Source organism: Megalops cyprinoides, chromosome 6 (assembly GCF_013368585.1).
Source record: "Megalops cyprinoides isolate fMegCyp1 chromosome 6, fMegCyp1.pri, whole genome shotgun sequence".
NCBI classification, from domain to species: domain Eukaryota; kingdom Metazoa; phylum Chordata; class Actinopteri; order Elopiformes; family Megalopidae; genus Megalops; species Megalops cyprinoides.
In genome coordinates this window covers 5,016,108-5,088,196 of record NC_050588.1, presented here as the reverse complement: position 1 = coordinate 5,088,196, position 72,089 = coordinate 5,016,108, and the positions used below count along the sequence as shown (strand labels likewise).

Here is a 72,089-nt window from a genome sequence, read left to right as displayed (position 1 = left end):
AAGTCCTGATGAGTTAGGACCCTGCTTTGTTATCTGGTGTGGTACTACTAGTGATTGTTGAGCAACAAACAGCTGGAGAGTGATTTCCATGATTAATAAATATGCTTGTTCAAGTAAGAATTGCTCATTTCCAGCTGATTTCTTCGTATGCGATCTTAAAGTGGTAGCTTCAGCTCTATGCATGTAACATGATATTGTTTATCATTATACAAACAAAACAATGGCATTTAATTATAAAGCTCACTGCCAATCTCTTCGTCATAACAGCTGAATGTAAGTTGAACTTATTTAATGCACAGGTGCACACAGTTAATACTATTTCTGCAATGTTAGACAGTATTTGAGGAAAACTATCACAGCTTCTCCAGCCTGCTCATTTGTGAGTAGAACTATAACTGATGTTTAATGAGCAAGCTGTGACATCACATACTTAAATCATATTGTGGTTACCCTAACTGTAGCCAGCTAGCCAGCTTCTGTGCTGTCAGTAATACAGATTTTGAAGAAGAAACTAATGGTCCTTAGAGCTTAATATCTATCTAAGGAAATGTTGGTCATAATTCTGTTCATTCATACATGCTTGAGCCAGGTTCTTACTATGTAACGGCAAAAGGAACATAGTTTGCCTGAGACTAAACATGTATCATTATTATCATACATGTATGCAAATATGAAAACTGCTAACAGAATATATGATAAAAAACAATATTTGTTTTGTAGTGTATTGTTCCAGAAGCAAATTAGATAAAGATGTGAATCATCTGGTTCTATAAATAACTCTTATTGCGGTCATCCTAATATTTCATACCTAATATTTCATACAAAACTGATTATCTCACTAGCTACTATCCAACTTATCCAACTAACCAAACACTAGTTTTCCCATTAAAACTGAGATGCTACTGCAAAGTAACATGCAGTCTTGTTTAGGCTAGTTATCATTTATCATATAGCAGAAAATCTGAACTCCTAAAAGAAAACAGAGCAAATGGTATCTTATTCTGAGTCTACCTATCCAGCTAGACCTGAATGTATTAGTGCATGAGCAATCTGGCCAACTGCACTCTCTAAATATTTTTCTATACTTGGTGGCGGGGCATGAAAAAACGAGGTAAGAGATTTGGGTCAGCTGGATCGATAGACTCCCTTACTAGCTAGGCAGACAGTTATTACCTTGTTATATGCCTACTACCAAGCTAGCTGTGTGTTTGCTATCTTTCCCAAAGCAAACAAATCTGCTCTGAAGCAAGGATGCTAAAGGACTGATTTGCAAGCTCACTGTAATGTTTGCAAAAAAGATATACAGTATGCGCGAGACAAACTGTTAACTAAACATGCAACTCTTTATTAGCTTAGCAGCTCCGCAGAAACATGTTACCCAGCCTGATGCACACATCCCATGATGCCCCACATATGCCAACCGGGGTCCTATTGGTCCATAATAACACACTCACTAGAAATAGTTTTGTCAACAGTGTCCCATCTGTGCTGGTATCTAACTGACATGAATGAAAAATATTATTGTGTATACCTAGCTAACTCCTAGACATGGTCTCAGAAACCCAACAGTTGTCTCTACATCATTCAGTCAAAGCCCCTGGTCATCGAAACAGTCGCGGTCACATGATTCTAGCGTGTTGGCAGTGTTGCAGAAACCGCAAAGCTGCCAGCTGCTGTGTACTCCTTCCTTTTTCTATGATGGCCCTGAAAGGCAAATACTAATAAAAGGGGGTGCTGTATTTCCAAAAGTGGTGTGGAGCATATAAAAAAGAGTCTGCATCATTTCCAAGAGGGGTTGGGAACATAAAAAAGATGTACATCTGAAAGTAATGCATCTAAAAAAAGAGACATGCACCTAAAAAAGTGAGTGCTTCTAAAAAGAGGCCTGGATCTAATAAACTGAGTGTTTTTAAAAAGAGGAACTTTGGTGGTCATTTAGTAGTAGTTACACTAGTGGTTGTACTAGTGTTGGTAGTAGTAGCTGCAGTGTTATTAGTTTTGACAGTAGAAGTAGTGGAAGCATTAGTAGATGTAGTAATTCTAGTGGTTGTACTAGTGTTATTAATTTTAACAGCAGCAGTAATAGCAGTATTACAATTAGTAGTACAGGTAGCATGAGTTTTAGTAGCAGCAGTAGTAGTATTAGCACCTTTTCTTGGTAGCCATTATCAGGGTAAAGTGGGCCTGACATACAACATCAGCTCAAAGTAAGTATTGAAAAGAATGAAAACATGAACAGTAAGGATGATGATTTTTTGAAAAACGTTGCTAGGTAACTCAGGACATGTGGTTGGTAAGATTCTCTCAACAGGCAGAGAATTGGGCTTCGTGTTGTGACTGTTCAAAGCAGTCAGTTACATTCTGCACAGGTGCTTTACCACTGTCTGCTTTAAACAGTACTGACATCACTAAAATCCACTGAAATCCAAATTGTGGAAATCAAAATTACAGGTGCTGCAGTCCAAATTGTGCATTTAGTTTGTGGTTTGTATCACTCATGTACACAGTGAATTATTATCAAATGCATTGAAATACCACAAAAGTGGTGTTATTTTTAAATCAAAATTTTCCATACAGACCCTTTCCAAATAAACGTAAATTTAACCTCGTATTCAAAACCTCAGTTTGTCATAAGTGAATATTAGGTTAGTTAATGTGGTACATTTCACAATAATGCTTGTAAATGATATTAATTCCATGTGTGGCCTGGGAAGGCATGATATCTTACAAAAATTATTGAAATTCATGAAAGGTGTTCGTGAGTTGAAGTATTTTCAGGTTTTTTCTTGTCAATGTCTTACCTTTCAGTGGTATGGACACATAATGTGGCACAGAGGAGGAGAAGGCAAACATAGCTATTGTGCTTTTGGGTAGCCTATAAAAAAATATCACACATAGCCATCCAAATGGTGCTATCAGTACACATAATTTATTATTAATTATACATTTATTATAACAGGAAGGTAAGTTTTTGTTGTTCGCTATGTAATGTTAGGTCACCAGTTCACCTATCTCACTATACCTATCACTATTACTTAGCTACAGCTTAGCTAGCTACTAACCAGATAATAAACTACTAACCAACGTTATTAATCATTGTAAGAGAAAAGTTTTGGCAGTATAGATACAGCTAACTATCTATAGCATAGCATGTATTTCGACGTATCCGCAATGTCAACGAAAGAGTGGAAAGCAATATACAGGCAAGCAGAAAAGAGTACAAAGCAGATGTTTGTATTCTTCTGGTTTCGCGCCAGTCCCATGATAGAAAGAACGTCATCAACACGCCCATTCTTAGGATTCTCCGCAACATGACCTGCTCTATTCACACATGGACTCAATTCCAACATTAGACTGACTTTGTACTAGGGAGTTGGCAGAGTGAAGTCCGTCTCATGTCCAGTCCGACTGATTGGGACATTTGCGTTCTCACATACAGCTCCTCCAGGTAGTGGCTAGATAAGTTCCGGCTTTCAGTGCATGAAAGGGGCTTTAGATTCTTCAATGAAAGGACATTTACAAGGCTACCCTATCTTCCTCCAGGAGGACCTGCTTCCAGCTGAGGTGACAGGCCTGGACCACCTATGGCTCTTCTGTCCCATAGTATTTTTTTTTTGTTGTTGTTAATTGCCTCATTTTGTTCATATGTTTACTTTCTGTGTGGGCTTGGTTCCCATTGTTGTTTTGTCTCATTCCCCTGTGCTGTCAGCAGGGAGGAATAAATGCTACTACTCACTACTGCAAGCCTATGTTCCCTCCTGACCACTACACTCTGCTACCAAATGTTGTCTGGTGGTCCTGTTGCATCGCAGTGCAAAATCTTTATCCAGAACTTTCTCTGCTGTTGTCCCTCGATGGTGGAATGAACTTCCACACTTCATCGTTCTGCTGAGTCCCTCTCTGTCTTCAAGAAACATCTGAAGACACAGCTCTTCCTCTCTCACCTGAGCACCTGAAACACTACCCCCTAAAGGAATTTCTCATGTCTGTTTCCCTATTAAAAAAAGAGAATGTAATCTAATGCACTCATTATCTCTACCAGCTAGCTTGTACCTTGTCTGGCCAACAATTGAAACCTGGTCATGTAGTGCTTCTAATATTGTTGACTTCTTATGGTTTTTTGCTTGTGTTGTACTCTGCCTCACTTGCAAGTCACTTTGGATAAAAGCTTCTGCCAAATGAATAAATGTGAATGTAAAATGTAAATGTAAATACTCAGTACTTCACTGCTTCAGTGACCTCTTTCAGTAAGGTTCTGCTCAGGTCCCTCACCTCACAGACGAGGGTAAAACCAAACCGAGGCCAATTTAAATGTTGATGCCCAGAGCAGATTCACATGGGCCGTTTATTTGGTTGAAGAGAAAATTAGGTTACTTCTGTGTTTCAGCATATGACCAAACAGATAAAAAGGACACAGTTTTGATACTCTTTCCCCAGCCTGTTCATATTATCCTGTGCTGCCTCTGTCTGTTTGGCCAGTTTGGTCAGAATTTGATCACTGCTTTCCATAGTAATGCACCAGTCACCCCCCGATTCTCCTCTGCACAACACCGCCACATTAAACGAAGACATCGGCCAGGCCCTACTGTACAGCCCTTTCACCAGCCTGAATAAGGGTTGGCTGGGCCAATTTGTCCACTTGGGGTACTTCATCATTTTGATCACCCTCAGGTTCATTAGCATGTTCAGCCATCTCCATTTACAGAGACAGCTTTCTGCAGACAGATAACAATGTAATAAATCAGCTTGTGAACACGGACGCGTCGTATGTGCTCTTTACAAGAGCTGTGCTAAAACCGTCTGGCCGTTCAAAGGTATGCTGGATATGTTAATGCTGTTCATAAAATACATAGAAGGCAGAGAGACTATTCTGCTAAACTGCTACCCCCTCGCCCCCCCTTTCTCGTGATCACCAGGCAACAGCACACAAAGCACAAGCAAAGCTCCAATGCGCATTGGCCGCCGGCGCCCGGGTGAGAGAGGAGCGGGGAGGAGCCCCGCTCGCCCCGCTGAGCAGACACTCTCCCAGCCCTCGCTGGCCGCCGTCCACGTCCTGTATGTGCGAAGGGGGCAGGTAGCAGAGCGGAACGCGGAGCAGAGATGGCGCGCCTTCGAGAGAGAGCTTTGCCCTCCGCACAGCAGCCGAGGCCCTTCCGCCAGTTCACCTCACCTGACAAGCTGATGCATTCACTGTTATGCGTGTGTGTTGTTCCTTGTCAGCTGCTAACATTTTTAGCTGAGAGGGTTGTTTACATGGCAAGTGTATTTTTGTGGTTGTATAACAGTAATATATATATATATATATATATATATATATATATATATATATATATATATATATATATATATATATATATATATATATAAAATGTGTATGTGTGTGTGTGTGTGGTTAGAGAGCATCCACTTTTGGAGGATTGTAGCAGAGCTGCGAAAAATTGCTAAGGGATAATAAACCCGCGCTTTCTGAATTAGCTAGCAGATTGCCATAAAAAAATAAATCATTAATGTAAACACAGATTTTTGAAAGCTCTCACATGAAATGACATCTGTTTCTGAATATTCACATTTTGCCACATTCCCACTTCCTGTCAATGTGCCACTTTCCAAAATTTTTATCCAATCACAAATCTGCCCTTTGATGTCATCAAATAACATTCATAATTAATATTTCCCAATCTGTCTCTCATCATCCCCTGTATCTGTGTGCATCCATGACATGGCTGTCCGTATGTCATTAGTGTACTTTTCCATTAATTCCTCCTGGTAAAGCATTGCAATTTACCAAACCATGCTGGAAAGCACAGATGGTTGGTATTTACATGCCATGCACTGATCATTTTGTTAATTTGAAAGTGTATTTTTTTTTTTCCTGAATTTGCATGCACAGTCCTCCAGAAGTGACCTGTGTCGCTCATCCAGAGAAAGCTAGCGCAATGAGCGCTAACGGGTTCGAGCTAACATGAGTTCAAGCCCTCTGAGGCAAAGCAGAGAGAGCGGCTCTGGCAAAGGAGTACACAGAGTGCACTGCATCTGTGCTCGTGTTCAGCTGTGTGTGTGTGTGTGTGTGTGTCCTGTGGGAAGATGCGGCGACGTGGCGCAGCGAGTAGCTTTGTTGTTCGCTCGCTTATGTCCCCTCAGCTTTGTCGTGTGGCACTGCGCAGCGAGCAGGCAGCCTGCCACACGAGACTGCTCAGAGCATTCGCATCAATGTCCTCCGCTCACTCACCCCCCACCTCCCCCCTCCCCGCCACACCCCCCCGCCTTCCCTTGTCACTGCAGATATTTTCTGTGCCACGAGAAGCCCATAGGCCACCCCATAAAGTCTGCCTTCTCCTAGGCATTTCCATACGGCCATGGATGCATCTGATCTGGCAATTAGAGGCAACCAGAAGGGGCCTATGGATGGGGGTTGGTTAGCATATTGGTTATTGGTATGGATAAGAAAGCATAATAAAGAAATGTTCTGTATCTTAATATTAGCTCCCAGATTTAGCTATGTACCTTTTTTGTCTCAGCCAAAATCCGAATCATACTATTACATTATATTATATTATATTATATTATGTTATGTTATATTAGAGCTATGTCACAGAGGCTACGGCTAGCCTAAATGTCACAAAGGACCACCACAAGGCTGAACAAAGAGCAGTATGTTCTATACAAGTAAATTGCTAAATAAATAATATATTTTTGTTTCTTTATGTTGACCTACATTTTGAAATCTCAGTAGGGTATGTAAGCAAACACATTGCACAATGAATTTAACTGAATTTATTTCCAAAAAAAAAAAAAAAAATGCAAAGAAGCAAACAAAACAATAGTCTTTTAAGGAATGGCAGATAATGGGTGGCATAATTATGAATTCTATGCATTTCTCCAGCTATATATAGCATCACCTTTTCACAGCACTGTCTCTACATCCATTATGGATCAGTGGAGTGTGTCATCAAGCAAGTATGGTTATTAAATTACAAACACAATACCACAATTATCCTCCCTACAGTTAATCAGGAACAGTGCGTGCATGAAATACTGGGCTGAAAGGAAACATCTCTTGTGCTAATGATCAGACACGGCTAATCAAACTCAGGTTTTAAAAAATAACCTCAAAGGGAGAGGGAAGGTGGAGAGATATATCACTGAAGGTGGAACACTGAAGGCCCATGGGTCATGTAAAAGACACTTAAAAAACCCCACATCCCACAAAGGGATATGGCTGAACATACAGTTGCAGCGATGACTATTACCACAGGCCTGGTAACCCTTTTTGCGCTTAACAGCATCCTGCTGCAGCAGCTTGGCTTTTCTATTGTTCGTAAGGATGTTTTTTTTCAACTCTCTGATGACATGAAACAGAACACCCCGTATCAGAGAGAGAGACATTTCTCCATGTATTCCGGTGTTGAGTGGTGAGCACCCAGGGTAACGTGACATGACAAGTGAGCACTCTGGCTCAAGGACACTAGATCCCCTCCACTCACGTCACTCGTCAAGGGGCATTACTGACAAACAGCGAAGGGGCTTTCGACTGCATAATATTTCAAGAGATAATCTGACTCAGGGGAGTACGCAGACATACGGTAATTGCAATCTACACCGGTGACGTTTGTACTCTTAATGAGCTTGTTAATTTTACAGGAAACCCAACACAGGAAAACTACCAAACCGTGTGACGGCATTGATTTGAACCCCACAGTACAGTAAATAACTAATTGGGTCTGTCAACATTGCAAATGGCTTTGGTATGCTCAGTTTGTAATTATGGATGGTGCCTTTTTTATACTTAGTGCTGACCAGTGAGTGGTATCAGTTTATTTCCTGTTTTCTCATACTGTTTTTACATTCATGAACACTAAAAATGCTCTAAGAGTAAAACCTTCAAATGCATTACATTTGTCATGAAAGATTTTTCAAGTCCTGACGGAATTTCCAAATAGGTCCTACATTTCATTACTTGGGTAGTAACTACGCAATAAATAGATGAATAAACAATGTCTATCATAATTACAAGATAGAATTCCTGTTCAATATTTATTACTGTGTTGTTTTATGGTAATAATTGCTAATAATTATGTAACTGAAATAATTATGTTCTGCTATCAAGGGGAAATGGTACCTTCCCTATAGGAAAGAAGAGGGCTCTGCTTAGAGTCCTCTGGAGGGGGGAACATGTTCGACTATACTACTAAGCACAGCCATTTTAGTTAGACAGCTAAAACTGACCCTAATTCAGGACAGCATCTACCTGCATTAGGCTGCTCCATACAATAAAATAGCAAACATTTGTTGAACATAGACATAGAGGTAAACACAGAGTACATCAATACAGTAAGTTTTGTTACGGCTTAATTCTTTTCTGTTTTTCTGTGATGCCTTTATCCGACTCTATTTTGTTGCAGGAAGCAGGTAGTCATAGCAACAGCAGCCCAGTCTGGTGTGTGTGTAAGTGTATGTGTATGTGTGAGAACAGAGCAGTGTACACTTCTTTTCCTACTCCTTTCACCATTTTTATTATGGCAGAAAAAATATACAATTTTTGAACAAAGTGGCTTTAATCTCTCTCTCTCTGTCTCTCTCTTTCTCTCTCCCTCTTTCTCACATACACATACACTTGCATGCCCACACACAATTCTTGCCATACTAAAAGCAGTGTCTTGGAGAGCAATGTCAACATATCTGATTGTTCGCTGAAATGCACTTACAACCTTCAGGTCCAGACGGTCAAGTAACTGCATTACCCTGGCAGTGTTGGTGGACACACACTTGTGTTTGCAGTATCAAATGTGCAATCTGCCAGAGGTTATACCATGTTTCACCACACAGCACAATGGAGGCAATTTATTTTTTCAGTCTTTTCTTTATGCTGCTTCTCCTTTTTTACCTAATTTGAAATCACCAGCTATAGTAATGTGGACTGGCTTTTTCATTGACCGATATTGCACACTGGCTAGAAGATATTTTACATACTACAAGATCCGCAGTGCACCACAGTGAAGCAAACACTGATTGGGGGACTTTTACATTTATATTTATTCATTTAGCAGACGCTTTTATCCAAAGCGACTTACATAGGTTATAGCTCTTTAAAATGTTATCCATTTATACAGCTGGATATTTACTGAGGCAACTGCGGGTTAAGTACCTTGCCCAAGGGTACAGCAGCAGTGTCCCAGTGGGGATTGAACTGGCAACCTTTCGGTTATGAGTCCTGCTCCTTAACCACTATGCCACACTGCCACCCAACTGTCAGGCCAGCAAACCCTAACAGATGAGACTCAACTGGCTCCACTATAATGGAACCATTTTTTTCTGGCCCTACAGACTCCTGCTTTTTTCCACCGAATGACACATCTCGGACATAAACCCAGAGTGTGCTGTGAGCCGAATAAGTAGCTGAGCCACTCAGGAGCCCCTAATGAAGGCAATTTCAAAATCACTGTACAGCACTGAAAGCACTGAGTAAAATCTATTGACACATGGAAATAAGACTCACCATTTGATGCCATTCCACATAGTAAAGGGTCATCAGTGAGTTCTTACTTATAATATATCAGTACCATGCATGTAAATGTCATTCTATTGATGTTATACAATATATTGTATAATTATATTGTATAAATGTATGTATAAATTGTATAATGTATAAATTTAGAGGAAGGGGGTAACAGACAAGTAAAAAATCCTCTGTGGGAACATTCAGCAGAGCAGTTAACCAAGCATCTGCCTCCTAGCGCTATAGCTTGTGAACTGCTTACCACTGAGCATGTGACCTCTGACTTGTGAACTTACAATACATGATATCCATGTTTTAGGAATGAGAAACAGGGGCAGTAAGGGATTGATAGTGTGCATTGATGAAGTGTGGCAGAGGAGGAGAAATGTCCTGCCCAGCATGTTTTGGTCTCCATGAAGGCTGGTGTGAGTCCACCCTAAAACCTGCTGGCAAACAGGAACCCTGGAGAGGGTGGATGTTCACCCCAGTTGTTTGCTTAGCTTTGCCAATGTTTTGATGATGCCAAAAAGGGCTATGTAGTGTTATTTTTTGTCGGTTGTGTTGCTATGATCATTACAAAACTGGGAAATTATGTTTTTTGTCTCTAAGAAATGCAGTCTGGGTTGAATGCCTTGCTCAAGGGTATAACAACACTGTCTTACCTAAGAATTGAACTGGCAACCTTTGGGTTACTGACTCCTTACCAATACCACTGCTGCAGTGCAAAACTAATGTGGCCCAAAAATACCCCTCTCAGCAAGACAAATACTACTAATATTAATTAACCTACAGTAGGTTATTGGCCAAATTATAGGTAAGTCAAAATGGTTTCAGTTATAGAGAGCCTGTCCATTGTCAGCTCAGTATTAGACACCCTGTATGTAATAATTTTAATAGCAGTTAGGACTATTTCATGGGCTAATATCTCTAGACTATATCACTGGTGATAAAGTTGGTTTTCAAATTGATGCAAATTTTGATGCAATGATGAATGACTGGGCAAAACATTTTTTTAAAAATTTGAAAAATATTTCAAAAGATGTTCCATCCCTTGGTTAAATGATTTTGCATCAACCAGGACATCATCTGCTGTACTATATAAATGTACATTCTGGTGTGATGCTCAAAAACATTTGCTGTTTATTATGGTTTTCCTTATTTGGTGCAATTTTAAGACAGAGGCCACAAAATGTCAACTTGCATTTTTCTCAGAAATGGTGCATGTTAAACATATCCTTACGATTGATCATAAATGCTATTTCGTTATTTACAGAGACCTTTGAATCTGGGTATATTTTAAAGGTCACCACACTGTGTACCTTAAACATGCCAGTATTTTAACCAGCACTCTGCACTGGCTCTTTAGTTTAGTTTTTTTTTTTTCCAACAACTCATTTGAAAAGAACTGCTTCGATTTTTTCCCAAATCTTGGAGGCATCTCATGATTTCATTGGATCGGTGACCTCCGTTAGAAAGCAGAGGCTTGTGAGACTGAGGGCCGTTTAACGGTTTTGCTCAGTAATGTGAATACTAAGCAGGAGAGCCGTGCCCACATCTGTCCTGCTGAACATCGAAAGGGATTTCACCATCACAGTTTGATTTCAATGCGCAAATCTGAAACAGTGAGAAAATCCAATATGTTACTAGGCAACCCCCAGCACTCAAAGAAATGCTGATGTTTTGTTGTTTTATTCTCTTTTTGTTTTCCCTCTTTTCTCTCTGTTTAGCGACGGCTTTGATCTGCGGCCGTGCTGAAGTAGCCAGGGTAGGAGTGAGGGGGATATTACAGTTCTCTCGTTATTAGAAACCCTGATGCAATAGAATTTGACCAGCACAATGCAAATCAGTATTTGTAAATCGAGCATAATTGCAGAAACAAAAGAACTGATGTTGCAACTAACAGATGAAATAATAACAACCAAACCAGTTACTGTGAGTGACAAACCCAGTGCAGTTGTGAGTTGTCCCCTCCTGGATGGCAGTGATAAGCCTCCACTAAACCAAAAAGTTCCCATCAGCTGAAATGCCCGTAATGTGCAGCCAGCAGGAGGATGTGAACGTTATCCACTGAATTAGGGGTAACTGCAGATTGGCTCCGAACCAAGCAGTGAGCATATGTATGCATGTGCAGAAGGGTGTGTGTGTGTGTGTGTGTGTGTGTGTGTGTGTGTGTGTGTGTGTGTATGTATGCACATGTGGTTGTATTTGTGTGTGTAGTATGTTTGTGTGTAGTATGTTTGTGTGTGTGTGTGTGTGTGTGTGTGTGTGTGTGTGTGTGTTATGCCCTTCACATTTGGCAGCCTGCAGGCCTGCTTGGCGCAGTGTCAGGGTTAATGTCAGTGTTAGTGTTCACTTACTGGCCTTTCCCCTCTGCTATGACCAGGGGGCATCGGTCTGCTAAGCTTGTCCCCACAGACAAACCAAAAACAAAAACCCATTTTATTGAGGGCTCATGGATCAGATCACGCTCCTGGCCTTTGGTCTATTAATACTGCATTCCGCTGTGGCTACAGAGTCACAGGGAGGTTATGTGATTAGCGTAGCGAGCAGCTGAGGATGAGATGAGACTCCATTCAGAGAGCAGTTTGATCCATTTCAGATTTCATAAGCTCTGAGCTGCTACAAAAACCAATACCAGGTGCTCCACATAGCAGGTATGTTTGATGTGCACTGACAAGCGATCATGCACCGATACAGAGAGGAATGCAATAAGACACAAGATGCTCTGTTTTTCTGCTCAAGTGCAATGTGTACGGGAGGAAGCCTGCAGCAGAAAAAGCCTGGCGCTCAGAGTAAATGGGTTCTGCTCCGGCTGCAGTCCTACACCCTGAGGATCAAAAGGCAGATGCTGGAGCTCCTCCTCACCAGCTCTCTCCCCTACTCTGATCTCAGCTAAGAGGGGGAAGGATCATGCCGTCTGTAGAGAGCTGCTCACCTCTCAGTGGGAATGAGAGGAGGGGGACGTGTGTGTGTGTGTGTGTGTGTGTGTGTGTGTGCTGGGTGCTAGAATGTGTACTACTCTCCTTGTCTGTTGACTTGAGCGCCAACACAATGGTTGACAAATGTATGGTGGTTCATGCTTCAATGAGACCTTTTAACCTGTCTGTATTTGTGCTGGATTTCTGTCTGAATTGTTCGACCACTACTTAGCAGGTCTGTACACTGTGAACAATTTATCACATGGTGCTGTATATGAATGTTTATGCACAGTTTTAGTGACGAATGGCCTGGGCAAGATCGCAATTAAACACACGACACCAACAGCCAGCAACATCTGAAAAACGTCACCGCACTGAGAAACCTTAATCGAATGCGCATTTTCCTGCGCAACTGATAAATAGATAAACAAATGAGTAATAGCCCCTCTGAGAAGGCATCCGTCTCCGTTATTCCTGATGGCTTTTGCAATGATGCGTTGCATTTCCCCGCGAAGTAAATCACAGCAAACCGAATTAGTTTCCATGACAGCGGCTATGAAGAATGCCGTTGCATTCTGGATTCCTGGGCACGCTGAAGTCGCGGGGTTTAATGGAACTGACTGTCAGGCAGAGAATCCTAGCTCTTTTCACCAATCACTGCTCCGGGGGGGGGGGGGGGGGGGGAGGTTACAGCAATATAAAAACAAGATGAATGCTGAGATATGCATCTGTGGAACACATTGAAAACACTGATCTGCTCAAGCTCAGCTCTCAGAAACAATGCCATGGGAGCTTTGCATTATCATAATCCTATATGTTGCCCAGTATGCCAGCTTCTGCTGTGTATGTTATTTCTGGACAAAATGGCTGTTCAAGTTGAAACATTCAAATCCCACAGGCTGTTCAGGGTGTGTTCACACAGGTGCATGGAAAGAATGACCTAATGGAAAGAATGTCCTGAGATTGCTGTATTGTCCTGTACTGAACTGTTCTATTTCTTGTGAAATCCTTGCATTTATTGTATGTACATACATATGAGTAATTAATAAATTAATTGATGTGTAATAATTGCATAATTATTCATAGAGTGTATTCACACAGTAGAACTGAGAATATCCTGGTAAACACACAGTTACAGTATGCACGAGAGAGTGTGTAAAGAAGTAAAGAGCGATCTAGTGTACATATACTATATGGACAAAAGTATTTGGACGCCTGACCATTACACTGTAATGACATTGTATTCAAATACATATACTTTAATATGGAGTTGGTCCCCTTTTTGCAGCTATAACAGCTTCCACTCTTCTTGGAAGGCTTTCCACAAGATTTTGGAGTGTTTCTGTGGGAATTTGTGCCCATTCATTCTGTAAAGCATTTATGAGGTCAGGCACTGATGTCAGACGAGAAGGCCCGGCTCGCAATCTCCATTCCAGTTCATCCCAAAGGTGCTCGATGGGGTTGAGGTCAGGGCTCTGTGCGGGCCAGTCAAGTTCTTCCACACCCAACTCATCAAACCATGTCTTTATAGTCCTTGCTTTGTGCACTGGGGCACAGTCATGTTGGAATAGAAAAGGGCCTTCTCCAAACTGTTGCCACAAAGTTGGAAGCATAGCATTGTCCAAAATGTCTTGGTATGCTGAAGCATTAAGATTGCCCTTCACTGGAGATAAGGGGCCTAGTCCAAACCCTGAAAAACAGATGTGGCCAAATACTTTTGTCCATATAGTTGTATATCAAATCCAATCAAGACTGAGAATAAAAAAACTGATGATTGGTTAATGTATGTAATGAGCACTTAGGTTGCCTGGAGAAACACTCAAGGCGCCCCAAACCATTGAGAGTTTGCAGCCTTTGACTGAATGGTGGGTTTGTCACAGTTACATTCAAGAGCCCATCATTACATTTTCTCCCTGTGATTATTGTCTGCCACACAGTGAGGTGGAACCAAATGTGCCAGTTTCGTTAACCGCGGTTAGCAGTGCCACTGTTAACCGAATATTTCTATTGATTTTTTCCCCTACACTCTCTCTCCAATCCTTCTCCTGCTGGCCCGTGCCTCTGTGAAGCACCCCACCCACCCCCCTACTGTCCCCTCTCCCCAACCTGCACATTAACACACAATGGCCATATTTATATCCTACCTCCTGTCAGCATGGGGTGAAAACAACAATAAGTATCAGTGCCCTGCCCCCATCAGATGGTTCTCCTTACAATGGGCTCCTCTTACACTATCCATAACATCTGGGTAATGTATCATTCATAGTGTCATGCTCCAAGACACATGTGACTTTATGCTACCAGCGAGAGAACTTGCGATCTGCGTGTGACTGTCTCCATTTGTCCATATACATACCGTCATACATTCACATCTACTGCATGTCCGTTGGAGCATCAGGTACATTTTGCCATGAATGGGATGCAGCTTATGCAGTGGTACTTGTCTCAGGTGTTAGACATGTCCAATGTGACAGTAATTTACTTTATTTTAGCCAGTCACTCATTATTAAATTTGAATTATGCCTGAATATGTGCAGTGCAGGTCAAACGTGACCAGTCTGCTCAGCACACAGATACAGGATACTCACTGTGCTTCTCAGGAGCGTGACTGACAGAGCAATGGTCAGTCAGACAGCCCTCATAGAATACTGCACGGCCACATGGTGCTGATGACTAAATGTGACAGTGTGACCCTTTCCAGATGGTGGCATCTGGACTGATGACATTAAGGGAGCAGGGTAGTATTTAACTGTACACCTTCCCAATTCTGAATGGTGACCAGTACATTTCAGTTTATATGGCAGTGTCATTGCTCATTTTTGACTGACTTGAATATTGTCTTACAACTGAGAGAATGGGAATAAACTGAATAAACGAATTGTTTTTTCACTGTTATATGCACCACTGCCATCCCAGCTGCATAGTAATAATATTCTCAAAACTCCAAAAGAGAGTCTGCCTTGCTCACTTATGTTTCTGGAAGTATATGACTTATTTAAGATGAAATATTCACATTTATCATAGTACCATGGACTTTTCATCAAACTGGAGTGAAAACATTGACTCTGGCTAATGTTTCTTCTTGCTCTTTGTTCGTTCTTGTCGTCTTTTTAATGTTTAATGTGGGCTTTTTTGCTTGATTTGACATTTCCTAATCACAACACAAATGAAAGGACTGTCCTTTGATTTTTCCTATCTTTTTGGCCATTCTGTCATAAGACCTGTATGAAGCTGGTGTGTCATTTTAAAGATAATTACTAAAGATTATTACTATAATAGACCTATGCTAAATTGTAGAGTATCACTGTATGACTGGCTGTGTTCTTGTTCTTGTTGCTCATGTCATATGTATTTACTGCGTATTATCATTAAGACACACACAATCAAGTGTCTGCTTGATATTTGAACACATATTTATTTTGTTGTAATCCTTCTGTCTGTTGGTGTGTTACTCCCAGGAGAATAAACTATGCATGCTAATATTGTTGTCAATTCCAAATGTCTTTCTATTTGTGCATGTTGATTCTTAACGGAATATTCAGCTTTGTTTGGAATAAGCTGAATATTCGATAGGGACATGCTCAGAATTCTCAACAAATTGGAATATTGCCTTTGTATAAATGGGGGCTGTGCAATTCTCATTTACAGGCATTTTTGGCTGCCTCTCTACGGCTTTTCAGAGGGAATTTTGCATTTAGCATATTATTTTACAGTGCACAGCAGCCGTTTTGTAAACTGCCACATGGTCATCTGATTAACTGCCACTTAAGGTTAAGATTTCCTGTTTCTAAGAAACCGTAGAGATTACCACACAATTGTAGTTATGGTACAGCGCTTTAAATATGGTGATTACAACTAATAACACTAAGCAGGCAGCGCACTTACCTAGGAGATTCAGAGGAGAGGGGGTCTGGTTCTGTAGCAATGGCATCTCTCTCATGGCTGTATTCCCCCATTGTGCCGCAGGCTTTTACTTTCCTCAAGGTCAAAAGGGCCGTTGAATGAAGGGAGACTCACAGCCCAGACACATAGACCCCAGCATTCAATCAATGTTTCTCCTTCACTTTGACCTACCAATAAATGCAAGTTTTCATTCTTTTTTTAATACAAACACAATTTCCTCATTCAATTTGGTGGAAATTGAACTTGCCAAAACTGTGCATATGAAAGGAAAAAGCACCACTTGCATTTAATAGTTAGTCAAAGTGAAGGACAGATGTTGATTGAATCCTGGGGATGGTGTGGGTCAGACCATTGCTCAGAGTTCAGAGAAGACATGGTGATGCTGGGCAGGAACTACTTAGCAGATTCAAGATACCTCTACAGCATATCAAGGAGGCCTTGTAGGGCAAGCTGTGGCCCTCTCCATCTTGAGGATCCCTTGAATCCAAGGCAATGAAAGGTCTTTTCTATCCCTACAGCTGGGAAATTTACCCAGTGCAGCACACCTCTGCTTTCAGGTATTTATTTAATTTTCATTTACTATGTTTACTACGTTGCTTTCTGTCTAAAACACTTGAACGAACTGTGGCTAACCAGCTATCCTCCTTTCTCCCCTAGAACAACCTTCTAGACCATCTTCAGTCTGGCTTCAGGGCTGGTCATTCCACAGGGACTGCCTCCATTACTGAGGCTCTTCAATCAGCCAGAGCTTCCTTCCACTCCTCAGTCTTGATTCTTTTTGACCCTTCTGCTGCCTTTGACACAGTGGACCATGCTTTACTACTATCTACCCTGACTATGCTTGGGATCGCTGACACTGCTGTCCTTTGGGTTGAATCCTAGCTCTCTGGACACTCTTTCAGGGTGTCCTGGAACAGTGGGTTGTCTAGACCCCACAGCCTTTCTACAGGTGTCCCTCAAGGCTCTGTACTTGGCCCCCTCCTTGTGTTTCTTTACACGCAATCTCTTGGCTCATTTCTCCCCCCTTTTTTCATATCTTTTCTATGCCAATGACACACAACTCTTCCTGTCATTTCTGCCATCTGATTCACAGATTTCTGTGCACGTTAGCTTGCCTGAAAGACGTTCCACAGTGGATGTTGGATCACCACCTAAAGCTGAACCTGGCTAAAACTGAGATGCTTTTCTTCCCATCCAAGTCCTCCCCATTTTTAAGACTTCTCCCTCAGCCTAGACTCTACACCAATTACCTCCAATAATGCTGTCATTACCACCAATAGCACTGTCAAAAGCCTTGGTGTAATGCTTGATAGCCAACTGTCATTCTTGCAGGTGGCAGCCGTTGTACAACATCTGAAGGATCCTACCCCTTTCTCAGTAAGTATTTAACACAGCTGCTAGTTCAGGCTACTGTAACTCCCTCTTTACTTGCCTTCCTCCAATCAAACCTCTGCAACTAATCCAGAATGCAGCTGCATGACTTGTCTACAATCTCCTTAAATGTAATCAAGTTACCCCCCCCCCCCTCCTCATCTCACTTCACTGGCTTCCTGTTATTGCTCACATTAAGCTCAAAACCTTGGTGCTGGCATACAGGACAGTGAATGGGACAGCCCCCTCATACCTACGACTGTTCTTCAGACCCCATGGTCCCTCAAGATCGCTGCGCTTACACAGAACCTTTGAGTGAAAGAGGACAGAAAGAGTGGGAAACAGAGAAAGAAAGGGGGAGAACTACTACAAATTACAACAATAACAAAAGATGTTAAATATGTGTCAATGGACATCCCTCTGTATGCATTGCTTGCAGTAATGCCAGTTGGATACCACTGATAGTCTCCTTTTCCCTCAAAGAAGAGAAAAGCTAGAGGACAGGCAGTGTTTTTCGTGAGCATTCCAGGCAACATCGATACAGCTTCGCCATCTTTAGTTAGAACGGAGGTGCAGTTACTCTGTTTACCAGCCCTGCCATCACACACCATGTTTGGACACAAAACAGAGGGCTGTAAAATAGCAGCTATAGTTAGCACCCCATACGCTGCCCCACTGGTGCTCAGATTAACAAATATTTATTATTAACAAATCATTCTAATTAACAGGCTGACACCGCACTTTTTGAGGAGTGAAAGAAACATGTGAGACCAGCGCTGGTCTTCAAGCTGAGGGTAGCAGTCAGCCAGAGGAGTCCTTTTTCCTTCAAAACACAGAGATATTTCTCTCCGAGCAGAGCCATAAAGTAAAACAATCTGATCAATCATAGATCTCCTCCATTCAATTTTGCCAGCAATTTAAGTGTCTACTGTTAGGTATTTGTCATGTTTTCTAGAGTTTATTTCAGATCCCGAGGGTAACTGATAGAAGCAAAAGGGTAATGATGGCGTCGTAGCCTTCTTGGCTAGGGTTGTAGCATGTATCAGTTCAATGCAGTTTCATTAGCTCTGTGTCACCTCACCCCCTGCCTACAAAACACTTGGGGGTGGGGTGGGGAGTTGCACAAATTATGGGGTTGCTTATCCCAATTTCAAAGAACGTGTGATTGGACAGGAGAGGGTTAATAGGTGGGGCACAGCAATTGAGCAGTGTACCATTTTTTTATATTCTGGCAGTCAGCACCTTGTGTTGTAAGAAAGCTGTTTTCCTCAGTCTATTAAAATTTTCACTCGTCCAAATAGCTGCATTAACTTTTTTACAAGGTATTATGTTCTGAGAACCTCACAGCTAGCCTGTATCAACAAGGAATAAATGTCCTGTGCAATCCCCTGCCCCTGACTCTTTCCTTCACGTCTGGGCTGAAGCAGGTTCTGGCAGCCCGCACACCATCAAGTTGTTGGTTAACAATTGGCTGCCTTCTCCATCTTAAGGCAACACTTTTGTTCTCACTGTGAGGCAGGGATGGTCAAGTACTGAGAGCAGTGCTCAGAGCCTACACCCATGGTTTGTTTGACTCTGTAAAATTGAGAGAACTGGCTCAGTTCAGGCTTTCATAATCTCAGTGATCAGTCAAGCAACCTGTTTCTTTGTTTAATACAGCCCATGTACTGTATGGTAAAAACTGTATGCTGATTTGTCAACTGCTTTTATATTGTAAGCCAAATTTGAGTTGACGCATTTAATGTGCCTCAGAATATTAAGTGAATTCTATAAAACTTGACAAATACCTGATAGTAGACACAATAAATCGAATGGGGGAGGTCTATGATTGATCAGATTGTATTACTGCTTGGTGAAGCTGTATCAACGTCACTCAGAATGCTCAAGACAAACATTGCCTGTCCTCTAGCTTTTTTCTTCCTTGAGGGAAGAGGAGACTGTCAGTGGTATCTGTATGCTAAAAATGTATCCTGACTTGTCAAATGCATTTATATTGTAAGCCAAATTTGAGAGATTTAATGTCTTCTGTGAATAAATCCAGTAATTCGTAAATCAATCAATCAATCCATCAATCATTCAGTCAATCAAATTTCATTTGTCTGTTTGTATGCTTAAATTCTCACAAAGAATTGAACATTTTCCAGAAGAAATGTAAAAACCTGAACACCCAGAGCAAACTGGGAAACACTGGAAAATTATTTCCTGATCTCCAAAAAAGTGGTTTAGAAACTCCTATAGAACCATGGAATATTAACAAACAGTGGAACTGCATGGAAAATATCAGTTTATAAAGGACAGAGAAAGAGAGAGGGACAAATGGGGAAGGAGAGGGCAGTGGTTAGCACTGGATGGCCAAGCAATTTTTGAGTGTAGTGTATAATGTGTAGCCTTAGCAGACATAACACATGATAGCATACAAAAAGAGGTGAGCAGGAAAATTAGGACCCATGAAGGTGATCTGTTGAGCCCCATTCACAGCAGCAGCCAGCTCCCTTCCAAAAAACTGGGCAGACCTACTACAAATGATACTACAGCAATGACAGTTCTGAAGTAACAAAATTTCTCTGTAGTTAAGAGTCACCCTCCTCCTCAGCAGTTCAGCTAAAAGAGATACTATAATGGGATTCATATCCATTGTGATTATTTTTCCTGGAAGTTTTCTTACGCGTCCCTGATAATAGATCCCAAAATCTTACATGACCTGCAAGCTAAACCAAAAGGCCTGTGGTTATTGGAATCAGTGCAATCCTCTTTCTTATCATTTTTTGTTGTGCTGCCTTGTTTCCAGTGATCGGGAATTGCTCAAGTTTGAAGAGATTACGTAGTTTTGCATGGTTTATAAATAATGTTTCCTAGTACTCTTGGGTATTTACCACCATGGCCTGCTGACTTGTTCATCTTACCATTTTTCATTCTTCCAGCACTTTGCCATCCCCTATTTCAATATTAGCTAACACTTTCTGTTTGACAGATATAACTGTAGGCACATGTTCCTTGTGAAGCTGTGAACAAAATAACTTTTGAGATCTGCAAACCTCTGTCGTTACAAAGGAAAATTCCTTCCATATTTTATTATGCATTACATATTGCATTTGCAATAACATATGCTCTTATCCAAAGCAAATTAAATATCCATTTTTAGAACTGGATATTACCAAGGAAATTTGGGTCAAATACTTTGCCTGAGGAAACAACAGCACAAGCCTACATGGGAATTGGCCTTTGGGTTAGGGGCCCTGCTCCTTACCGCCACACCACACTGCTTGAACCTGAGGCAACAACAAGCACCATGATTTGCTGTTTGAAATGTGTTCTTTCCTTTTCCCATGTTTCCTTTCAAAATATTGAACATGTTCTGTAAGTAAGTCTAAAGCCTTCATCAAGAGCATTGAAAGTAGACTCTCTCTACTTGGTCTCAAGAATTTTGCCTCACTTGATGGAAAAGATGAGATTAAAGAGTTAGCGAATGGTTATGTGACAGTTTTGGTAAAGTTCTACCATGAAATCCCGTAACATAAAGCTGACCTCTTTCTTATATCAGACAAGTTGTTTGTTGTGATAATACCAGGAAATATCATTTCTATCATGTAAAATCTTTACAATGATAAATCACCTTATTAGAATAATGTAATGCAATATCTACCAGGCAGAGGACCCAGAGTAATCTTTGGGTCGTTCTAAATTCTTCATTGGTGAGGGCTTTTATACACAAACATGAAGCCTGACTGTAGGAAATTAGGGCTCACACAGCACCTGTTTTTTCTGGAAGTGCTTGTAAGCAGCACCATTTTGAGACCGTCCTGAAAGGAAGACAGATTTCCGTCCAGTCAATTGCCATTACAGAATAGAGGCAGGAAACTGGCCTGTGCTGCTCGGTGGCTTATAACAGTCTCTTCTGTGGAGAGGAAGTTCCCAATACAATCCCTGGGCTATCTTTACTTAGTAGCCTTTTGTCCTTCCTGCTCCACTATGGCCGATTGTGTTTGCAGAGTAAAGCTGAGCTATTTTTGCGAGGGTCTGGTCAAGTAAACAGGTTAAAGCTGGAAGTGCTGCATCCTTCAGAGGAATGATACTCTTGTTTATATCATTGCTGCTGCTAATGCCTTCTGTGATTCAGTGTCAGAATAGTTCATTTTCTGCTCAGTGCTCCATTGGCTATGGTATCAAAAAGGACTGCAAATATGACACAGACTCACAACTGTCAGTCTCCTCCATACATTTCTTTTAGGAGCTCCCACTTAGTCTGTTGCTGGGGTAAAAAATGACAATGGAAGTGCACAGGAGGACACATGGGTGACGCTCATGACTTTTTCATTCACTCACATGTGACTTATGATGTGCTGCTCTCAGTTTCCTAATCCATCCCGGGGTGTTAGCTGGCCATGGCGTCATTGAGCGTGGTGTCATCTTTCAGCTGTCCCCGCGCTTTCCACTTGAAAAGACGTAACACGTTTGCATGAGCGACTGCTGTTGTTGCTTTCTGTGTATCAGGCCACACCGTGACAGCGCCACCACTGTCATGTATTATCATCCATTGATTTCTGTCTACCATATGTGAAAACACATTCTGCTGAATGGAGATGCTGAAGCAAGCTGACACGTACAGGGCAACCGCTGGTTTATGACAATCGAGCTTCCGATGATCAATATTTAGGCCGTTCTATCAGACACTGCCCTTAAAGGCTGGGGAGTAAGAATGAGCTGGAGAATGCAGCAAAGTAATAAATGAATGAATAAATAAAGTTTTAAAAGGCTATGAAGATTTTTTGTCATTGGGGAATCTGTGTTGTTTGTTTTCATTCAGCAAACCCACAAAGGGGAGCTGAAGAAGACTCCCTTAAGACACATATTTTGTCCTCTGTGTACCCCCTGTCTCCACCCTGTCAACTGTCTCTCCAAATGCATGTTTCAGATCTGTTGTCATGGTCTCTTCCTTCATGACGTCCCTGCACTGTCACGGAGCGCTTGCCACAATAATGAATATTTTGCAATAAAGAATATTTTATTTTAGCTATAAGAATGACTATATTTCAGTATATCTAAAAATGCAAATATGATATGTGATATTTCTACGGCCATTTTTTGTGAGAAATGGTATTTTTAGCTGCTGCTCGGAAGTGTAACCCTCGCTTCTAACATTGCGTAAATCCAGTTGAAGACATGTTTTCCAGGAATGGGCCATGGAAGCAAGGCCAGCTTGTATGGGTGATCAGAGGCCAAACAGCTGTCAGGGGCGTGTTTAGCAGAGGGGGTCGCGTTGGGTGGGGGAGGGAAGGGCTGACGATGCTCTGGTGGGGGGGGGGGGGGGGGGGGTTCATCAGGTGAGGTGTGAATAAAGGAGCACCCCAAGAGCACGCACCGCATCTGTAACGGGACGTGGCTGCCGTGTGCAGAGCCGTGCTCTGCAGATCACGCAGGGGGAGGCGACGCGGCTTTCACAGAAGCGCCAATTAGCTGGAGGACTCTCGAGGCCGCTCCTCTGCTGAACGGCCCTTCAGTCAGGTGCAGCAGGAGAGTGTGCACACTCTGCTGTCTCCCGCACTGCCCCGCCCTTCACCACCCTGACAGGGGCCAGGCCTCCATGTGTGTGTGTATTCTCTGTATATGAGTGTGTGTGTGCGTGTATGCGCGTACACTGTGTATGAGGGTATGTGTCTGTGCATCGTTTGTGTATGTATGTATGTGTGTGTGTGTGTGTGTGTGTGTGTGTGTGTGTGTGTGTGTGTACTCTGTGTACGTGTGCGTGGGTGTTGTACACTGTTTGTGTGCGCGTGTGTGTACTCTGTGTATGTGGGTGTGTGTGTTTGTACTCTGTGTATGTGGGTGTGTGTGCATGTACTCTGCATGTGAGAGTGTGCATGTGTCTGTTATGATGAATTACGATGAACAAATAAAGACACTGTATGATGACAAATAACTAAAAATGTGTTATTTCATTACAGTGTACAAGCTTTCAATATACCATTAACAGATACCTCAGCTTTTTAAACTATGTCCAAAATGGCTGGTGTTTCTACATGAATCAGATGATAATGCTGCAGTTTGTGTACTGTCGGCCCAAAAATCAAAGGCAGCGTCACGTGCGTTTATGGTTCCTTACGTCACTCTGCACCCTGGGAAAAGCTCATCTGATTATTCCTGACCTTTCCAAGACCTCCGAGCAAGAGGTCAGACTAGCTGGGGCTGCGTGCAGGGAAATATCGGCACGGACGAAAATCATTGGCAGGAGCAGGCATCTGATTCAGGAATGGGTGCAAACCTACATCATAGACCAGCCAAAATAAAAAGATACAGGGGCGGTGAGGTACACCAAAAACAGGGAGGCGTCTTGGTCGAGCTCACAATGCAGATGCTGCCGGTTGCTGGGAGCCCCATGGAAACACATGACTCATCCCCTGTAACGGTACATCTCTACACTCTCCTCTGTGTGACTGCAGCATAGGCGGGGGTAGAGGGTGAAGGAGGGGGGGACGCTACATGGTTTTATAAGGAATAATCCTTTTGGATAATCCTGCAGTACCATGCAGTCTGAGGTGGTACTGCCCCCTGTTGGAGAGACAGAAGAGGTGCAGACTGGCTGCTGTGAAAATTAAAATGCAAGAGCAGGGAATCTGTGTGTTTTTTTTTAATTCATGCATAAAATCTCTTACTTAAAATCCATTGGTCTGTCTGTCTTGGACTGCTTTCACAGTATCAAAGCTATGTCATCATCCCTCCTTACTCCACATAATGTAGAATGTAATCACCAACAGGTGTTTACTATTTCAGGAATCCCAAACTCCTTCTGTTCGGGGCTATGCTCAGGATGATCATTGGAGCTCTGCCATTGATGCCACTGATGATTCTCCATTTGAGATGGAAACAAGGATGAGAATAATTACCACCTTGTTCTTTTTCTTAAAACTAAAGAAATATGAGTAACATTACTTTTCAATTTACTCATTGTAGCATTGCTATATGCTATTTACTGTTGTACCGTCAGACACATAGTTAGATGAACATAGTTACTGACTTATACTTTATTTACAACATAAACAAGTAATAAAATAAGATTTAAATGTGTGTATGCACACACACACACACACACACACACACACATACACACATACATTTAGACTAGGGACTGAGTTTGTTATAGAATTTGTGATTACAGATATGCACATATCCTTTTCCCTGGTCAAAAGAACACTTAGCCATTGTCAGCTAACTTTTTCTTTAATTCTTCATGTGTAGCCCCTCCAGTTTAACGTCTCAGTGGTACTTGCTCGCCAATCCAGATAATTTAGGATCAGTTGACAAGCGGATCGTCACAGATGTGCATCTACCTCTTGTAGATACATGCGAATGTGCTGTGGGGGCTGTAGTTTAAAGTAGTGCCTATACCAGATATTGTGTACGGCTCATTAAATATTCCGACTACATATCCCAGCCACCCGGGCTGCGCGTTGTTTCCTGTTTTGTTACAGTCATTCCCCGCGCTTTTCGGTACGCGGCTGTCAGAGTGAGTGGAGACTAGTGCATGCGTTCCTGTATGTGCAAGGATGCATAGTTAATCGATGTATTTCTTTGAATAAGTGCCTTGGTGGAAGTAGCCGTTTTTGCTGCTAAAGTGGTGTATTTAAAAAGCGAAACGTCTTGAAGAGCCTGTCAGCTATCAGTATTGTATCCAAAAATGCCCGACAGTGATTACGACCCAGCAAGTTTGCCGGACCTTCTGCCCCTGTACTACCGACGACTTTTCCCTTTTTCGCAGTATTATCGATGGCTGAATTACGGGGGACGTGAGTAACATTATGCATTAGCCATAACTTATGTAACTTTTATGTATTTGCTAGCTAGCAAACTTGCTGCGTATGTTCGATCCCCGCTGGGACATTGCTGCTGTACCCTTGGGCAAGGTACTTAACCCACAGTTGCCTCAGTAAATATCCAGCTGTATAAATGGATAACATTGTAAAGAACTGTAACCTATGTAAGTCGCTTTGGATAAAAGCGTCTGCTAAATGAATAAATGTAAATGTTGCTTTTGGTGAGGGTTAGCTAGCTGCAATGTTTTGCTATATACATGTTACAGTGGTCTTGTTTCATCACAAGTGACTACTTGCACCGGTCAGCTAGCTAGTGGTAGCTTGGCTGTCTAGCTAGTAGTACAGACAGGGCCTAGCTCATTTTCTTTTCAAGCTAATTAACGTTAGCGTGCTCTCTTATCTAAAACTGTCTAGCTTGGCTAACATTTTGGCTAACGTTTAGTTACTGTCTAGATTCTAACGTCTGTAGAACTCCCAAATAATGCTAGGTGCCCCTTTGATTCCTGAAGGGTAGAACACAGTGGCTAGCTTGGTGGGTTAACTGAGACTCTTGACAGCCCTTGCTTCTCAGACAAGACGGTTTCTTATTCACGGAAGATCAAACTGCTGGTAGCGATCTAAGCCAGCTGCCTACATGACGTACTTACTCGTAACTTCATTGTGTTAATTGTCTGGTCTTACAGTGACCAAGAACTACTTCCAAAACCGCGAGTTCTCCTTCACCCTGAGGGATGACATTTACGTCCGGTACCAGTCCTTCAGCAACCAGAGCGAACTGGAGAAGGAGATGCAGAAGATGAACCCTTACAAAATTGACATCGGCGCCGTTTACAGCCACAGGGTTTGTAATAGTTTCTTTGGGTTTGGTGCCTCGTGATATTGTTGTGTTCCGCGACTTCATTATAGATAGTAAAATAATTTTCGGCTGAATATCTCCTCGATTTCTCGTTTGAAACAACATTGAGTAGTAATTGCGGTTTTATTTTTTAAAGTAAGATTTCAAAACACTGATTACAAGTAAATCCTTACAGAGGTGAACGTAACCGGTGATGTAAACTTGTCCGAATTTTTCTGTTTTCTCTGCCGCGAACAGCCGAACCAGCACAACACGGTGAAGTCAGGCTCCTTCCAGGCGCTGGAGAAAGAGCTCGTCTTTGACATCGATATGACCGACTACGACGACGTGAGAAGCTGCTGCAGGTCAGTCATAACAGCTGCTGTGAATAACTACACTAACTATAACTAATATTTGTTGGAAAAGGTGCAGTAAAAGGCACGCTACAATATTATAAATTTGTATTGCTCAGTGGTTAAGGTAGCAGTTCAGATCAAGGTCCGATGGCAGTGCCCCTCTGGGGAATCAAACCGGCAAACCTTTTGGTTACACTACACCACATTGCCTCTACCTGTCGCGCTTGCTGCTTGCACTGCAGTGCATAGGCACTGTATTCAGAATGCAAGGAGACGCACCTTCACATGCACCTTGCAAACTCTCAGCACAGCAGAAGACATCGAGAGCTTACTGTCGTTTAGCCCGTGAGCAAGTCTGAACCTCAGTGCCTCCCTCTTTGTGGTTCACAGTGCAGCGGACATCTGCTCCAAGTGCTGGACTCTGATGACCATTGCCATCCGCATTCTGGACAGGGCGCTGCGAGGTGAGGTTTTCTGCTTACTACAGTGCTGCCACTCTTTAAAGTGCTGTCCTCAGCAATGTAGCTCCTTCAAAATGAGAAGTATTGAGTGCTGGCACAGGCTTTACCGCTTTGATTGGGACTGCTTGGTAGTCAGGGAAACGTACTGTTAATGTGGGGATCCTGTTAAACCAATGTGTGCAAGCATATACATGAGTACACTACCGGCACACTTTTCCCACACAAGCGTTCAGTAAAAACATCAATCCAATTGCATGATTTCATATTCCACCAATCATGCCCTTTCTCAACTCACCAGAAACATAGGCCATGTAAGTTCATTGAGAACTAAATGAAACTGTTGAAACTTTAATGGAAACCAGCAGAGTCTTGTTCCTTTGTCTCAGCCTGTCTCTCCCTCCCAGATGCACACACAAGGAACACACAGCCCTTAATCACATTTGACTTGCTGCCTGTGCAAGCACAGTGCTCATGCTTTTTCATGTGTTACACTACTCAACAAGCTGCTTGATGAAGAAAAAAATCTCATTCAACCAGTGTTACTTCCCAGGGACCATTTTTTTCAAAGCGTTTCCCATTAAACAGAAGATTCCTCTTATCCAAGTTGCAGTTAAGCAGTGTAGGAATGCAGACTCATTCACTTGCTTCATCCAAGTTACACTTAAGTAACTAGTAATACTGATGCATACATGTAGTCCAGCACCGGATAGGGTTAGCAGGAGTGATAGCAGTTGTTTCTTTATTGTATAACCCTTGTCTGACATGTGCTTTCCTGACCAGAGGACTTTGGGTTCCGGCACTGCCTGTGGGTGTACTCGGGCAGGCGAGGGGTGCACTGCTGGGTGTGCGACCCGGCTGCCAGGAAGCTGTCGGTGGCGGCACGCTCCGCTGTGGCGGAGTACCTGAGCCTGGTGAAGGTGAGACGGGCCCTGCCCCACTGTCCCGGCGTCTCCCGGCTTTAATGCTGACATTAAGGCATTTGTCTGCTGTGTTTGCGGACATGTTCCCCTCCGAGATGGGAGTTGTTTGCAGTGGAGGCATGAATGTAGTTTTTTCTGATAGTCACTTAACGGCAAGCATGGGTTTTGCAGGCTTGATTCGAACCTCTGATTTAGATTGGTGATCGTAGCAGGTACACATGTGGACCACTTATCTAATCTAATGCATGTGTGAGCCCACTAATGGATGCCATTGCTCCATTGATTGTTGGTGTGGGTATGTATGTTGTGCAAATATTTACCATATATATTTTAATTGGGCCAATTCACCAATCCAATTTACAGAATGTTACTATCTAACATTAGCCTAACTAATGAATCCCCAATAAGCTGGGTCCTAAAGTGCACACATTTTCACATACATACAAGCATATCTATGCTATGCTGTGCATGTCTGTGCTAATAGAGCTCTGTGTGTTGTAATGTCCAGGATCTTGTTAGAATTATGTGTGGCATGATGTGCATTGTACAATTAATATTGCATTTGAATCGATATGGGTACAAGAGGGCCTGCTGTTTGCCGTTTGGTTTTCAGTGTCCTGTGAGCCAATATACAGAACTGTTACTTTATGTGAGTGTACTGTAAGAAATGATTTACTTTCTGCCAGGGTGGGGAGGAAACGGTGAAGAAAGTGCAGCTGTCAGACCCGATCCATCCCTTCATCAAGTAAGAACCCCCCTCTCAGAAATGTTCCACACGTCATGTTAGGTTAATAGTATCCATCTATGTCACAATTAACTATGTCCCCTGGTAGCCATTCTAAGTGGTTAAAACTGGTGGATGGAAAGAAATTCATCCCTGATTAACAGTCAATGGAAAGATGTGGGTAAATTATTAACATTTACATTTACATTTATTTGGCAGACGCTTTTATCCAAAGCGACTTAGAAGTGAGGCAGAGTACAACACAAGCAAAAAGCCTTATAGAGAGTCAACAGTATTGGAAGCGCTTATTATTAATAAGCTGCTTGTTTATAAATATGTTAGTATGAATGGAATGATTTGAATATACATTGCCAGCTAGCCTAGGAACTGGCATTGGACATTGCAGCTACACACCCTGTATAGGGTTGATGTATAATGGTTATGTAGTAATTGTGTATGTCCAAGTCAGAACCTTCTCTGGATGTATTTGCTTGTGAAACCATACTAGGTGCTGTTGAATAGAGATGATGACTGTGAGATACGTATGAACCTACAGTGTGTGTAACTGTGGGAACATATATATGTGCCTTGGATTAATATACTCCGTTAGTCAAAGATAATTAAGAAACCTATTGACTGTCGCTGCAGAGAGTCGCTGATGGTGATCGAGCGCTACTTCAGCCAGTACGCCCTGGCCGGGCAGGACATCCTGAGCAACAAGGAGTCTGTTGACAAAGTCCTGGCGCTGCTGCCTGATGATATCCTTCCTAACAACAGCCCCCATTTCAAACTGTCACCTTTCACAACTATACCATTTTAAACTGTCACCTTTCATAGCTATACTATTTCAAACCATCACCTTTCACAGCTACACCATATGAAACCGTCACCCCTCACAACAAACCTATTTCAAACCGTCACCCCTCACAACAACCTCATTTCAAACCGTCACCCCTCACAACAATGCCATATCCCAGTCCCATAACTGTCACCCATTCTGACCCTGCCTGTCTCTTACGGAAGCTTTCTTTCTCTGCTCTGTCTTACTGAGGTCTTTCACAGTTAAACAGACACAGATGACACAAGGTTGAGAAAAATACAACCCAGCGTTCAGTCTTGGTTTCTGTAATCTAGAAGGCAAATGAAGAGTAGTTTTATTGGTACAGATTCTAGGTAGGTGAAGCAATAGTTCCAGACAGAGGATTTCAGGCTGCAGGACTTTATTTCATTTCAGATTTCTAGCATATACTGCACCAGATGAAGTTACCTCATTTCTGTGACCTGTTGCAAACGGAGTAATTGGGGGGTGTTTTTGAGTGAAACGGCCCTTAACTGTGTGGCACATGTAAAAAAGGACCTGGTTGCTTATTTCCAGTCTGAGAAGAACCCCGCCAGGCGCTGGGAAAGGCTCAAATCCCTGGTGCACCAAAAGCGGGTAAGACCAGGATTCCCACGGTCCGTCTTCAAAATGTGTGAAAAATATGGTCATCCTGGAAAAGCTGTGAAAAATTAAAACATACAGATAGGGGTGCAACGAATAATCGGCGTAGTCGACTAAAATCGATGACCAAATTAGTTGCCAAGGAATTTAATTGTCAATTAGTTGGTGACGTCATCGCGTGTTTTTTTTTCCGGCTGACTTGGAATGCTCAGACATGTAGCCTAAGCTGCGTTGCTTTATTGGAGTGAACAATACAGATGGCAACACCTTACAACCAAAGACCTCAAAAGTGTGGTAGCATTTCACTCTTACCCTTTCGCACGTAACTTATTTTTTATGCTCTGTACCGCGCGTATTATGTTACATACTTCGTTATGTTTTCATTAGCGTTATTAAGCTTCTCATAGTTTTCAGTTAGCATTTGCTATATTTTTTAATATAAATTTGCTGTTTCCTCAAAGCTAAAATTAGCTAGAATTTTTCCAATCTAGTTTTCTAATTGCACCGGTTTTAGCATGTGCACTAAATGGCTAATCACACGAGCACGTTGGCTCTCTGGATGATGAAGACTCGTCTCGTGAAGTTAGTTAGCTAGCATAGCCAGTGTTAATGTTAAAAGCCATGTTACTTCACGTTATGAGCTGTAACGTTTTCCATTTTGTAATACATTTTCTCTTGATCAATAAATTATTAATGACATTGAACATACAGTGTAGCAAATAATAACCTCTTATTCACAACAATCCTGTTCACATTCCAAGTGTGCCTTAACTTTACAATGTTAAACTAGAGCCTGTCTCTGCTTAAACGTTGCATCGTTGTCATGGTGACATTTATGGCTGGAGATAGTGTTGCTGCCGAGTACACACATTTAGAGAACACCGGAGAATTTGATACTTTCTAAACCGCGAAAGATTTCTACAACTCGTGTCTATGCGTGTGTGCCCAATGTGGGTTGCATTCGAATTAGTGATGTTACGTTCGCGACCCATCCGAGCCTTTTGAACAGTTCTTTGGCATGAACGAAGGGATGTGAGTCGTACTTGAGAGCCGTTCTTTTTATCGTTCTGCCCAAATTTCACTGCCTGCCCCAAAGAGAGAGAGAGAGATTTTTTTCCCCCACCCCAATTGTTTTGTGGCGGTTATGTTGTAAAGCACAAATACACAATGACATCAGGTCTTAATTCGAATGAATTATGGGTTTGTTGGATCTCCATGGATGGCTTTCTTCAAAGGAAGCAGACTTGTACTCCCCAGCAAGCAAGTGCCCTCACTGAATTAGTCCAACCTCAAGCTAAATTTAAAAGGCGATAGATAAATAAGAGCCATTAAGTAACTGTGTGCTTTATAATCCGAATAGTCGATTATTCGTTTCAATAATCGACAGATTAGTCGACTATCAAAATAGTCGTTAGTTGCAGCCCTACATACAGATCATTTTTGCATTTTCATTTCAGAGCAAATAGAATGTCTTTGTCAACGTACTAGCTTGGTATCATTTTTGCCAGTTTTTTCTTCTTTGAAATCACTAACAAATTTGCTAGTTTGCTAACTTCTGCATTATATTGAGGCTCCTGCCAAAATTAATTGGCAACCTTATCTGCAGCCAAGAACTCCCAAAAGTATGTTTCCATACGAACACAAAATCTTTTGAAATAGATGTGTCTCAAGCAGTATTTTTCCCTGCAAATTCCTTTTCAGAGTAGCCTAACGATCAGGGGAATCTGATTGTTACAGTGATAATAAAAACCTTTAAGGTCCTACATTTATTCTTTAATCATCATTTCAAAGTGACACAAAAGCTATAAATCCTGTCAGAGGGAGGACTTTGTATGAAACGACACAGCTGATGACAATGAGCTGCAGAGAGACTGAGCTGAGGTCAGTGGAAACGTTCCCCTAACCTCATGTTGCCCTCCTGCCGACCCAGACGTCCTCCAAGAAGGCCACGCATGCAGACAAGGAGATCATGCTGCAGTACTGCTACCCCCGGCTTGATGTCAACGTCAGCAAAGGGGTTAACCACTTGCTGAAGAGCCCCTTCAGCGTGCACCCCAAAACGGGTACGATATCCCAGAGCCCTACCTCAGGGGCTGCGCAAGCAATAGGCATTTGTTGTGTTTGCCCCGGTCACCCAGTCTAGGAATGGTAAGAATGCTGTGGTGAGCTTTGCTTTACTTTGACAATTTTGCTCCTTTAGATGTCTAGTGTTAAAAGGTTTGTTAAAATGTTCGGGCTCAAAATGTCCGTTTTCCCAAACTTAAAAATGTTACTAAAGTCCTTACATTTGAAAATCAGTCTTTAGCCTTGCAGGGCAAAGCGTTTTTTGTAGGTCACACAGAGTGCTCAGGGAGTGGTCACAATGCTGTATTTGGATGTTTGACTATGGTCACTTATGACTACCTTTAGAAATACAAAAGCAGCCGTGAAGCCTTCAGTCACGTGCTTAAGAATGCTGATGCAGTGGGTCCACTACATTGGAGCAGCTCAATAAGGAGGCAATGCACCACAGTCACATCGGATTTCAGCAAGTCATACTGGATAAGACATGCTTCATAGAGTCTGAACCTGGCAGATTTACAACTTATAATAAAGAATCCAAATTCCAGATTTGGTAGAGATTTGATATGGAGAGTGACTGCCGAAAAACTTAAAATCAAAAGAGATGAAACCTCTGCATGTCACGGACTGCGTTTTTACAGTGCATGTGTTTGTGCTTCAAACAGGGCGAATTTCTGTACCAATTGACCTGAGGGAACTGGACCAGTTTGATCCCTTTCAGGTGCCAACAATAAGGTTAGTGTTCGTCCAGAATCTGACTCCCTGTATCTGCTGTAAAGGTGATATGTGATCTTTTTTTTTCCCCCAAGGATGAAGTTATGCAATAGAGAATTTTCCACAAACAGCTGAAGCCTTTTCTGAACAAAAGCTGCATGTATTCACAATTAGGCCCTTGTTTTGCATGGATTTTCTCTGTACAAAAATACAAAACGTCAAATTTAGGATTCTTATATTTACCTACGTAGTGTTTTATGGCTTAGTTACAGTGTGGCTTAGCTGGTCTAACAGAAATGTACTGTAAGAGAAACAGATTTGCATTCCTCATTCCTCCCTTAGGGAGACGGCATTGTAGAAAGGTGTTCAGTGGAAGTTTCCTGTCTCATCAGCTTGATCTGTGAAGAGCTGGACCGACCCCGGTCGACTGAAGAGGAAGCAGAAGAGACCAAAGAGAACGAGAAGGATGCAGGAGAGAAGCGCAAGATTCGAGGTGGGTCCACGAATCTCGGGTCTGTCCGTGTTCATCATCTCTCTACAGCACCCTCTAGTGGTATTTCAGTGGGCATGTTTTTTTCTTCATCTGCAGTTAGTGCCCAGATCAGCACTTTGGCCTGAACAGTTTTTGTTTCCCCAGACTACAAAAGGACGAGCCTGGCAAAGTATGTGAAGCTGTTTGACAGCTTTGTGGAGGGGCTGGAGCGGTCACACAAAGGCGAGCTGCTGAAGAAGAGCGGTGAGTCTGCGGGCCCTGAGTGCAGCAAAAGTCAGTGAAGCCTATGACACAGCGGGTCTAGTTCAGAGCAGTGCTTGAAGTGGGGAAAAAAAGAAGTACCGGTACTCCCCTTATTCACATGTTGGCGTGTGTATCGGCCGGTGTCAGCAAATCATTAAGTATTACATTCTGAATTTCTACAGTGAATAAAAGATACTAGGAGATATCGCTGATGTTCACAACATAGATTTATTTACTCAAAGGGACAACCATTTGCCAAACTATTAACTTTATAATATATAATAATTTAATAATGTAATATCTGTACGATACTATATATTATGTATGTGTATGTGTGTGTCAGTGGCGGCTGGTGAGCTGGAAACAGGGGAAGCCCAAACACTGCCGTTAAATCTATCATTACTGTCAACCTGTTCCCCTTTATCCTCCTTGATTAACAATAAAACAAATAATTCACAGAATAATCGACACCAATCACGTAAATAGAATAAATGATTATGCTCGCCAAACACCGCAGATTGTCTGAAATTTGTGTGCTATTGCGAAAGCTACAGCATGAGATTGTTTAGTTAACAAGGATGGCTATTTGAATAATTAAGTGGCAACTAATCCCAAAGCTTCCTCTTAAATGCTTCACATTATACCTTTGTTGTTGTTACAAAATATCAAAATACAAATTGGAGCTAAATTTAGTTAAATCAATGTAAACTACTGAATAAACTTTTAGGTTAGGTTGAATGCAATGAACAATAACGTTTAGAACACAGACCTCACAAAAGCTGTGATGTGTCATGAGCATTTAACGTAATTTAAATCGATAAATGCCATCCTCAGTGTTGCCAGATGGACGATAATTGTTGTATTTGTACAATCATTTTGCCCTCTGTACGATGTACCATCAATAATGCCAAAAGCCCTATAATGTATAATTTGATCATTTTGTGACACTTAGTAGTTGTAATCAGTCTCTCATTTTAATTCATTTCCTGACACGATCAGGATAGTAAAATATGGATCCTACATCTGTGTTTACGCATCTCTTCTCACGTGATGTACGGCCAATCATTGTTGTGATGATGAAAGTGACTCACGAGCATGGCTGTCGTTAACCATTAATCAAATCCTCTTTACAAATCAGAAATTTTAGGTATTTTATATTGAATGCAGTAACTTACAGACCAGCAATACATTTACCCAGTGCAATGCAGTTATTGTTATAATATTACAAGTTAAATGAGCTGTCAAAAAGTCGTTCGTCTCAATGTTTTCTGAAATTACCCATTTTCGCCCGTTTGTTCTCTTGGTTATGACTCACGTTAATTTTCCTCAAAATACGATAATTTTAAGCCTCTGGTACAATACTTTAACATTTCCCATCTGGCATTGCTGGCTATCTTTGTTACTTAAACAATCTTATGCTGTAGCTTTCGCAATAGCGCACAAATTTCAGACAGTCAGCGCTGTTTCGCGGGCATAATCATTTACTCTATTTAGGCGATTGGTGTTGGTTATTCTGTGAATTATTTGTTTTATTGTTAATCAAGGAGGATAAAGGGGAACAGGCCGAAAGTAATGATAAATTTAAAGGTAATGTTTGGGCTTCCCCTGTTTCCAGCTTGCCAGCCACCACTGCTTAGCATTAATGTTGTTATTTAGACTAGCATTAACATTAGACTTGTCGAGAGAACGGCAACAGGTGGGTGTCACATAGTGCCCCCTGGGTAATGCAGTTTATATAGAGGGTCAGAGGGTCAGTGGAGGTGTTCCAGCAAGAGAGTTCCACTGCATGATGCATATGGGCAAGGCTGGGCTGGAGCTTCTGACTCAACGGCATCTTTCGAAAACACGTTCCTTCCTTCATTTAGCGTTAGACTGTAAGAACTTACCATAATTGGTGTTGTTTTAAGTATCTTGACTTGTTCCTTCTTATTCTCTTGTATTTATTTTAAGTGGTTTGCTCATCAAATTGAATAGCAATGCTGTGAAAAGTACAAAATGTAATTCTAGTACTTCCAAAGTATGAGTATAGTTGCAAGTATCACATCATTGACATGAGTATGAGTATTTTCAGCTCCTCTTCACGCCCTTACATAAGCCAGCTCTGAAACTGGCTGTTGTATCAGTATAGCTGGTGAAAACTCGAGTGTCGAGTGTAGCTAAGAGTGATGAAGACTAATTCTCCTCTCCTTACAGATCTCCAAAAAGAGTTCTAGTCCCGTTGGCTGCAGAAGGGGGAGGATGGCCCTGAAGCAGAAAAGGATAGTGAGTTCTGAGATAATGAGCAGAGATCAGCATCTTCGCAGACAGATACACACACCAAGTAGTCATGAACTAAAAACACAAACTCACACCATGTTGTAAGAAGCAGCCAAAAGCAACTCTTTATTGAGCAAGACAATGTTGACTATTGTAAAAAAAAATAAAATAAAATAAACTTTTTAAAAAGGTCAATCTCCTTTGTTTTCACTGTGCAACTCAGATTTTCAAAAATAAAACAAACGGAACACCCAGAGACCCAAATCTTGGAAAAAAAAAAAAAAAAACTAAAACTATTGCTCTGTAAACGCACCCTTCAGGGTCACTGTGTACAATCTGCTCATAGATGTGCGAGTCACTCCTCTCTCAGACCCCTCCCAAAACCCACCGGCAGAGCCAGCGTCCACAGTGTGGAGAGAAAAGGAGCCCTGCAGGTAAGCAATCACACCTGGCAGCGAGAGAAACTGGAGGCCTCAGGGATGGGCGGGTGAACTGAATGTCATTTTAGCAGGTGCTGAAATACGCAAAACTCATCAATGTATATCAATGTATTAAATGGTGGAAAATCATTTATTTAGCTGGGCGGTTTAAGATTAGGCCAAGGTAAACAGGTTACAAAAGACAGGCTCACTTGCCTGCTTCCAGCTGCATGTTTAACCACTCAGCCTCCGTTTCTCTCTCTCTCTCTCTCCACCTGCTCAGCCCCACACCCTGCTGTCTTCTGATTTGCTACACACATCCCACCACACTATGCCAAGCATTATGCTGTAGCTACAACATTACTGCTTCACTGGAGTCGGCATTCCCATGACATTTCTCTACATCCCTGTAAACTAGAGGGGTGACTGTAAACAAGCCTTTTTTATCTAGGAAGCCATAAGCTGTGTTCTATGGCATTATACATTATAATGGATGTGCACAATAGCAGTACATTGTACTACATCACTGTTCATTACACCATTTTCTACCATAATCTAGTATGGTAAAGGATACCATTCATCGTGCTTGTGTTACGTTTGCCTGATCAGAAACAGTTGGTCCTGGAGTAAGACTTGACCAAAGGTTCATATCTATTACACTGTGCATCTGCGGTCTAACATACTACAGTGCAAGAAAAAAAGTATATATTTACATTCAGTTCACTGTAACCAGGAGTTATATTGGACAGGAAGATAATGGAATAGGTTACTGCACCACCTTAGCATGACCCCAAAAATGACTGCTCACGGAGGTGTATGAAAACATCACATGACCCCGCACTTAAGACTTCACAGAGCTCTTGTGGTCTTTGGTACTCCCCCCCCCCCCCCCCCAAAAAAAAAACAAGTTTGCCAGTGACACTTATGTCAGTTTACGTCATATGCAGTTCGCTTATGACGGCCACCAATGGTCACTTCGTGCTCCCGGGCTTTGAGGTGAGCTCCTGGGGTCTGTGAGGCTACTGAATGGACCACTACCCTGACAGGCCAGACATTACCAAATGGAATGACAGACACTGGGCAGGGCAACGTAGAAGACATACAATGGAATGCAACAGTGTTTTAAAAAAGGATGTGTGAAAAGCATGTTTACTTTTGCATTCAGAATCCAGGCGCTAGCGGCATTTCACCTGCTAACACTTTGCCTAGGAGCAAAGCAAGAAGTGGGAAATGCTTTCGATTCCACACTGGATAAGCTTCCCACTTTTCTGCCCACAAGATACCTGACGGTTTCCTTTTGGTTCCGTGTTTTGTTTCACAACTCGCAGAAACACTATTAGTTACTGTGCAGCTACTTGTTTTTAACAGAATACTGGTCGCTTGCAGTTAACTACTTGGATAAAATAGTTTGTCTTTATGATAACAAGAGGATAGCTGAGTACATTATTTTGAGAAATTAGTGACCTTATGAGCAGTATCTAGTCAACTCTAAACTAAAAAGGTGTGATGAAGGAGCAGCTAAGAAGAACTTTGCCATTCAAACAATTCTACACTATGCATTCAAATGACCTTTTAGTCGACTGATCAGACTGGTGATACCTGCCTGGTAGCTGTCTGCATTGACTTCTGCATCATGTCTTTGACCTCTGAATAAAAGAAATGCAATGCTACTGCAGCTACTGATTATTTATTATTGAATGCAGAGTGTAGGCCTTATCTGATTGAAGTATCTACTGTTTTGCTCCAGCAGTTGCAGTTTTGCAGGACAGCCTTATGCCACAGCACAAGAACATGTTCTCCTGTAGAAAACACTACCATGAAACACTGAAGAGTCCAATGTGTTCCACCACCTGCAAAATCCCAACAGACCTGACTCCTAATTCAGTACATAATTCAATACCTCAAAATGACATCTGCTTTCTACTTTCCATCTGGAATGAACATAAGTACAAATGGATGTTGGATGAAGATAAAAGGAATGAGCCAAAAATAGGAAGAGCTCTCTGCTCTCTTTAACTTAAAGACCGCGCTGCTAAGAGCTCTGCCTTCGGAGGAGAAACTTTCATTTGACGTACAGGTAAGACCTTTAAACATGGCTGCCCTGTAAGTCTCCAACACACACACACACACACACACCTAACACCAGATTCACAGCAATAACAATGAGGATAATGACAACTTTACCATGATTCATTTGGTCTCATCAATATATTGAAGCCTAATCATGAAAAGTAAGCCAGAATTATATTCAAATCTGTTCTCACGACATTGTACATTATCACTTGCTCAAATTGTTGTTAATATCATTATTATTAGCTGTGAATGACAGATTTCATGGGAGATCAGAAGGGGCGGCAAACACAGAAAGAGGGGAAATCTAGGGGCACATGTTTTCACTATGCAGTGAAACAGACTTCCACTGACTCTTACTTCATCTCTCAGTCTTTTCTCCATCACATCCACCTCGCTCTTTTCTGCTACTGTTCATCCTCCCCAACCTGCCCCAATGATGCTACCAGTCACCTCTGTCTAGACAGGGTCATTGTTTGGCCATGTGCACCCTCTGCTTGAGTTTTACACCAGGTGTCTGACTGGTTACTGACCTGTCAGTCACACTTGTCTTTGGGCGATGGGAAAGTGTTTTTTAACTGTCATATCATAGATTAGCAGTGCTGGGTGAGGCTGGACCATGAATATCCAATTTATGATACAGTAGGCCAAACTGAAACAGGGTGACCCTTTCCAGACAGAGCATGGATATATCCACATGAATACAATAGATCTGTCTGTAGCTGTATTTTCCCTCTTTCTCTCCCCAGACCCCTGTCTGCCTCTCCCGCTGTTTCACATCCACACATTCACCCTCTACATTACTACTGTACAGCGCTACAGTACACAACCTCTCTCCCCTCTCTATCTCCACAGAACATAGTTTGTGCCTTCTCTCCCTCCCTAATAATTAAGTGCTATTGGTGTTTAATAACAGAGTGCTTCTCAATCAGCCCAAATTTACATCATACTTTCTCCTTCCTGAAAGCTTGCAATGTGCCCCCCTCCCTAGTGGTTAAGTGCTAGTCTGTCCCCAATCTTCCCCATGTCCACCTCTCTCCCTCTACCCCACCCCACCCTCCCATAGGCTTATGTGCCAGTGTCTTCACTCTGAAAACGTCCCCGTGTCCACCCCTCCCACCCTATTGGTAAGTGCTGGTTTGTTTCTCACGGTTCCCAGTTCCCGCCGTCTCCCGTCCCCCGTCAATGGTTAAGCGCTAGTGGTGTCCGACTGCAGGACCCTTCTCTGACCCTCACAGTTCCCCCTCTCCCACAGACTCCTCCAGCCTTCTCCTCTGGTCTCCTTCTCACAGCCTGTGGGGGTTCACCCACTTGTAGGTGCCCTCGTAGCGGAACCCCACTCTCTTCACCAGCTCGTCGGCCTCCGGAGGACCCCGACTTTGGGGGTAGGGGGGTTGGGGAGGAGGTGCCGACAGAAGTGAATGAGATGGCGGGAGGGGGGAATCGAGGATGACAGAAAGAGAGGTGATGGAAAAACAGAAGGGGAACAGGCAAAAGAAAAGGGGTAAGGGGATCAGAAAAAAAAACTGATTTTAATAATCACAACTTGGAAGAGCCTAAATTTTGGGATGCTTCAGAATGGCTGTACTTCAGCATTTTCCCATATTGTTGCCAGTACAGATGGACCCAACTGACATTATGTTTTTTGAACATCAAGTTTTGAATGTTAACATCATTCCATGCTTAACACCTCAGATATCATCTATAAGTTTTAAGCGATATAGTTGCATCATTCCCACAACATATCAAACATGACAGTTACCTGCAGCATTCATGGAAGATGGACATGTGTCCATATCAATATTCAATCACAGAATGAACCTTCATACTGTATATGTAGGACATGGTAGGAGAACCAACACTAAGTCAGTTTCTCCTTAAGTACAGCACCAGTCTACTCAACTTACCTTCCATATTTATAGGGGATGGGGGAAGTCTTCTCCTTTTCAATCTGATGCAGAAGAGGAGTGAAGATCCTCCATGCTTCCCTCAGCTCATCACTGAGAAAGAGAGAAAAATTACTTTTAAGAGGGTGACAGAGAAATCAAGAAAAAGAAAGAGCTTCCGTTGTCGCCACCTTTGCGACCACTATATGGGTGTGATATCTTCAAGTACCTTTCCTTCCACATCTCATGTGGAAAAATTGATTCATACTCAGCACTTACTGACAGAAGCATGGTGGTGCGCACCAACACAGAAAGAGCTGAGCAAACGCACCTCGGCAATGAGAAAGAGAGCAAGGGACCGACCTGCGCACAAAGTGCATCTGGCTCCCACAGAAGACATCGAGAATGAGGCGCTCGTAGGCGTCTGGCAGCTTCACGTCCTGGGGAAGGAGGCAGAACTCCCATGAGCACAGCTTTCGCCTGCCATGAGTGCTCACGACAAACAGGGCTCCAAGAGGAAGAGTAGGACCTTTTGCAGTAGGGGCTGCTGGGATTTGAAGTCCAGAGCTGGGTCTAATGTCTCCACCATATCTGAACATCACACAACAGCGTCTGCTGCGGACCGCTCGCGGCCCCTGCTCTCACCCGGTATCGGCTGTGGTAGGTGAGGTCCAGCTCCGCCTCCTCGGGGCTGAAGAACATGCCGGGCTTCTTGCTCATCATCTTGGCGTAGACGGCCTCGTTGGGCTGCACGCGCACCACCAGCTCGTTCCGCCTGCACTGGCCACTGAAGATGTCGCCTGGCACGTCGGTGAACTGCAGCCGCACCTCCGCCTTGCGCTCGTTCAGGGCCTTGCCGCACCGCAGGATGAAGGGCACACCTGAGAGAGAGAATCAGCTGTCATGTGACAGATTGCACCTCCTACAGCACAGTGTCCCTGTCAGTCTCCCGTTTTTGGCTTGGTCAAAGCTAGGAGGGGAAGGCTGCCCTCTGCTGGCTCACTTGCACTTTGGAACACCTCTTCCACTTTTGCAATATTCTTTTGCAACACATCTGTAATATTCATGAACCATACAGGAATTCAGGCTGCACAGGTAGAGGGGGGCGTCTAGTTATCCTGCACATCATCAGGAAGGAAGAGCGAGGGATGGAGAGAGGGAGAGATGAACAGAGAGAAAGACATTGGCAGAGAGAATGAAGGATGGACAAAGAGAAAGAGAGGGATTGACAGAGAGAGGGAGGGATGGACAGCGAGATGGACTGAGAGAACAGGATGAACTGAAGACAAGAGAAAAGGATGGACAGTCAGAGAAGGCTGAACAGAAAAGGAGGGCTGAACAGATAAAGAGGGAGGGATGGGCAGGCAGAAAGGGAGAGCGGGAGAGGGACAGGCCCCTGTGCTTACCATCCCACCGTTCGTTGTGGACGTACAGCACGGCTGTGGCAAAGGTGGGCGTGCTGGAGCCTTTGGGGACAGTGGGGTCATCCAGGTAACCCAGCTTGGCATCGCCCTCCCCCGCGGGGTCACCCACATACTGCCCCAGCACCACGTCAGACAGAGACACGGGGGCGATGCACTTCAACACCTTCACCTGGGGGAGTGAGGGGCACATGTAAACTCCACAGCGGATCAGAGATCAGTACTGTAACTGAAGGGAGAAGATAACGTTAGCTACTGTGACATGTTGCATTACATTATACTACGGCACACAACACTACTGGGTTCAACAGGGAGATGTACTCACTCTGTTGTTACCCCCTAACCCTTTTGTTTGTGGCCTGAGTGCTCAGTCAGAACAGTCCAATCTCGTCTGTCTTTCTGAGACATAAAGATGCTCCTTTGACATTCTGAATGTGTAAATACAGCCGCTGTCAGGAACACCTGCCCCCTTGCCAAGGGGGCGGGAACGGCTCACGGCGACGTGCTGTTGGCCTGGTAACGCACGGCGCTGTGTAAACGCTTGCTGAAAGGATGCCACCTGCATGGACGCTGCAGATCTGGACTTTTGTCGGGACCCACAGTTCAACCCACGGTGCCCCCGCGCAGCGTTCAGCCACGGCTAATTAACGATACCTTCTCGTCCCTCACGTCGTCGGAGCTGGTGGAGGCTGGCTTCTCCATGGCAACCAGGCTGAGCATCTGGAGCAAATGGTTCTGCATCACATCACTGGGAGGGAGAGAGTGAGAGAGGAAGGAAAGGAGAGAAGGCATTAGAAAGAAAGAGTTTAGAGGAACAACAGACAAACTATGCCAACAGCCAACTATGGTGAGTATGTCTCTAACAAGAGAAGATACAGCTAGATAGCTAGCTAACCACCTGCATGACATGTTGACAAGGATTTTTTTTTCATTATTAATAATTTATTAATTTGGTTATATTAATATCAATAACGATTTTTATCATGGGTAGCTATGTGCAACATCAGGTTAGCTTCCTGGCTGATCTCTAAATATGAGTCTTCCTCTTGGGCAGGAGAGAGTATACAGGGTTGGACCTGTTGCACACTCTGGAGTAAAGTGAGGCGCTGCTGGAAAGAAAGAGAGCTTCAGTCTCCAGCCTTAGCCATGCTCCTGCTGGCACTGGCCTGGTGATGCCCTGCTGGAGTGTGGTCTGGGTAGACACTGGAGGTGTGGCTACAGACTCTGATAATCTATTAAGGGTATCGACATTCTGATAGACTCCACTATATTTTGATAGCCTTATGAACGTTTTAATAAGACTCTGCTAGTCTGTTAAGGGTGACATGGGGGGGCTTGGGGGGACATGGGGAGGATATGTAAGCCCACGTACCGGATGATGCCGAAGTCGTCAAAGTAACCCCCTCGGCCCTGGGTGCCGAAGGGCTCCTTGAAAGTCAGGACCACACATGCCACGCTGTCCCGGTTCCAGATGGGACCGAAGATCCTGTTCCCAAACCTGAGAGGAAGAGCGAGTCTGTGAGTGGACTCACTCAGACAGCTGACTAACAAAGACTCATGCTGTATTTGGCAGTCTTTGTCTACATGAGTGAATGGAGTTTTGTTAATATTATACAATATAACTACTACTATCCCTTATATGGTTATATCAAGTAACAGGGCAGCAGTGTGGCATAGTGATAAGGAGCAGGGCTCATGATCTGGTTCGATTCCCAGCTGGAGTAGTGCTGCTGTACCCTCTGGGCAATGTACTTAATCCACAATTTCCTTAGTAAATATCCAGCTGTAGAAATGAATGTGAAATGAAATAAACATAACTCTGACCATAATTCTCCTAAAATGTGCATGGCATTAACAGACACATGGAACACTTCTCATTTCTAGCATACTGTAAGGTTACACATGAAAATATGTATCTTAGCATAATATAGTAGCATAATATTATGATTGAATGCTTATGAATGAAATGATTATATGTTTTAGGGAGTGTTAAACATAACATCTCTGGCTTCGTTTGAACTATACTAAGTTTGTTTCATAAAGTACCGAATGGCTCCAACTGGTTGACAAATGTATACGAATCTGGCAATAACAGATTTTTAATCAAAAGAACAAAAGAACTATAGAAGAGGATTAAGAGGAGGTGATCACATTCTGAACTACATTTCTCAAGTCCAGACTCAGTTTGTGTTTCACCTGATACAATACAATAGAATTTGGTACATTTACAGTGTTTGGAGAAAGCCAAATAACCATGACTGTTTGAGAAACCACAGAAGTAAATAGATGAAGGTGGAAGATCGCCCATGTGTGAAAGTCAAGACAGACAGACAGACAGACAGAGAGGAGGACTGGGAAGGGGGAGAGGCCACACCTCAGCACCATCAGGTTCTGCACCATCTCCTTGCCCAGGTAGTGGTCGATGCGGTAGATCTGGTCCTCGCTGAAGAGGGAGGACAGATGGGCAGACAGCTCCTCCGAGCTCTGCAGGTCGCGGCCGAAGGGCTTCTCCACAATCACTCTGTTCCAGCCCCTGGGAGGCACAAAGAGAGGAGGACACTCGGCTTCACATTTTCACACTGGCCCCCAGATGGACACTGCTAGAGAAACACACCTCACTACTCTGCCATCCATTCAAAAAAGACAAAGACAGAGTCTGCCTTCTATTCTACATCAGAGATTACAAATAATCAATGGAATACAGACCATTTCAGGATAAAAATATAACCATCGGTAAATAATGCTTTATAATTTTCTGTGCGATGGGTAGGTGGCAAAGCGTTTGTGTTGCTTTCCACAGAGAAATTCTGGTATGTAGTGGAGGAGTGACACTGATCGAAGCTTTCTGGGCAGAATCATTTTCTGGGCTCCTCTGCTGGCCAAGATCCTCTCATGCTCCAGTCATTCTCAGCCTGTATTGTCACTTTGGAGTTGCCAGTTTGCCAGAAGCTCCATCACTGGCTGATCCTCATTTCTTGAGCCATTTTTTCCACCTCCACACCACACAGAAAATGGTATTGTAACACTTTCATGACAACGTATGGAAGTGGAAAATTCCTTGTACTGAAACCTTGGACCTCTTTCACACTGAACAGAATAGTTCACAGTAAAGTAACTGGCATTTTATTGGAACAGGGTCTGGTTTCACTGGTACTTTAGAAATAAACAGAGACAGAGCACATATCAGAAAACATACTCTACACTACACACTCTACTGACAGGTTCTTATCACAGACATACTCTCCTCTTCCCTGGTACAGTGAGATAAAGCCACAGGGGAAAACCATACTAGCAGTCTTTTTCAGGCTGAACTGAGCCACCTGAAAAACCTTTTTTGTGCACATTCAGAGTGGCACCCAGCGGGTAGAGGCGGCGCTCACCTGGCACTCACGCACTGGTGCCTGATGTTCTTGGTGACGTCGTGGTAGACGCTGGGGGGCAGGGCCAGGTAGAAGAGCCGGTTGGCGTCGGCGCCCCCGGGCAGGGAACCGAGGTGAGTGTGCAGCCGGGCGAAGGAGGCTTCATCGTTGTACTTCCCGCTCACATACGAGTTCCTGCTGAAGAAGACGGAGAAGCGCTCCGTCTCGGCCTCTGCCACCTGGGACAGGGCAGGAGGGAGAGGGTTAACACACAAATGCACACACTAACATATACATTATATATATATATATATATATATATATGTGTGTATGTATGTATATATATATATATACATACATACACATACACATATGTAGGCACTGTTCTGCATGGAAATGGGAACGAGAGGTCACACACACAGGCACTATTCTGCCTGACATTCGGAGATTGAGGGGTTACACACACACACATGGATGGTATACAGCAATTGCTGCAGAGTGTTCTGGAAATAGCTTACGTAATTTTTGAATGTACACATTTTATGGTGCAACTACTCTATTCAAATAAGTTTTGTGGAATTAAATGTCACATCCGTGATGTAATCTGAAGCTCCCCCTTACCAGCCCCATCCACGGCAACACTTATTTAACAGCCCCTCCGAGCAAATTAACTACGCTACTTTATCCCAAAACACTACAAAACTACTACACTAATGACCAATGACCTGACTAATCAATGCAATAAGCTGAAATATATGTTTCATATGTTATATGTTGTATGAAAAGAATGTTGTGTGAAGACCGTTTATTAACACAGTTAAACAGAGCTACGAACCTCTGTTTATAGCATACAGAGCACAGCTAACTCCTGTTGAAATACTGCAAGGGCTGGCACTTGTGGGCAAAAAGATAGCATGGACAGTGATGATGGGAGAGACCACTTACAGGTGCTGACAATCACACCCAGAGACATTCCCAGTATTACAGAAAAAGAGAGGGGGGGTGATACACATTCGCCGTGCGATGACACTGCCACTCTCTCCAAGAGAGAAGGAGGTGCGCGAGCAGAGACGGGCCTCGCGTGGGCGGCAGCTGTACCACCACGGTCCACGAGACATCCCCCCCTCCACCCCCGGCTCGTGACCACCCCCCATCACTCACCTTCATGTAGGGCAGGCAGGCAGTCCTGATCGCCTCCACTGTCAGGTTGGAGCGGGCAAAGCCCACGAAGTGGGTCTCCTCCGGGAGGAGTCCGTCTCTGAACAGCCACCTGAGGGGGAACAAGGAGGGGAGGTGAGGAGCTCACTCACAAACGCCATTGCCCCCACCATACAGAGCAATTCAGTGATATTACAGCAATGTGGTAACATAGAGGCCGACTCACACAGTTAAATAGGTACCCACCATAGTGTAGGGTAAATCTTCTTTTTGGCCAGATCCCCCTGAAAAGGAAAAAAAAAAAAAACACATCAACTACCTGGATCAGATAGAAAGGGTGACATAACAGACATGCACCATAAGCCCTTACCATAGCACTGACATAATCTCCAGTAAAGTAGCTGGGAAACAGGATTTCCCTCATTGGCATGGATTACTGCTTTCCTATGGCATGATTACAATGCTACAGGCTGTACACTGTCACAAAATACTGGCTCACACTGCTGCCTGACTTGTTAAGAGGAATTATTTTTAACTGATGACTACTACAATATTGATTCCTATTCATCAGGCAATTCCAACTTCAGGCTACAACCAACTTGAGCAAGTTCACTATCTGATACACCTCCGCAACAAAATGCAGCTTTAATCCCAAACATTTCCATCATGACCTAATTTTAACTTCTTTGAAGGAAGTCTTGAAATTTAAATCTGTAGAACTGAAACGTGTGTGCCCGGGCACACACTGGGCAAACGGCTATCACAAGGCTGTTTCATAAATGCTTTGAACGTCCAGTCAGGCTCTTTGCTCGGGTTTGAATTATAAGGGAACAATCTTATGTAACCTTTGCAGCGCTACGGCCCTCACGCCGTGTTTCTCCCATGCTCTGCGCCGTCTCACTGTGCGGTAAGCGCAGGCCTGAACACTATTACCTCATAGCAATAATCTGCTATAAACGGCGCTAACACTGGACTAGCGCTGGCTAACCTGCAGGGTAGTGCAGCTCACCTCCTGGGCCACCGGTTCAGCAATGAGACACGCTCACATGTATACTGCAGCAAATTCTTGCACTACAGCAGATGGACAACCAAAAAAAATGTCTAAATAAATAAAGACACCATACAAAGGTGGCCTAAACAAGCCTTACACTCCTTTTTCCACGACATCAAACGGCAACATTTGGCTGTATTCCTAGGTAAAGTGAATGACCGTTTGCGTCACTTTACGCAGCTAAGCTCCCCGCCTCATCCTGCCCCACTTTACACCAGAGAGAAAAGCGCTAACTGAGGGTGACGCGACAAAAACGCTGTGAAACGCTATACAGCACTGTGAAAACTGAGCAGCCTGCGCGCCCCATTGTGCTCGCATTAGAGCGTCCGCTCGCTAAGGGCAGCAAGAACACTGCAGGCTGACGGCAGCACTATGCTGAGTCCTGACAGTTCACTCTTTGAATAACTTTTTGAATACACCTTGCTTTAGATGTATCCTAGTGATCCACGCCTAGGTCTAGGTCACTGGCTCGTCAACGTGGGTCCCAACGTGACCCCTGGTCAAGTTTCTGCGGGGTTTTCAGTTTCATATAATGAAGCGGCCATCAACAATTACGTACAATTACAGCCATCACCTCTCTAAATTATCCTTAAAATACCAGCCTGGATAAAGCCAATGCATGTAATGGTGCATAATTTTTTTAAGTCTATGATGGAACCTTTAGAATCACAGGCTTAGGTAGCAAAGTACCATTTTATACAGTTTACCATAGTGTAAAGCCTAAACTATTATGTATTGTAATGCACTCATGAAAAGAGTATGAACTGGAGCTGAACTGGAACACATTACTGAGGCGGGGTGAGTATCAGTCACTGACAAGATACAGACTTGAGCAATATGGAGATGGACTCATATGTCCATACACACATAAGGAAATGGCATTTCATGTTTGCAATAGTACAGGGATCTTTCTCTGTCCTCTTCCTCTCTCCATAGTGACCTGCCATCTCAGACCGAAAAAATGCTGCCAGAAACTGAACACACCAGTTCCATCTGTCCCTCTCTTCAGCTCTCTCTCCTTCAGTCACACCCCCCCCCCCCCCCAAAAAAAAAAACTACACAGCCCAGAGGAGGAAAGGGAAAAAGAGAATACTTCATAAAAACACTTCCTGCTATTAGCCAACAAAGAACATCTTTCAGACCTCTGGAGTGAAGGAATGGGAAAAATTAAGAAAGCACGAGGAATACATAGAGTCTGTGTGTGTGTGTGTGAGAGAGAGAGAGAGTGTGAGCAAAAGAGAGAGAGAGAGAGAGAGAGAGAGAGAGAGAGAGAGAGAGAGAGAGAAAGAGTGATACAGTTGGTTCATATTTCTATTTAAGCCAAACATAACTGGGCTATGATGAATTATGACTTGACAGACAGAGATTGTTCCTGTATTACTCAGTTACACAAGCCCTTACAACACTCTCTCTCATATTTTATCCACTTCCTCATCTATGTTCCCTTATCTGTTCATGGGAGACTCATCATACTTTTCCTTCCTTGGCCAATCTGCTCCAAGAGCACAGTCAGATAGGCTAAGTAGTGTGGCTAATCGGTTTTCTGCTCTTCTAAGAGCTGCCCTGGAAAAGCCTGATAACCCACGTTTTCATAACTTTCAGTAAATCACTTTTAAAAAAAAAAAAAAACTGTGGGAAATAGGGACGTGATGTGATCACTCGATTGATCATTCAATCACCTGTTAGTCATGCGCGTCGACCGATTATCTGGTCGTTAGATAATCGGGGCCGATATTTGCAAAATTTTGATTATCGGTCATTGCTATATTTTTATCTACATTCCTGATTTAAAAAAAAAATTGGAGGCAATGCGTGTACTATCCCGACGCATTTCCTCTGTCAGAAAAACTGCTATTGGTATGGCTAACATTCCATAAAATTCCCTCATTGGCCGAGAGACAATGTTATCTGACCTTGAAAATCAAACGTTTTCTCACACCTGCTGCTGGAAAAAGTATGGAAGGTAAATATCCAGTAAAAGGGTCGTTGTGCTCAAACCATGCCGTTAACCAAACTGCACAAGGCTAACTGGACTTTTTGAAGCAGTATAAGTAGTCTACGCTTAAGCTAAAAAAAAAAAAAAGCTTGGAATATAAAAGAAATAAGGACTAATTGGTGCACTTGCGCTACAAGTTGCAAAAGTTTGACACTGCACATTTAACAAATAGTAATGCATATTTCTTCGAATGTTTCATTTGAAAGAATAAATTTACCCTAAAGCACAGCCCTTTTGAAATACAGTCGTCATTTAAGCAACTGTTCACGAAATTAAATTTTAGCTCGCTTGCGGTTGCACTGTATGTCGGAACTTCGCGGCAAAGCTGAAAATACCCGTTTGCCGCTTTGAGGTTTCCTCATTTGGCCTCATCATCATCATCATGGAAGTCGAGTTATTAAAATAAAAAATTTACAGCACACAGTTTGCACTTCACAGTATTTTTGCTAACTTTATCACAGTTCTTCCACACGGTACCCTACTTTGAGCTGTCCATTTTTCACATAAAACGCACAGGCTAGTTTTATGGTTTGATATTTAATACTTTACGATGAAAATGCAGCCTAAGTGATGCATCAATTCGCTTTATTTCTTACGAAATGATTGCCATCGTTCGTCCGATAATTGAATACTTTTGAAATAGCGATAGGCATCTGCTGCGTAGCTAAAATAAGATAACCATCGAGAAATTTACCCACAACGTCAATATTAGCTCCCTTTTAGTAGGCCCTGTCTCTAGTAGGCCTACACCGTCTCATTCGAACGTGTACACTCTCGCACACACGCTGCAGCTCAAATGTGACCTTCACAGATAATCTGTAATGCCAAATGTGGTCATTTTACTTTTTAAGGTTATTTTTATCTTTGAGAAAGAATTTTCATTTGATCTTTTTGCACTTTATTTAACTGTATGCCTGAAAACATATGACTAAGTAAAGAGGGTTTGTTATTTGTAATTAAGTCCATGTTGTCACAGCGCGGGGGAGAGACGGACATGTTAAAAGCATTCAAATATCAGCCTGAAATATCGGTTATCGTCCTCTTTTTGTCACAGATAATCATTATCATATCGGCCTTGAAAAAAACCATATCGGTCGACCCTTAGCGTCGACAGTAAAATCTAATCAAACTTTCCCCCCCCAAACTGTTTACAGTGCCTTGCGAAAGTATTCACCCCCTTGGCATTCTTCCTATTTTGTTGCCTTACAACGTGGAATTAAAATGCATATTTTGGGGGTTTGTATCATTTGATTTACACAACATGTCTACCACTTTGAAGATTCAAAATATTTCTTGTTTGTTTCACAATAAAAAAAAACTTAAAAAGAACTTGAGTGTGCATAACTATTCACTCCCCCAAAGACAATACTTTGTAGAGCCACCTTTTGCAGCAATGACAGCTGCAAGTCTCTTGGGGTATGTCTCTATAAGCTTGGCATATCTAACCACTGGGATTTTTGCCCATTCTTCAAGGCAAAACTGCCCCAGCTCCTTCAAGTTGGAAGGGTTTCGCTGGTGTACAGCAATCTTTCAGTCATACCACAGATTCTCAATTGGACTGAAGTCTGGGCTTTGACTAGGCCATTCCAAGGCATTTAAATGTTTCCCCTTAAACCACTCGAGTGTTGCTTTAGCAGTGTGCTTAGGGTCATTGTCCTGCTGGAAGGTGAACCTCCATCCCATCTCAAATCTCTAGAAGACTGAAACAGGTTTTCCTCAAGAATTTCCCTGTATTTAGCACCATCTATCATTCCTTCAATTTTGACCAGTTTCCCAGTCCCTGCCGATGAAAAACATCCCCACAGCATGATGCTGCTACCACCATGCTTCACTGTGGGGATGGTGTTCTTGGGTTGATGAGAGGTGTTGGGTTTGCGCCAGACATAGCATTTTTCTTGATGGCCAAAGTTCAATTTTAGTCTCATCTGACCAGAGTACCTTCTTCCATATGTTTGGGGAGTCTCCCACATGCCTTTGGTGAACTCCAAACATGTTTTATTTTTTTCGTTAAGCAATGGCTTTTTTCTGGCTACTTCCATAAAGCCCAGCTCTGTGGAGTGTATGGCTTAAAGTGGTCCTATGGACAGATACTCCAGTCTCTGCCGTGGAGCTTTCCAGCTCCTTCAGGGTTGTCTTTGGTCTCTTTGTTGCCTCTCTGATTAATGCCCTCCTTGCCTGGTCTGTGAATTTTGGTGGGCAGCCGTCTCTTGGCAGGTTTGTTATGGTGGCATATTCTTTCCATTTTGTAATGATGGATTCAATGGTGCTCCGTGGGATGTTCAAAGTTTGGGATATTTTTTATAACCCAACCCTGATCTGTACTTCTCCACAACTTTGTCCCTGACCTGTTTGGAGAGCTCCTTGGTCTTCATGGTGCCACTTGCTTGGTGGTGCCCCTTGCTTAGTGGTGTTGCAGACTCTGAGATACTGATATCATGTGACAGTGTGTGACAGATTGCACACAGGTGGACTTTAACTAATTATGTGACCTCTGAAGGTAATTGTTAGGGGCTTCATAGCAAAGGGGGCAAATACATATGCATGCACCACTTTTCAGTTTTTTATTGTTTAGAATTTAGAACAAGTTTTTTTTTTTCATTTCACTTCACCAATTTTTGGTGTAGGTCTATTACATAAAATCCAAATAAAAATCCATTTAAATTACAGGTTGTAATGCAACAAAATAGCAAAAACGCCAAGGGGGGTGAATACTTTCTCAAGGCACTGTGAAACAAAAGAGAACTGTTAAACATTACTGGGCAATATTTTAGGAAGAATGGGGCTTTTTCTTTCCTATTCTAAGCTTTCTGGTTAAAGAAATTGATAGCTTGAGCAGCGGTACTGTGTGAAAAACACATTTTACATTAACTGCATTTAACATCAACTGTTTTGACAGAAAAATAACTAATATTCAATTCAGGAATTGCTGCTCAATGACTTTATATAATGTGACACTTTTTCATTTAATTACATCAATATATTGTTGCTATGGTAGATTATTTAACACAGCATACCTTTAAAATAACTGTCAGAAACATATGTCACTGACATCCTTAGTATAACACATGATGATTGTATTGAGATTGTTTTAATTCCATCCCAGTTAAATTCCAATGTTGACCTATAAAAGGTGGGAGTAGGAATATAATTACACACACAAATAGTGTGGAATGTGGGATATTCCCTCATTACACCCTTAAAGCTACAAAACAGTGCCACAAATAGACATATTGAAGGAACATCCCAACCAACATGTCTCTTTGTCAAAAGATCTTACAAGGGTGTTCAGCAATTCCCAAATTAATAATCTTACAGTAACCGGGCAAACGTCTTACATTTCACAGAACCAAGAGAGTGGACTTAAGACAGTAAAGTCTTTCCTACAACTTACTGACAGTTTGCTTAAATAGCTACAACATAATAACAATATTACTAATGGATCACATTTATATAGCACCTTTCAGCCTTTCGAGGTTCTCAGAGTGTTTTACAATGATGAGGGAGACTCAGCTCAGCCAGCACTACTGTTTAGCACCCACCTGGCTGACACACAACAGCCATTTTCGGCACCAGAATGCTTACCACGCATCAGCTAAATACGGTTCTTTAGCCAGGGGACTGTGGTTACTGGGGGGGGGGTCTTTGTTGTGTGTGGCAGCAAGAGCCCTGGGCTCTTACAGATATGTGGAGGCACACTCTATGCTGTGTGGCTGTCACTCACCGAGGCGCCCATGATGATGAAGATGTGAGTGTCTGACTGACGAAACTCCTCATCGTCATGCAGCTCTTTCCTCAGCTCCCCAAAGACCTGGGAGCGAGAGAGTGGGAGCGCACTCATCCTCTCTGAGAGGGAAGGGGGGAGAAATAGAGAGATATAATTATGTTTACAGACATTTATTTTGCTGAAACTCCTCCTCAGCTGGTTACAGAGTATTATTGGGTACAGGACCTGAGCACAGTAGAACACAGACCTCACACTCCAAATGTCACAATGCAGAAAACAACAAGTTACAAGTCAGTGTACAGAAAAGTGCAGATTCTGTCTTGAGCCTCATATTCCCACAGCACAAGCGGAACTGAATAAAAACCACACATATGAGCATTATCCTTATTCATAGTGACAAATTGTTCTGGTGGGGTGTCCTGGTTAAAAATGAACCCACCTGTACAATATTTAGTTAAGTCATACAGCATAGTTTCTGTTCTGTCTTGTGGAAGTCAGTCATGGAATCTCAAGATGCATCAGACTACCCTCTGATGTGAAAATGCATTCAATAAAGACAATGTAGGCTAAATGTGGATTACTACCATTATATCACTATGAATATCAGTAAAACCAATTAATATCACTACTAATATTTCTAGTGCTATTATTTATATGGCACAGGTTTGAAACAGAGATACATTGGTCCTGATTTTTGTACCAGTTTGGCCAACCAGACCATCAAAATGTATGTGCTTCTATTATTGTCATTATTACCTCTCTGAACACTGACGCATGGGAGCCAAACACAAGGGGATTTAAGGGTTAACACATTAACAAAAAATGCTTAATCTAGGGGATTAATAACACAACACTGCACGCCATCGGAAAGGGGAACAGCCAGTTCGCAGAGGCTATGGTTTACACCAGAGTTTCTCAAACCTTGGTTACTGTAAGCCACTGCGAAACCCATTTGCGAACTCGGGGGAGCCCAAAACCAAGTTTGAGAAACTCTGTTCAACACATCGACAAAACACAGCACAACACGGCACCAGAAATCATCTAAATACAGTGTGATAAACTGAGATTTTTGCGTGTAAAGGTTAGGTTTGCCTTCCTGAGATTCGCACATACCGGGCTCTTGACCTATACTGGCAGGTCTTTCTGTAAGAAGAGTCAAGAACAGTGGAAGGAAGTAAGGAAAAATGTGAATGAAGTTGCTAATAGTATTAATAATTCGATATTTTTCCTGTAAACCTGGATATGCCAAATGACACCTATGTCGGTCACTGAAGATTACAGATAATAGTATAAATATGCTCAATGAGATCTCATTCTTATTTTAATGTCTCCTCTGTAAATAGCTCTTAAACATTTCTCCTTTGGATGTACGTTAACTACGCAGTCGCTAGCACTATATCTAGGTAACAAGTTGTATAACTACCAGGTTTCTTTCACTAATGCGAGAGGTGACTAAAATCAGAGAGGTGCAAATGGAAGCAGGTAGTCAAGAGAAAAAAAAGTTGTAACAATCCGCCACTAGAAGCAGGACACGCTCCCATATGCACAAGCAAAAATAGGAACACGACACACAACTATAATGTTATTAGCTAGCAAAATCCTCACCCAATCCCGTCTTTAAAAGGCTCAACCTGCTGCACTAAAGCCATGAACTACCCAGCTAGCTAACGCGACAAAATGACTACTTCCCTTTCAATCACTCAGTAAATCAGCCAGCTCTACACGCCTAGCTATACTCCAGCTACTATGGGTTACACAGACATCACTAGAAATGCGAGTGAATATGCTGTTATTAGCTATAACGTTAGAGTAATAACTACATAACAAGTCAGCTAACGTCATCTAACAAGATAAATGACTTGCTGATGGTGTGCATGCCGTCGGTATAGCATGCTAGCTAGCGACTGTCATAACAAGGCTAAATAGCTGCCTACCTTGGTATGTTCGTCAGATGATTAACCAATCAGATGTCTGATATAACTAACGTTAGCTGGTTAACTTACGTTACTATACACTTAAACTGGAAAGGTGGTTCTCTGACTGCCAAGATGAAATTACACAGTTCATGAGCTCGCTAGCTAGCGAAAAGGATGTTGCTAACAAGCACGCTACTTACATCTGAAGGCTCTCCCAATAGGTGTGCTGAATTAGATGATGCGTCCAATATGGACAGCTAACGTAGCCAGTCTACCTTTCCAACAGCTCGGAGCTAAAGTATTCCAGCTCGCCAGCCTAGCAACGTACTGGTACCCTGGCGCTCTCGTTTTCCTTATTTCTTTAGTTCCTGTTACAGTGACAGGACCGAATTCTGTGATTTTATTGGTTGAAAAAAAACTCACCAGCGCTCGCTCGACTCCCCATCACTTCTGACCACAGTGACACCACGCTATGAGGAGCGGCAAACAGAGACGGGGGCGGAGAATCATGTCAACACGCCCTAAAATTAACTGGCGAATTAAATTCTGAAAGTTTTGAATGACAAGCCTATCGTGCAATAATAGCCTAGCAGAGTGTAGGTGTTGTCTATATTTTACACCAACCAGAAAGTGACGTTGCACATTGGCTTTAGAATGTGTGTTTTGCATCAGATAAGTGGTTTGACAGGGTTTAGCTCCTGCGGTCTCTTTCGTCACCTGGTTCAGGGAATAACTACAAAAGTTATTCTAGACCAGTGTTTCTCAACCTTCTCCTGGAGGGCCCCCTGCCCTGCATGTTTTAGGTCTCTTCCTGCTCTAACACAGCTGATTCAAATGATCAACTCGTTATGAACTCCTGAAGCTGCTTAATAACAAACTGATCATTTGAATCAGCTGTGTTGGAGCAGGGGGAGATCTAAAACATGCAGGGCAGGGGGCCCTCCAGAGGGTTAAGAAACACTTCTGGACAGAATGAGCTCACACCCTATTTATCAATCATGAATATAAAACCTATACACAGCTTTTTGCATAATACCAATGATAAACCCAGTGTTCTGAATTCTCTCTGTAGGAGTGTTTGATTTCATATAAAACACCAATACCCCCAGCAGTTTTTTTTTTCATGCCTAAGAAATAAATCAGTCTAAATGTTGTCCTCACATATTAAAAATTGTAGTCATAATTTTAGTGCATCTTTCAAATTCCATATAACTGGCATGCTTTAGGCAGAAACCTAAAATTTTCCATTCAAATGTTTTGCCCAGAACTAGGTTCCATCACTCCAGGAAAAATCCATCTGCTTGTTGATGTCTGCATCTGAAACTACAGGTAGTGAACACCAATATTATTTTGCCTTCAGTGAGGCCACATCCACTTAGATCTGCCAGGGTTCCAAGCAAGATAGCATTGGTACCCATTACCATTTGGTACCAAACAACTTTAAACATTTTTTCATTAATTTCCGCAACATTTATACATCTGACATACAACGTAGCAGCATGAAATCCATAATAACTCCGTAAAAAGTTGTGGGGAAGCAGTTATCAGTTCCTTTATGCATTCTGTTTTCACCCATGAATATAAAGCAACAAGAATGTCCAATTTGTATTTCACATATTGTCCAATAAGATATCTCCAGTTCTTTTTCCTAATTAATACAATATAGTCTTTGCATGATATATAATGAAACATTTGACTGGTGTACAGTTTGGGAAAGGACTCTTTCTTTAAGACTGAAAGCCATCTGTGCTCTCCGGTGCTTTGGGCTGGCATCATAAAGTGAAACTCTGATGGAAAAGCTCATCCTGCCAGTCCCTTCTTGCCTGCCTCTCCTGCATGGTCAGATCCGCTGAAGGCCCAGTGCTGCCTGGGGTCAGCAGGGTTACAGCTGTCCATCAGTATCTGGCCCTCAATCAGGGACAGGCACATACCAGATGATGGATTTCGGAGGAACTGCTCCTGGAAATGGTAACGGTAGATAAACAGAATCACAATTATTAAGCTGTATTCAACCTGACAAATTAATCATATCCCATACACAGTGTTTTTATGCTACTTCCCTACTGCATAAAACTATATGGCTAAAAACTTTTCGTAAAGAAGAAAAACAGTGATTAGTTTCTTAGGCATAAAACATCTACTGAACAGAAAAGGCCTCAGTTTTATACACTTCTGAGCACATTAAAAACGATCAAATAAAAGCTTAAACAGAACTGGGGTTCCTACATCTTTGATGTTTGACCCCTTTTAGTAAGATAGAGAGTGAAACCAATACACAGCATACAGCCAACAAGCACTAGAATGTCTTCTTAGCTTCATTGTAATTATAGAAAAAGTGTGAAACAGTTCCTGGAAGGCTTGTGCTATGAGCATTCTTATTACTCTGCCTTTATTATGCAATTCAAACTGCTTCAGCTGTGCATGATTGGCTGAGCCTCTGGGCTTAAAAACTCCAATTTGCAATTTGAAATCCACATCAATGAACTGTGCTGTTCAATTTAACAGACATCAGAGATGGATCTGAGCCTCAAAGGTCTTTTGGAGAGCTCACCGCTGATATATTATCTGAGAACAGGTATGATGTAGGTATTTGTTGTGCTTTATACATCTCAGAATTCCTCTATATGTTTAAAACACATTTGTGAATAGCCTTAAAGACAGTAGAGCCCATGATTGGCAATTCTGCTCCGATTAATATGAGCACCTGTGGTGATGTAATATTTTAGAGCACCAACAGGTATCATCAGAATTTCACCATTTAGCTGATGGAGGCAGCCACAATTCCTGAATCTTTGTCTTCATTGTTATTAAAGTGTAGAGTGTGGCTCTTTCATGCATGCAGTTTCAGTTAAAAAGAGAACTAAAAACTGAGCAACAGTTTGTCTGAGTGATCCGATGTCCAGCTGAAATACATGCAGCACTCATTTACACCAAGGCAGCTTCCAAAAATTCACTGCAGTGTACTTGGGTACAGGGAGCATGTGTCATCATGAACCAAAAAGCATTATCAAAAAAGTTTAGATTTTAAAAATTATTATAAAAATAAAAAAAAATGCCCAACCAAGTGGATGACTATGCTAGTGATTCAAAGCAGATGCCGGAGCAAAACCTGAAAGACAAACTAAACAACTCTCCGGGTTTGAGTCCGACTCCGGCTGCCTCGTGATGGAGGGTGATGTACCGGGGTGAGCTCCCACTCCTGTGCAGGGTCGACGCTGGTGCCTCGGCCCTTCAGCTGGCAGGGCTGGGCCTTGACTGGCTCCGAGCCCTGAGCGCTGTGCAGACACAGCTGCTGCTTCCTCATGCTGTGCCGCACCTCTCTGTGTGACGTGTGCTCAAAGTACTGCAGGAGGGAAAAACAGCGCTAACAAGGGACCGCTGTGCCAGCAACCTCCCTCAGGGCAATGCATTGTGTTTTTAATAGGTTTTTTCTGTGAATACAAATACAATTTATATTTTATTCACATTATATGTATATATATTTATACACACACACACACACACACACACATTATATATGTATCCGTTAACACTACCACATTAAACAAAAAATGTCAAATGTTAACATTAAATTCATTAAAACATGACATAACATAAAAAGGTCATTAAGAAAATCCAGGTGTCATGACTTGTTCAAAACAAAACTATAGAATAGCAAAAGGTGCATTAGTGAGGAAATCATATTTTTGTAATTGCCACCATCTTAATCACAGGCATACCTGGTTCCCACCCATGTTGTGGCACACGTACATTATCAGCGGCTTCCCTCCAGTGTTATCTGGCCCCATGTCCAGACAGGTCTTTGAGGCAAAGTTCTGGATCTGCACGGACACAGTCACAAAGTGGACAATTACTGACTGATATGCACATAACACAATGAAGCAGAGTGAGCAGATCATGAGCTCCAGCCAACACTATGCTGCCCCTCCAGTGTGGGAGGGAAGAGGTCTTACCGCTCCAAAGTTGAGAGGGACAAGGTCTGGCACAAAGGCCTCAGGGTAGATGTTCTCCAGGTACCAAGAGAAGTTTTTACAGTGAAGCCTCTCTCTGATTTTAAGACGCTCAGATATGTCTCCATATTCCTTCTGAGGGTGTTAAGCCGGAAAGAGAACAGAGAGCACAAAGTGATGTTGCGCATATGTGCAGAAGATCTGAATCTAAAATGCCCTCAAATTAGTAGTCCAAACTGGGTGTGCGTAATCCCAGCCTACAGGGGCCACAGACCTTCAGGTTCCCCCTGACCAGTATACAAGCTGCTTGGTCAGAAGACTACCCAGAGAGAACCCCCTTCATCATGCTAAAGGCATCCCTTACCTGTTTCAGAGCCACGGGCTAAACGCTCTCACCTCTCTGGCGATGGCAGCGGCCTTCTGGTTCCCGCGGTAGAAGATCTGCTTGTACTCATCCATCCAAACCTCGGCCAGGCGGACTTGGTTGCGGATGATGACCCCGACGCCCTTCGGGAAGGTGTGGGGGCTCTGGCTGCGGAAGATGTGGCCCACCACGGAGCATGGGATAATCTCCAGCTTCCCACCACACAGCCACACCTGCACACGGCAGAGGGACCACAGCTCCGGTGTCACTCCCCAGCGTCTCCGTCATACCGAGGCTTACGAAAACTGACACAGGTACTCTCTGCCCCCAACAACCAATCCAAGATCAGATTACAAAACCCTAAACCTATTACCAGTTTTTTTTTATGCGAGAAAGCAGAAGCTGATCTAGAGCCAGTCCTTGGGGATAGTCTTTATCTACTTACTAGACATGCCTTGATGAGTCATGTTCTACTATCCATTACCACGTGAGAATTATCATTCTCGTTGAGAATTAAGGTTTTGACAGCTCTAGGATGTAGGCATATTAAATCCATCTACAATACAGTGAATGAATACAATTAATTAGTACTGGGTTACAAGGCACCTATAGCACTTCACAGAAAAATTCATTGCTGATCAATTTAAAGTTATTTCACTGCAAACTTTAAGACTGGCTTATGGCTACATCTCAGACTGCCCCCTACACCCACAAACTTCCCCTACATCCTACAGAATCACATAAGCAGAATCACGTAAGTTATTACAGCAAGCTAACTAACTGTCTTGCTACCTGGACATTTATCTAGCTACCTAGCAAAAAACTAATTAGCTTGTTTGCTAAAATAGCCAGCTAGTTAACACTATAAAGACCTAGGTCATTACACCTGCCTGATGACACAGGAATCAGAGCTTTCTTTGCCAAGTACCCTGGTGTTCACTGGTAGGCAAATGACTCCAGTTATTGATTGTAAGAGAGAAATATTCATCTAAACAAAGATTGCAGGGTACAACAACCAAACACAAGAACAGTACTTTTCCTCTCAAACACTTCCATAACAGAATGCCATTCATTATTGCGTACTGCTGAGTAAGGATAGAAGGTGTCCAACGTAAATATTTTAAACCTAATGTCAGAACGTGTTCATGCCAAGGGGGCCTCCCTGTGAAGGGAGAGGGAGAGGGAGCGGTTGAAAAGCAACCTATAAATGCTCCATACAGCTATTCAACCAGGAAAGCAGCCCTGGCCTCTGTATGTTAAACCTAATTACTCCCCCTGAAAGACATTTCCACGTTCTCCCCTCCCCAGATCTCCATGTCCTCATCATAGGTCCCGATGTGCTGGAAGTAGGACTTGGAGATGGAGAACAGGCCACCTGCAAAGGTAGGAGTCCTGGAAAACATATACACACATCCACAAGTGAGGTCAGCACAGCTATACGGACCTCCGCCAAGAGACAGACAGTGACAGGCGTACAGTTTGATGGGATTGAATTAATGTTGCGTCTGAACTAATACCATTTAAACCATTTATATTGACATCATTCCATTGCAAGAGGCTCAGAGTATCTTACTTGTTATGAAGACACTTCCAGAAACACACAACATTATATTGACATTATATGCGCGTATAATCCAACACATCTGTAGTGCTCAGTGGGAGCACGGGTGCTGTCGTGTGTGTGTGCGTGTTGCTTACTTGACTGGGTAGGTCTCGTCCTTGCGTCTCTTCTGATCATGCTCAGGGATGGACTCCCAGCCAAAGGACAGGTTCCAGTCGAAGTTGCCCCGATTGCGGGCGTGGTGGGATGCCACAGGCCTACTGAACTGTAAGCTGTTCCAGTTAATGGTTACGATATGAGGGCTCACCACTGCAGTCGGCTCCTCTACAATCCGAGCCAGCAGGGGCTCCAGCCAGCCATTGAAACACTCACCTGTGGTGAGGAGGTATGGAAACGTCAACAAACCAGCCTTGAGGTTTCCCCCACTACACACTAATGGAATATTTTACAATATACAACTAAGGCAGAGAACAGAGAAGCTGTGATCCAAATATCATAGTCCCTCTAGACACATATCGTAATGAGGCCTAATCCAAATTAACAGAAAAAACGGAAGGAGAGTGATGTTTATTATCCTTAAATGCATGTCCTTTTATAATGTTTGAGAGAGACTGAACATTTATATACCTGAATGGAAACCTCTGCTTGACACTTGTATTCCTTAAAGGACATGCATTACACTACTTGAGGCTACAGATGATCAGGAAATTATCATAAAGAACGGCACTTCATATGTCCTTGCATTAGAATTTTATCCTTAAAAATCAAAGCAAATCAAAGGAGGAGGTCCCTGCTGGCACAGGGAGTGTTGCATGCTGGGTAACTCACAGTGGGAGTCCAGGAAGGTGAGCACCTCGCCTCTGGCCTCCCTTGCCCCCAGCAGCCTGGCCGCGACCAGGCCCTTCCTCTCCGGCTGCCGCAACACCCGTACCATCTTCAGCGTCCGCACATACTTCTCCAGGCGGCCTTTCAAGTGTTCTGCAACAGTGGAAGACATTAATCCCTTTTCCTGGATGTGAGACAAGAGCAAGACGCCTTCTCTTACAAACAGTTACTATCATTCCAATCCAATTATTATCCAAGTACAAGGAGACTTTATTTAACCTTATCACCTGTAAACCTGAAATGTCACGTGTACGTCTTGCCAATATTTTTGTCTTCTGCATACAGAAGACTAAAATCTTTAAAGAATGGATAGGCTTGCTGTATCCATTTTAATTAAATTTTATCACTGCCTACCATTGTATCTTCAATAATGAGATTTTCAGCAGCAACATTATCAGAATTACAATGCCTGCAATGAATCAACTGACATTGATTTTCTGAGCATCTTTACTCTTCTAGTAAATGTTACAGTGATCACAACTTCATTTTGGATCACGAATACAAACTTTTAGAGAGAATGTGCACTGTTAGAGAGAATGTGTATTATCTAATGGTCTTCATACCAGCTCTCAGATGTGTGCAAGGATGACAAACACGGGATACACTAGCCAATGCAACTTTTACCCGGCCTGGCACACTCCATGTTTGCCCTGTGAGAATATTGCTGCCTTGCCTAGACAAACTGATTTTCAATTTTAAATTACTCATATGTCTTGAATAGGTTGCATGAAACTGTATTATGCAGATATAAAAATGAAATAATTTTCTAAGGAATGAACATACTACTAAACGACTGCCAGCTGACAGGTGGCTAACTTATGATTGTGAGACACTCATCTGTTGTTCATCTGCCTGTTAGCAACTCGATGTTGGATATATAACGGACATGTTACCATATGCACATCAACTGTGGTGCAGATTCTATTGACAAATCGCTGCATTTCAAAGAGTTGCGTACCTGCAGTGCTTGCATCATCCACCAGCAGGATCTCTGTGAGGAAGATAGCTGGGGCGGTGTGCAGAACGCTGTAGACGGTGCGCAGGAGAGTGGACCAGGCCTCGTTGTGGAAGACAATGATCACGCTGGTGGTGGGCAGAGGGGGGCAGCGGCGAAATTTGCGCTCCACACAGCTGGACCACATAAACCGTACCCATCAGTACTTTGAATGTGAATATTACATTTACATTTATTCATTTGGCAGACGCTTTTATCCAATGCGACTTACATAGGTTACAGTATTTTACAATGTTATCCATTTATACAGCTGGATATTTACTGAATAGTACTATACCTTCGATATATTTCATTTTTTAATCATGAAAAATATTACGTATCGTCAAAGTAAAACCAATTTGATGGACCGAAATCCAGAATCAGCAGTGGCATAAATTTTCAAAATAACATTATAAATTACGTACTTCATATAACTTTTAATTAGTGGTCACTAAACAAAACAGACAGAGAGGAGACATAACCCTACTGCAGGGACTACCAGCTGCTCGGGAGGCTGTTTGCTCCCAGGTGTTCCACTCTGGACGCAGGTACAGTGACTCACTCGGGGTGGCGCGTGTCCTCGCCCAGGCTGCGGTGAAGGGAGATGCGGTCGCTGGCGAACTGGTTGAAGTAGTGCCTGGCCATGCCCTCCGTCTTTTCCTTCAGCTCCTCGGCAGACAGCTGCCCCGTCGGGAAGGCCTGGCCGTCGGCTCCAGGGCTGCGGGGGTCCTGGTAGGGCCTCTCCATGTGCGGCCTGAGCTCGGCCGCGCTGTAGTACCCCGGGGGGCAGCGGCTGCTGGGGGCACCCTGGATGTCTGTCGGTAGGGGCAGCGGAGCGCCGATCTGGAGGCCCAGGTTTTTGAACACGCCTGCTGGCCGCCCGTCTTCGTCAGCTGACTCCTCAAAACGGGGCTCTGAGATGGAGCCCTCGCCCCCCACGTCTCCCTGCATCATGATCAGCGCCACCAGGAAGAGGCTGCCCCCCAGCACCACGAGCTTCAAGGGAGAGGCACGACGCAACAGCACACGCACTGCGCCAAGGAGGACACTGGGAACCATTGCACTGGAGGGATCAGACATACATACATTAGTCATATTCAACACAGTATCATTCATATACTATATATACATATATTAGTCACATACAAATACATTAAAAACGCATCATGCATTGTTACATGAGAAAAACATGATAATATGCCATCAGTGTTTATAGAATTAATAATGTATCACATTACCTGAAGTATATGCCATAAAGCTAACGTAACACTGTCATAAACACCTCAGGGGTGATAATGTAACATAGTGTTAAGGAGCAGGACTTGTAACCAAAAGGTTGCCGCTTCAATTCCCCACTGGGGCACTGCTGTTTGTACCCTTTGGCAAGGTACTTAACCCAGAACTGCCTCAGCTAATAACCAGCTGTATAAACAGGTAACGTGCAAGAAATTGTAACCTATGTGAGTCACTCTGGATAATAGCATCTGCTGAACAGCAATCATGTAATGCAATTATGATTATGATGTCTCATACTAAATTATACTAACAGTGCTGTAAGTATCAAAAACATTTAAATCATCTGACACTGCGTAACATTTCACACTATTGTTAGAACACATCATTTGACACAGGTAAGTCAGAAAGCTTGTGCAATGTTGCCGTAAGCATAACATTACTTTTCTTAACCAATTGTGACAGCTTATAGCTGATTATGTTTCCACAGAGCAAAGCTATGTACTTTAATCTGTGACACACAAGGAAATAGTCAGCATTTCTGACATCCTTTGTGCGACTCCTCAGAGACTGGACTGGGTATGACCCTCACCACAGGTGAACAAAAGGCCTTGAAAGTAAGGGCCTCAACACCAATATTCAGCATAAAACCTAGCATTTGAAAGCTGGGTTAGGCCAATGTTAGACCAAGCACCCACACACCCATGAGCCTCCCTCACACACCCCTTAGCTGTCTGAGAAAATCACATTGCTGTTACCCTTAAAACCAATGAAGATAATCTGAAGGTTCCACATGGGAAGAATGAATTCATGGGAGGGTGCACAAATCTTGCTCTTTTGAGGAACTGGAAGGTAAGGTGAGACCAACCGACAAGCAATAAATCTGACAATAACCATGATTTCTACCAGGTAACCCTTCAACTATCAGAGCGCCACAGAATACCATGCACGCCGTGGAAGCACCTGAAAGAGCTAAATAGTTTATAGGTTCCTTATTGCTTGACCGCTTATACCATTCAAAACTGACATGTGCACTCGGTTCTGATCCAAACGCCGGCAAATGCATGTTTTTTCGACGAGAAAGGGGAAATTTCAAATGTTGTCTTTTCTGTCAATATATTTAGATGGCTGTGTTGGAATCGATAACGTGTGACTTCGGGAAAGACGTAATCAAGGATAAAAATATATGCAAAAAAAAAAGATACATTTCCCGCAAGACATTAATAAGTGCTTGTGTATCTCCGCTTGGTTACGTGATCACCGGGCATAAAACAAATCTAGTATCATCGCAATATGACTAAATTTGTCCTCTATAAAATACCTGTACTAATGTAGTCGTACACTACCTACCTAAACTATGACCAGTCTCAATTCAATTACGTGTCCGTTTTAACTGCCTACCAAATAAATAAGTCCTGGCACTACAGAAACTTCAGAATTATCCTTTTACTTAATCCTCTCACGGACCTACCTTTAATTTTACTGCCCTGGCCAGCACAATTGCTTTACACAGCGGTACATGTGCGCGGGAGTCCGATTATTCACCCCCTGCGTAATTGATCAGAAGACGCTGACAAGGCAGAGTCCAGGTGCCTTGGCACGTATTCACCCAATGAGAGGTGGGTAGTCTTTCAGTACCACTTGCCTTCAAACCAGATTTTTTTGCATGGCAGGTGTATTTCATCTCAGTGATTACCTTTCCCCCCGGGTTCTTACATCGCTCATTTCCATAACTGGATGCGCACCGTTTTTCCGAGATTCTCATTGATCATTTTCCTTTACTCCTCTGTCAAACTCGAATTTATGTATTCGCTCGTAGCACGCCATGTAGAATTTGACGTGAATGCATTTTGTTGGCGGTATATATAACCTTACCTTGCAGTCAACGTTAATACCGATCGTAATGAGTTTGAGTTTCACTTGTAGGTATCTATGAAGGATTCGGTGTGTCCTTAAGGATACTGTTGGTGCTGAAATAGATGTATGGTATGAAAATCATTAAATAATCGATATGACAAAACAATTCATATGTTTATCATGCAGTTTAAACGCAATAAGTTTTTGCTTTCAGTGTATGGGGAAGTTTTAGTGTGTCAGCATGTAGCGGGAGTAGTTTTGACCTGAACGAATTATATGAAGTTCGTCAAAATATCTCATTCCTCTGAGTATCCTTTCTCAAGTGCTTTACTGATATTTTCTAATCTGTTTGTATTGTAATGTGCTCTCCTGCCACGAGCTGGTTACCAACGAGTTGGTTGTCATGTTCATTGGTCACGTCACACCTCGTCCCTGTTCCTTATGTTGGCGACGAGTGTGGTAGGCTACGTTGAAATACGAGCTCCGGTCATTGTCATATAAAAGATGTCTTAATTATCTTATAATCATTGTTTAACTTGCTTCATTTATCGAACATAGTAATGTTGATGATACTTGAAATACTTGAAACGCTACGAAGGTTAGCTATAGAATGTTATATGAAAGATGAGTCAAATATATGACTCAATATATATGTTCTATGAAAGATCAGTCAAACAATGAGACCATAACCAGGGAGCTGGCTAATGCAGGGGTGAGCTCCTACCCTCACAGTCTCACAAATTCAAGTACACTGAGGCATGCAGTGTATATACTCCATAACACAGTGGACGAAATACTGAGTAATTTTGAATTACAAATTAATTCAAATTTGTGATGAATAATAATAATGAATGGAACACATGTATTCTTTTACACATCCAGTGTAAAAGGAACCCTCAAATGTTGGTTTTCGCAGGTTGGTTATACGGATTGATGCTTCAGATTAATTCATCTAAACTGAGGCCTCTCCTAATGAATTTTTGTAGGACTTGTTTCAGAGAGCACATTATCACAAGGTTCACTGAGCTAACACCAAAGTGGAAATGAGCAACAGCTGCACTCAACAACAGAACAGACTAGTGTGCTAAGCATAAAACTTGTCCCTCTGTATTGGAGTCACCTTGACTACACCTAGGGGACAGGGGTGGGGTTCTGTTCAGTTGATGATCATCTGCATGCCAGTATGATTTCTCTGCAACTTCATAAAAACAGAACCTATCTGTTCCAAAATAAGGAGCTTGAGATGGATTGGGGAGGTAAAATGAAAGAAAAAAATCATATAGACATAGACATTGCTGAGACAGGAACTGATCTGATGCATGCAACGCAAAATGGATTACAATTCAATCATCTTATCTGCTTGTTCACCTCAGATATGAAATATTACTGCAGATGCTGCACAAAGAGAATACACTGCATGCCTCAGTGTACTTGAATTTGTGAGACTGTGAGGGTAGGGGCTCACTCCTGCATCAGCCAGCTCCCTGGTTATGGTCTCACTGTTTGACTGACCTTTCATAAAACTCACCATCTGCTGAAAGAGTTTCCCAAACTCATGGACATTGTGTCATCACATGATCATCACACAGGCATTATAAGAATTATACCAAAATGGATGATGACTCAAATCAATGTAATCACTAATGAATACAGAAATCAGCATTCTGTTGTCTTTCTATGAGGTCAGTGACAGGTTACCTTTTTGTGAAGAGCTGCAATTCTTCCCAAAAATCATCCTTACAGCTGCTGATCAATCATTTCTTTTGCCAGGATGATCTGTGAAAAGATTTTTGTGAAAATGTAACCTTGTAGTTCTTCCACATTTGTTACTGAACATTGCTTCAGTTATAAAGACAAGGAACCTTTGCTCGTTACTCGTAAGATGATGAAAATGATAATGTGCCACATCTACTCATCTACAAAAAATATTTCTCCCCCTGAAGTCCAGTGGATTCAAAGCATTCCATTATGTCCAATGTCTGAGGCCCAAAGAAGACCAACTAAGATTTAAGAATAATGTAACTAAAGTATGGAACACTAGTTGTGTGTGTAATTCATAATATACTTTGAAGGGAGAGACAGTAACCTTGTGTTATGCATTTTAATTAAACATTACAGTCCTCGCCTTCTGTATTCATAAAGGATGATTGCAGATTCCATTTTGTTGCATATTCTAATTAAGCTTTAAATGTTGCAAGAGTCTGAATGTCTATTTATCCATGTATCCATTCATCCATATGTTGCGTTGTTGTTTATCAGGTAGTCCTAGTAGCTGGTCAAGCAGGAATTCTGTTCTGGCTGTATGCCCAAAATTGGGCCATTGTTCACCCCACAAGCTAAATACAATTTAAGACATCTTCAGACTCAAGCAATATAAGCATTCCATTTATTAAACTTAAAGCTGAAAAAATATACAGCAATCTATATATATAACATACTGCCATCTGCCTATTGTTGATGTATTCTTTTCATTTCTATATTTTAATGTCATGTCACACTGGTGTATCTTATCTGTCTTACCTGGATCCCAATATTATTTGTGCCACAGTGTGGGGCTGTGGTAGGATGAGAGGACCAGGTAAAGATGGTGTATCGGTGAGGCTGAAAAGCAATCTGCTATGGTCTGAACCAAAGCTCTGTTTCATATGTATTACAGCTGTGCAAAAACACTCTCCTACCTCCAAACTCAGGATAGACTGCTCTATGGTGAAAATCCACCGCTGACATGCTGAGGAAAAAAACACTTCCACCATCACTTGTAACTATAGATGCGAACTTGCCACAACAGAACTGCTTTAAAACTAGAACAAGATAGAACTAGAAATATTTCTTGTGGAAACAGAAGCCTTGCTAAATACATATAAACAGTCAGAGGTGGACACCCTGGCTTCAGAAAGTAAAAGTCCTGCCGCACATTTGTACTAGCCATTCATTACACCAGCTGAATTTAATTAGCACAACTCTTCAGCCAGGTAGAGGAGCTAATTAGTGAAATCACCTTGTTTAGTGAATGGCTAGAACAAACACTTGGCAGGACTTTTACTTTCTGAAGCTGGGGTGTCCACCTCTGTAAACAGTGCAGATATGTGGTCAGAAATTGTATACAGAGGAATCTGGGGATAAATGTAGCAAAGATGGAGTACCCGGACTCCACTTCCTATCCTCCACAAGTGAGCTTGAAAGGACACATAGGCCCTCTGTGGTTCTTCTGCCTCCTGCAGAGCAAAACAACACAAATTTACTATTTGAACTTAAGCAGGCGCTGCTAGTAATTAAACCTCTTCATTTCTGATTATTGGAAGCGATTCAGAACAACTGTTGAAATAAACAAAACTATCTCTATGACTACCAATAAGAAGTGGCATGTCATTTAGCTTAATTTATACCAAAATCTGTTGTTGCAAAAATTGAATAGATAAATATTCACATAATCGTTTCTCTCCAAGCCTTGTAGGAAACAACAGTTCTTTAAGTGCAAGAGATCTGTATTCCTTCACGCTTTCAGACAGTAAAATTAATGTTAAAGAACTATTTATTCAACAATGTCCACAGGCCCCTGCTTTACAAATAGTGATAATGTGATAATTAAGACACATAGATATAATTTCTCTGTTAAGTCTCTCTTTCTTGGGTTTACAAGACAAGACTTATCCTAGATGATTTGGAATTTCTGTGAAGAGTATGATAAACTTGTTACACCAAAGCACAGAGCTGTCAAATGTCAAATTATGTGAATTACATTACATTACATTATATTACATCACATGCATTTGGCAGAGACTCTTATCCAGAGTGACTTCCAGGACAATAGAACATAAGTGTATCCATTCAATTAACTGAGCAACAGTGTCAGACCAGGCTACCAACACTAGAACAATGAATCCAAAATGCATCACAATACTATAGGTAAAGTAAACATCAATCCTAGAAATAGCAGGTGTTAGGCGCGGGGATTGAGGTGGAACCAAGATGCAGTCTGAAGGAATGGGTCTTGGTCAAGTATAATGAGCACCAAGCTAACACAATCAGTCAGTTGATGGTCATCACTGTTTGATGCAATATGTCCTTAAAGTCAACTGAACATTACAGAATTGTGCGCAAAAATATATGGGCCAACTGTGACTTCAGTTCATCCATTCTAATTTTGATGTGAGTGTTGTGTGGCATGGCATCACAATTCGACATGACACTGTGCATCACATCAAAACTGAAGCTTCATGGAAGAATGTTTGACAGTTTGAAAAGTATAAATCCAAAAGCTATGTACCTGGACTCATGTTGCAGAAAATCCACATATAAATACTCTGATTTTTGGAAAAATTTTTCATCTCCATTTATTTGGTTCAAATATATACCATTTATTTTTCAGGTTTTGTGTATTTTGTTTGTTTCAATATAAATGGTTTTTCTTCTTACATTAAGTCATCATTTAGGGGTCGTTTTGCTCCTTTCACACCATCAGATGCACTTGTTCTTTAATGTCCTGCTAATAGTTGAAAATTTTGAATGGTAACCCTTATTGACTCTGACTTACTGTGGCAACAGAAAGTGATACGTTCCAGAGATATCAGCTGTCTCAACTGGAGTCATTGTCTTTTAACTACAGGGCTTTTTCAATATTCATGCAAAATCAACATAGATCCATATTCTGCAAAGATCAGAAAGTGACTTGCAACTGGCTACAATGTGGAGATGTAGCCTTTGGCAAAATATGAGGCAAAACCAATGTGAATAATGTAAAAATGTGGACTTGAATGTTTGTGATGATGTAGCACAGCAGGAAACCTACGAATGAGAAGAATAAAAAGATAAGGGATAAAGTGAAATTGGTCCAAGCTTGGGAATTTATTGTATGAGATTGTATCTGAATTGTGGGTGTTTAAATGAAGTTAGATTGTACAGGGGTGAATGTTTGAAATGAGTTATATCTCAAGGATCACTTATTTCTGCAAGAAACCCCAAAAAGGGCCCAACGCTCAGAGCTGTGTAAGTATGGGGTATGGCCTGCTAACATGTAACTTAGTGGATCAAATACCTGTCATCCTAATATATATGATTTTACAACATTTTTACAAAACTATGCACATATTACAGTATTTTTTCTTAATAATATGTATTTTAAAATTACCAGTTGCTTTTTACAGTCTGTTTTTGGACTTTGAACTGAAAGAAGTGTTACGTCCTGTGATTTATAAGCATCGATCTTTTGAACTGGAGCCTTGAGCACTTTTATTTTGACAATCATCCCACAAGAAACACCAATTGTTGCTAAAACGGATTGTCTACTCCATTGGTGTTTTTAGACTCTTTTTAGGGGTGCTCAAGCACAGCTAAATTTCATCGCAGCACCCCTAAAAAATAGTAATAATAATAATAATTATCATTATTATCATTATTATTTTCTGAAATCATTTTTAGCCCTCTAATGTTAGATTTTGCAAATTTGTCTATTAGAGACGGGACAAACAATTACAAGTTCAAATGGCTTTATTTAAACAGGTTTATACCACGGCTTGATTAAATACTCGTTTCTGATTAGCTGGAGGGGTGTGCATTATTTCCCAGTAAAAGCACGGTAATAATGCACGGCTATGAAGTAGTTTCAGTGAAAGTGGCCTTATCACCGTTCGAAATTAATACGCAAGTTCATTCAACTTTACCGAAGATTCCATACAACCGAACACAGCGGTAACATTGTAGTAACATTAGATAACGTTACATCTAATGTTATCTATTGTAGTTCGCTAGAGATTATCGGCTAATGCTAGCTTTCTGACCTAGTCTGCTTGCACAGTTGCCAGCTAAGGAGCTAACTGATGCACTTTATTATTTTAGTTAAAGTAGTCACAGTGTTTCTTATTCTTATAGAATTGGGCTTTATGGTATATTTACAGTACATTTGAACCATTAGTATGATACACTATAATAGACCAACTAATTAGGTTGCTTCTGAAGTTAACATTGTGCACCTAATTGAACTGAGGTTTGCCAAAGTGAAAGGAGTTGAATACTTTTGCAAACAGCATATTCAATTTTTCATTTTCTTAAATAAATATTTTGTGGTGTAAAATTCATGTTACTTGCTAGTAATTCATTAAAAGTATTATTGTTGTAAATTAAAATATCATATATAGAAAAAATATTAATGTATTAATTGTTATCCAGTGAAATGAACGATTTAGCAGGGGGGCTGAACACTTTTGCATGGCACTGTCACATTCTCATTAGGGGCTGAGCTCCCACAA

At 42.3% G+C, this 72,089-nt stretch overlaps 2 protein-coding genes and 1 pseudogene across 3 annotated transcripts; 1 reads left to right on the top strand and 2 right to left on the bottom strand.

Moving 5' to 3' along the window:
* Window positions 1-25,174: 25,174 nt before the first annotated feature.
* On the top strand, window positions 25,175-36,109 carry prim1 (DNA primase subunit 1). The gene is made up of 13 exons (XM_036532087.1): window positions 25,175-25,469; window positions 26,180-26,337; window positions 26,590-26,696; window positions 27,078-27,151; window positions 27,929-28,065; window positions 28,755-28,813; window positions 29,441-29,550; window positions 30,136-30,227; window positions 32,164-32,296; window positions 32,960-33,029; window positions 33,401-33,501; window positions 33,646-33,744; window positions 35,938-36,109. The coding sequence occupies exons 1-13, from the start codon at window positions 25,361-25,363 to the stop codon at window positions 35,955-35,957; spliced, it is 1,269 nt and encodes a 422-aa protein (XP_036387980.1). The 5' UTR covers window positions 25,175-25,360; the 3' UTR covers window positions 35,958-36,109.
* Window positions 36,110-38,715: 2,606 nt separating this feature from the next.
* LOC118779348 (glucose-6-phosphate 1-dehydrogenase-like) lies at window positions 38,716-55,447 on the bottom strand. Of its 2 annotated transcripts, none has more exons than XM_036531409.1 (13): window positions 55,424-55,445; window positions 53,082-53,203; window positions 46,560-46,597; window positions 46,317-46,425; window positions 45,177-45,394; window positions 44,171-44,329; window positions 43,169-43,294; window positions 42,451-42,544; window positions 41,782-41,968; window positions 41,021-41,256; window positions 40,739-40,815; window positions 40,397-40,489; window positions 38,716-39,866 (listed from the first exon to the last, which is right to left on the bottom strand). In XM_036531409.1, exons 1-13 carry the CDS (start codon window positions 55,443-55,445, stop codon window positions 39,776-39,778), a joined length of 1,572 nt encoding a protein of 523 aa, XP_036387302.1. In that variant the 3' UTR covers window positions 38,716-39,775. The 2 variants fall into 2 exon arrangements, with proteins under 2 accessions (XP_036387302.1, XP_036387303.1); XM_036531410.1 differs by having other exon boundaries at window positions 39,776-39,866; window positions 55,201-55,447.
* Window positions 55,448-56,800: 1,353 nt separating this feature from the next.
* On the bottom strand, window positions 56,801-63,813 carry LOC118778892 (annotated as a pseudogene).
* Window positions 63,814-72,089: the final 8,276 nt, after the last annotated feature.

Excerpts from the sequence above, each read along its gene's own strand:
- LOC118779348 (XM_036531409.1), bottom strand. The coding sequence starts at position 55,445 with ATGGGGAGTCGAGCGAGCGCTG. Across the intron at positions 41,969-42,450 it reads ACGACGTGAGGGACGAGAAG|GTGAAGGTGTTGAAGTGCAT; the intron begins GTATCGTTAATT and ends TCACTCCCCCAG. Across the intron at positions 41,257-41,781 it reads CCACAACGAACGGTGGGATG|GTGTGCCCTTCATCCTGCGG; the intron begins GTAAGCACAGGG and ends TCTCTCTCTCAG.
- prim1 (XM_036532087.1), top strand. The coding sequence starts at position 25,361 with ATGCCCGACAGTGATTACGACCCAGCAAGTTTGCCGGACCTTCTGCCC. Across the intron at positions 26,697-27,077 it reads GACGTGAGAAGCTGCTGCAG|TGCAGCGGACATCTGCTCCA; the intron begins GTCAGTCATAAC and ends TGTGGTTCACAG. Across the intron at positions 33,502-33,645 it reads AGAGAAGCGCAAGATTCGAG|ACTACAAAAGGACGAGCCTG; the intron begins GTGGGTCCACGA and ends TTGTTTCCCCAG.